This window comes from Dryobates pubescens, chromosome 13 (genome assembly GCF_014839835.1).
Source record: "Dryobates pubescens isolate bDryPub1 chromosome 13, bDryPub1.pri, whole genome shotgun sequence".
Lineage (NCBI taxonomy): Eukaryota > Metazoa > Chordata > Aves > Piciformes > Picidae > Dryobates > Dryobates pubescens.
This window is the reverse complement of record NC_071624.1, coordinates 1,752,546-1,824,634: the sequence shown is the minus strand read 5'-3', so window position 1 is coordinate 1,824,634 and position 72,089 is coordinate 1,752,546. Positions and strand designations below refer to the sequence as shown.

Sequence of the window (72,089 nt, the reverse complement as noted above, 5' to 3'; positions counted from 1 at the left end):
AGGGAGGCCTAACAAAACTGACATCCTGGTTGGAGTCTGTTATAGACCACCCAACCAGGATGAGGAGGCTGATGAAATGTTCTATAAGCAACTGGAGGCTGTCTCAAGATCATCAGATCTTGTCCTTCTGGGTGACTTTAACCTGCCAGACATCTGTTGGGAACTTAACTCAGCAGAGAGGAGGCAGTCCAGAAGGTTCCTAGAGTGTATGGAGGACAGCTTCCTGATGCAGCTGTTAAGCAAGCCTGCCAGGGGTCAGGCTCTGCTTGACCCGCTATTCTCAAATAGAAAAGGGCTGATGGGAGATGTGATGGTAGGAAGCTGTCTAGGGTGCAGTGACCATGAGAGTGTGGACTTCTCAATATGCAGGGAAATAAGGAGGAGCAGTAACAGAATCCTCACTTTGGACTTCCGGAGGGCAAACTTCAGCTTGTTTAAGCAACTTATTTGGAGAGTACCCTGGGTAGAAGCCCTTATGAACAAAGGGGTCCAGGATGGTTGGACCTACTTCAAACAGGAGCTCTTGAAGGCACAGGCTGTGCCCACATGCCAAAAGATGAGCCAGCAGGGAAGGCAACCAGCCTGGATGAACAAGCAGCTCTTGAATGAATTAAGGGGAAAAAAAGAGGGGGAATTGCCTTTGCACAGGGAGGACACAACTTGTGATATGTTTAAGGATGTTGTTAGATCATGTAGGAGGAAAATCAGGCAAAATCCCAGTTAGAACTCAAGCTGGCCACTTCTGTGAAAGATAATAAAAAGCATTTTTATAAATATATTAATGCTAAAAAGAGAGGCAAGAAGAACCTCCACTCCTTATTGGACCTGGAGAGGAACATTGTAATAAAGATGAGGAAAAGGCTGAGGTACTAAATACCTTCTTTGCCTCAATTTTCAACAATAAGGCAGAAGGACTTCAGGGTAAGTGGCCTCCTGAACTGATTGATGGGGTCAGAGAGCAGTGTAATCCCCCTGAGGAATTAGTTTGGGACTTGCTGAGCCACTTGGATACTCACAAGTCCATGGGACTGGATGGGATCCATCCCAGGGTGCCAAGAGAGCTGGCAGATGAGCTGGCCAAGCCTCTCTCCATCATTTACCACCAGTCCTGGCTCACTGGAAAGGTCCCAGATAAGTGGAAACTGGCCAGTGTGATGCCCATCCACAAAAAGGGCCAGATGGAGGAACCTGGAAACTCCAGGCCAGTCAGCCTGACCTCAGTGCCAGGGAAAATTATGGAGCAGATCATCTTGGGGACAATCACTGCACACTTGAAGGATGGTCAAGGGATCAGGTCCAGCCAACATGGATTCAGGAAAGAAAGGTCCTGCCTCACCAACCTGATCTCCTTCTATGACATTGAGACTCTTGAACATGTCCAGAGAGGGACAATGAGGCTGGTGAGAGGCCTCAAGCACAAGTCCTACAAGGAAAGGCTGAAGGAGCTGGGGGGCTGTTTAGCCTGGAGAAGAGGAGGCTCAGGGGAGACCTTATTGCTGTCTACAACTACCTGAAGCGTGGTTGTAGCCAGGAGGGTGTTGGTCTCTTCTCCCATGCAATCAGCACCAGAACAAGAGAACACAGTCTCAGGCTGTGCCAGGGGAAGTTTAGGCTCAAGGTGAGGAGAAAGTTCTTCACAGAGAGAGTTGTTAGCCGTTGTAATGGGCTTCCCAGGGAGGTGGTGGACTTGCCCTCCCTGGAGGTGCTTAAGAGGGGATTGGACATGGCACTTGGTGCCATGGTTTAGTAGTCATGAGGTGTTGGGTGACAGGTTGGACTTGATGATCTTTGAGGTCTTTTCCAACCTTGGTGATTCTATGAAATTCCTACATTAACATGACTGTGCAATGTGTATCCTCAAGCTCCCAATAAACCAAAGCCACAAAGCATATCTAACTACAACTCCTGGCAAAAGGATCTGGGATGCAGGGATATAACACTTAATTCAATTGAGAGACAGACAAAACAGGATTGTGCCGAGATGGAAAATTGGAATCACAAAGAGGTTAAAAGGATGTATTTGGTGTACTAGATGGCCTAGGTCCTTGTTCAATCCCATGTTAAACATTTAGGCAGAAATGTAAGAGTTAGTAACTTTAAGCCCATGAACAATTTGATTCAAGAATATGACTGACACTTAAGTAGGCTGAGCATGGGGAGTAGACGTTCTGAATAATTTTGCTGATAAAGAATGCATCCAAAGAATAAACCACAGTTCAAAACATTCAAACACTTTCAAATTGTTGGCAGGCAGGGACCCAGCAACACTTTGCACCGAATGGTTAATCACTGCATTCTTTGTGTCTGAATGAACAGCATCTAATTCTCAGCTAATGATTAAATATTTACTCTTCTTTAAAAGCCAGATGTAACAATGGCTTTTGGGAAGAAGCAGATACTGTCAAATTCATAGCTAAGTGGCAACTGCCATGGATGCTGGAAAACAACTCCTGGACTTGCACATTATCCCAATGAAATCAGGACTAACATTCCCTTTCTCAGCTCCAACTGTGGGAGAGATTCTTGGAATAAACCAAGTAACTGTTTGGAGGAAATTGAGTGGATTTGCACCCATACTGCACAAGAGTCATTAATAAAGCTGATAGCTATTAGAAAAACCACAACTGAAGTGAAAGCGGTAGCTGATGAAACAGAAGAGATGGCAGAGAAAGCATGTTATTGGGAGGGCTTGTCTGTGGGATTGGTGCACCTTCTGGAACTTGGGACCTTTAGAGGTCATCCAGCCCAGCCTTCTTGCAGTCTACAAGGACATCTTCAATCAGAGCAGGTTGCTCAGAGCTTTGTCCCATCTGACCTGTTTCCAGGGTTGGGGCATCTACCACCTCTCTTGGCAGCCCGAGTCAGTATTTCACCACCCAGTTTAAAATATTTATGTCTAGTCTGAATCTCCCCTCTTACTTTAAAAACATTGTTCCTGGTCCTGTTGGAATAGGCCCTGCTAAAAAAGGTTGTCCCTGTCTTTCTTATAGTCCCAAGACAAGACAGCAGAAGTTGCAGAGAGACTGTACCTGTGTAAGCAAGGATAAAAACCATTTAGGTTGGCTTACTATAAATATCTGAAAGATTAACTATTCTTCCAGAATAACTCCAAATTTACTATCATGCACACAAATAAATCAAAGCTTATGGCTGACTTCAGGCACTTAACATTTTAATAAGTGCATGGCACACTGCCACGTTCACATATATTGCAGTTTGGTTCTGTCCATGCATCTCCGTCCTCCAGAGATGGGGAGGACACATACAGTGCATTTGACCATCAGATTTTAAATACCATTACCAAAAAAAATTTGTGGCTTCTGGGTTTGGTTTTTTATTGTTGTTTTGGGTTTTTTTTTTTTTGTTCTCAGAGCAGTTCATGGCTTGAGTTAAAGTTCAACAATAAGAGACCCCAAGCTATGATATAAAAGCCTGCAGAGTGAATACATATGTTCATTAAAGTCTTCAGTTATTCAAAGTAGGGCTTCTTAAAGATGCCAGTTTAAGAAACTGAATTCTGAAACCTGTCATTGCACAGAGCACTGAAATGGAACAGGAAGAAACTGAAGCTTAAGGAGGCAGCTGAAGGTGACCTTCAGGGGAACTGGAAAGGACTGAATGGCTAAGCAGGGAACCTCATTATCAGCACATTTCCTTTATGCTTTACCAGGCACATTTTCAACAGACTACTGAACACTACCACAACAGGTAAAATTAAGGTAGAAGAGCACAGAGTTACCCAGGAAATAACCACATGCTCTCAGTAATCACAGGCCTATAGCAATACCATGAACATCACCGGCTCTTTCAAGCCTGTTGCAGGCAGCTACCCTGTTTACTTTTAAAGAGGGGAACAGGAGATACAAACACTTCAGTTTGATGTAGAGGCAACCTCCCTTTCTAAGACAAGGGGAAAAGCAACAGCGACATTATGTAACAACATTATTTTCTGTGTTTGTTCTGCTTTCCTATGGTGTCATTTGAAAGCACAAGCTGTCTGACAGCACCTGAACAGAACAGAATTCCAGACAACAAAAGGCAGAAACTGTGAGGCGCATTGGACTAGTCAGTCTATGGATGTCACAGTGGGTGACAAAGCATCTCTCAGACACCTGCCATAGTGCCAGGATTTCATCTCCCAATTCCATCACAGATTTTTCAAGGCAGCAAGCAGTTCTTACTGCATACTTTCCATTTTTCTCTGCTTACAATTTTCACTGCAACAGAGATAACTCTACAGGGCTATAAAAGCATAACAATATCTTTGAACTGAAAAATACACTCTTAATATTTCTCCCATTAAAAACACATCAGACAAATACTCTTATTATTTCACCTATTTTAAGAAACATTTAAGGAGGAAGTGGGAAGAGAATTACTAAAATCACAGAACTGAGCTCCCCAGGAGACAGGCTTTCTGTTTATTCCTTCAGTGACCAGCTAAATGGGTTCTCATTCATTGCCCCAGTACAAATTACAACAGCAATTGCAGAAAAATAAAAGAGTATTTATTCTGTGGTTTGAGTCCTGCCTCACTGTACAGTTACAGATGTCTCTTACCCCAGGGAAATGTTAATGTTGACTTCATTCCCTCCTATTACCTCTCTATAAAAGTAGAGAGGTGAGCCCAGAGTCATCTGGTATGACTGGTAGATAAAAACTTGCTGACCATGACTTGTAGGTGGATGGAATACATTCTCACCTTTCTTTTAGCACAGATCTGTGGAGGTTATGAGAATTTACAACAAGCTGCATGAAGAACCAGAACAGAGAAATCAGGATCCTTCACAACAGCCATAATGAACGCAATACAATCTGCATGCTGATCTCTAGTCATATGTGCCTTTCTGTGCTGCGAAAGGACTAAGAGGAGATGCATATTGAAAGTCTGCCTAATACTATGATGAAGACAGCTGGAAATCTCCATAGCTTTTAAGCCACCCCTAATGTGCTTTCACTGAGGAAATCAGAGGGTGGATTTGTCTCTCCCTCAAGCATCTGAGAGAATTCGTGGAGATAAGAAAACCAGATCCAGCAGCACTACAAGTATGTAGTTCTGGAAGAAGGACTGCTGTAGTGCTGACTGCTGTCTCTACACAGTGATTTTTCTTACTAGCAAGCATGATTCTGAAATATTCTTCACATGCCTGAAAACATGCAAACAAATGTCCTCTCAAATGGCACCGTCGCTGCTTTTCAGGTAGTAAGGCAGACAGGGAAAGAGGTGCAAAGCTCTAGATTTCCAGTCCAAGACTGCTCTGACTCAGCCATTCACAAGCATCACATTTCTTCTTTTCTCCTTGAAAACCTAAGCAGAGCTGCTGTTTGCAGATTAGCACAGCTATTTCATTTCCATGACTTTGCAAAAGCTTTCTCATTTTCAATGGTGGGAACTGAAGCAAAGAGCTGTACTTGTAGTTTGTTTGCATAACAAGCGCTTTCTGCATTGTTTCAGCTGTTACTCAAGATTAACCCTTGTTAAACCTGATGGACATTTAGGGCAGTTTGTCCTAGTCTAATGCAGTGAAAATGGACTGAAAGTCAAGATAGGGAAGATTAAAAAAAAAAAGATAAAGAAAAAAGGCAAATCCCTGATAGTCTCACAACTCTGTTTTCCTAAGTACTCCGAAAGAAACTAAGGCATCAAGGTACCGTTAAAGCCAATAGACTACAAACTTGGAAAACAAAGTTCCTTCGAGTCAAAGACATTTGTTGACATAATGCCAAGGGCACCATCCTACTTACGTGTTTAATGGCTGTAACATTCCTCTCCACAGGAGTAAGTCTTATGGCCCTAAGTAACCTAGAGCCATCTAAATATCCAGTCTCCTGTGCAATTGACAGTGATGCAAGTTTCCTGGGTGAGCAGGAGAGCTAATGAAGTTTGCTTTCCTATGCATTCATGTGCCACAACTATTCAGAGCCTTAACTGATATTTGGGCTGAGATCTCACTGCCTGGTGGCTTCTCTGCTGCTCAGTAATGTGCCAGCTCAAGCTGTGGTGTTCCCCTCCATGAGGGCATTTCTTTGAGACATGATCTATATTTAGGAAGAACTTGTTTGACCATAATTTTTACTGTTGCCTCAAATTTGACTAAAGTTAGGGAGAGAAACAGATGAGCAGAGGCGATTTGAGAGACACAGAACAGACACTCTCAAGGATAATGTGAATTCTTTAGCATTTTTTCCTTCAGAAGCCAGGCTTAAAACAGTGGAAAGCAGGGTAATTCCTCTAGCATAATGGACAACAATATCCAACAAGCACTATTTCATTTTGTCTTGATTTGCTCTCAGCACAATACTGTCAGCTTGACTGCATCAGTCAGTTCCACAACAAAATGAGCATCAACATCCAGGCGTTAGTAAGTGGCTCTATACAACAAAAGTCCCATATTTTCTGAGGTGCCACTTGTAATGTTAAGTACTATCAAGACACTCTTCCTATTTGTCAGACTAAAATAGTCTGTTTCCTTTTAGACAAGGATGTTCATGGCTTTATCATCACTTCCCTCTCAACTGTTATTCAGGCCCATGAAGTGTACATTCATGCAATTTCCTAGTTGTGTTGCTGAAACCAGTGTCTCTGGCTTCATATCAGTACTCAAATATAAGGATACTGCTCGAAGATAAACACTCTTTTAATCCAGCTGCTCAAGTGAACCTTAAGCTTTGGTTGCACAGCTACTTCCCTCTCTACCAGTAGATGAGAACTTGAAGGGGCACCTGGAATAAAAGTGTTCCAGGAAGGATGTCTCTGGCTATCTAAAGTATCAGCTGGCAAGTTCTGAAGTTTTGAAGTGAAACCCTTAAAAGGTTTGGTTTTTCTCCTGTCAGAGGTCACAGCATCCTTGCTCTTCCTCAGTTGCAATGAAAAAAAGGGCAGCAAAATCCTATGAAGAGATCAGAGTTCACGTGCTACAAACAAGTATTGCTGTAACACTCCCCACTTACCTTGTAAGCTGACCCTAGTAATGAAGTGTTCAGTTTTCAGAGTTCTTCCACATACAATTTAACCCTTAAGATCAATATTAGTCATCAACTGACAGAAATCAGTAATCCCAGCCAAATCTGTAAGAATCAAATTAAATAAAGCAAGATTTCAAGCCTTCCAGACATTTTATGCCTTTAATTCTTAACCCTCACTCAAAACTGAAGCCAGTCACTGATAAAGCCATGTCACCAGTACTGAAGGAAAACAAGGACAGGGACTGTGTTGACTCCAGCTGTTGCTCTCAATTTCTGGACAATAAAGAACTAAAAAAAGTAGCAAGAGTTTTCAGTCCTTTTCTGAAAGTAACATTTAGTAAGTCTTAGCTAGAAATAAAAGCACATAGCCACCCCTTCATGGAAGCTGGGCTGTGCCAACATCAGCCCCCATCCTGGCTCTTCATTTCTTGGTGACCATTCCCAGGTCACCAATATCTACAGTGAAACTGTGATTCATGGCACAAGCTTAATACCTTGGGCTTATTCTACACTAGAGGAAGAGAAAAGATTCAGCTACAACTTAGAAGATTGTACTTCCCCCTCCCCCCCCTAAAAAATCCTAATCCTTACAGTACACTTAAATAACCTCCCCAGAATCCTCTGTAGACCTGGCACCATTCCCTACAGCTGGGGAAGTGTAAAACTGAAGTTCTTAAAAATGCTTTTGCAGAAGAAAACCAAAGTTTAGACCTAAATCTAAAAGTAAGGTAGAACCTATCATGATACCATCTACTTATCCTAGCACAGAACTCTGCAGAACCCAGCCAGAATCTCATGTATCTCCATAGTGTGACACCACAACCACAACAATAAAAAGCCAGCTATTACCAAAGGTACAGTTCAGTGCAAGTTATGTGATTCTCTGATTATGGGTACAGGCTGGTGCTGACAAGTTAAAAATCATAGAATGGCTTAGGCTGGAAGGGACCTTAGAGATAGTCTACTCCAGTCTCCCTGCCATGGGCAGGGATGCCTCTCAATTAGACTCAGCCACTCAAGGCCTCATCCAACCTGGCCTTAAACACCCCCAGGCAGGAGGCATCCACATCCTTCCTACAGAGCCTATTCCAGAGTCCCATCACCCTCATACTGAGGAACTTCTTCCTAAACCACAGATCTTAATCTTCCTGAATGTTTGAGATACAGGCAATGCAAGAGGGGCTGCAGATATTAGTCCTTTTCTGAAAGGCCATTCTAAGCTCCAGCTTGAAACCTAAGCAAAAACATGACTCAGGACACATTTTCATGAAAGAATGCACATAGCAATTCTGACATCTTCCCTGCAAAAGTGGTTTCTGCACGATGCTCTGTCATTCCAACGACAAAACTCTCCTTTCAACGCAGAAGGAGTTTTCAATCTGTGAGAGTGCATTTTTCTTGGCTAAGATAATGCACAAGCTTTGTAAGTGACAATGAATGTGGATAATTCTGAAGAATGAGATAGCTATACAGTTAATTTAACATAAACTCTTGAACATGGTGCCAAACTTCTCAATCACTGGAAATTCAGAGAATAAAAAAAGTGTGCATTATGTAAATTAGGTAACATATGCCCTTCATTTTAGCATAATGCTCTTTCATCACCATCCACTGCAGTATGGTCAAACAGAAGAGTTTTAAAGCAGCACCATCTGTGTTATCAGCAGGGAAAAGAAACATTTGCAAGTTTTCACAGCCCCTTAATGGCCCCACTCTGCTCTTGACCTTGACACTTGAGTCTATGTCACCATCCTAAACTTGGCTCATGTCAGTTTTGGATTATGCTTTGAATTGCATTCAGTGAAATAAAATGTTGAGTGTCTTTCAGTTTTAACTTAAGTGCTTCAATGCTTCAAGATCTTCCATAAAAATCTCTGCTTGGCACAAGCAAACACCTTCCAGATAGCAAGGGTGCTTGCAGAAAGAGCTGATTAAGAGACCAGAGAACAAACTGTCCCCATAGCTCTCTTCTGATGAGCACAGCTTCCTTACAAACCTTTGCATAATGGAACTGAGCTGTACTCTATGCCTTCACAACACTGAACACCCACACACGTGGTAAAAAGGCCACAACAGAAAGGAGGAACTGTACTTATGTCACCACCATTACAACAGAGTTACCCATTTTATGATCAGAAGTCAGTTGGTGCCTACAGAGAACAGCTAATCCATGACACTGGATTTCTGTTCTAATTTGAGTTAGATCAGAACCGATTCTGTTCAGTGGTTGTCTCTTCTCACTGATGGCACTTTCTCAAGTTCATGGCATGTTCTCACAGACAGTGGCTGCTTCTAGAGTGATAATGCTGAGGGCTAGTCAATGCCAGTGGTTTGGGTGCACAAAGGCTCTTGGCTCACGGCCAAATCTTGTGACCTACATTAGGCTGCAGCAAGATGCAGTGCCTGGGAGAAGGAGAAGACAAGACAGGTGAGATGCTAAACTGACCAGCAAAGGTTTCTGTTCCATGGATGTCATATTCAATACAAAGCTGAATGACCACCAGTGTCAAGTCTCTTCTTCAATGGCTGGTGTCCAATGAGGACTCTGTCCCTTCTGCCTTCAATCCAAGGCTCTCCTGCTGACTTGTTTACATGACAGACAACAGGAAAGTTTACCTGTAAGTACAGCACACATTATGTTACCTGGAGACATTGTCATATTTGGCAAATACTAGAGCACAAATTTAAACAAAAGGCATCAAGAGTTTGGTGTAAACCCCACAGCTGCTTCTGCCTTACATATGGGACTGTATTCAGGCTTCTCTTGAGTGTTGTGACTACTTTTGTAATGCCTCTATAATGAGGCAGAACTCAACAGGCTTGGACAAAGGCCCTGTGTGACCGTTTGAGGCTGTGCCTTTAAGAAAGGGACACTAGCTGAATACGTTTGTAAATATTGGTGTTCTAAACAAATTTCATTGGTAGGTAGGTGGGAGTGCAGTTAGAATCTTAGTCAGTGTGGGTGTGTTCCTGCTCCTGTGTGTTTCCTCTTCGCTGTCTGCTTCTGGGCTTCTAGCCAAATAACAGATAAGCATTAATCCTGCCCTGCACTAGGCCTCTGCCTCGTTAACTCCCCTTTTCTCTTTCTAACCCTCTTTGGGGAAAAAGGGAGGTAGGGGGGTGAAGGTGGTACAGGGGGGAACCCCCTCTTCCAGGGGGTTTGTTTCTGTTCTTGTTTCCTTACTGTATATTTGTGTACATAAATTCCCTGCCTCGGTCATTGCTTTGTAAATACAGCATTCCCCTTTGCTTCACTGGCTGAGTTAGTTGTGGGGTTTTTTCCCCATTCTTACTTAGTGGGGGAGGGGAAACTGGGCCTTCTCTCTCAACCCACCACATCATGTGAATCTCATCATGATGACACCGGCTTTGAGGTCTTAATTAGGCACAAAATACAGGTGGTGATTATATGCCCTTTAAGGTTGCCCATAATACACAATGAAAGTTTAATATGAATATTAGCTTTCCAATTGAATGTGTAACTGGTTATGTTGATTTTGGGGCCTAAAGGGGTTCTTGGATAACCATGGCCTATGGATTTCTTTGTATTTTATATGCTTTGCACTGTAGCATGTAGTTATTAATAGCACTTCCATCTGAACTTCCAATACTACTCTATTTCTATCCAGCCCTCATGTGGAGTTTTTCTTTAACTACTTTAAGAATCAGGGAGATGTCTTCCTCCTCAAATGAAGACTCTCGGGTATAACAGATTAATGCCTCAATTATACAATCACAGAACCCCTTTGGCTGGAAAAGACCTTTAAAATCATGGAGCCCAACCATTAACTCTACCAAGTCTGGTGCTAAACCGTTACTTCTGACTGACCAGTTCCATGTGCTAAGACTGTCAAGGGTACTACAGAGGCACAAGCAAAAGCTCTGCCAAAAATCTGACTGATTATTACACATTTTTAGAAATGCTTTGTCATGAGGCCTCAGATTAAAGATCTCATACCTTGACTCTAAGACCAAAGGAACCTTCTACTGGCTTTCCTTCACCAGACAAATACAAATTTCAATCAATTCAGGTTTGATTTAGCTGAACTGTGGTATTACTTTCAAGATCTCACACATGACCTCCAGAGAGGCTGTAAGCTTAACACAGGGGCTGGTCAGTAGCCAGATACAAGACGTGGAGGAAAAATTCAGTGTGCAGTGATCAAGATCTCAACAAAAGAAGTGATTGTCTAAGTATATAGATCATCAGGAAACAGCATTTAACCCAACAAATATTCTGTCCATTATGAAGGAAACAATTTAGCACAGAACAGAAGGACAGCTCTATTTACCAAATCAAATCACTAATATTCCAGGTTTTCCTTCTCAGCCTCTGAACCAGGCTTTGTTTGCAAGACCTGATCAAATCATAGCTCCATATGGGACAGCTATGAGCTGCTGTATGTGAAAATAAACTTGCTTATTTTTTGATATTACAAGAAGGAGACACAAGTATTTCATGTCAATTTTCAACAAGACCAAACTGAAGAATTACTCAAGGGAATACTCATATCAATGGCAATTTCCCCACTGGCTTCAATAGACAGAATCCTCATCTTTTAGTAATGATGTACAGAAAAACCCCATGGAGCTGGTGGGGGTAGTACTGTAGGGTGCTCTGTGTTCAGTTTTTAAACTACCTGATATCCAAACACTCTGGAACTGCACCTGAATTCCAGTGTTTGTCCTCTTGATGCTTAAGGAAAGCCTTTTTACAGACAGTGGTCAAAGATAAAACTACCTGCCAGCAATCTTACAGGACCAGTAATGGTTTGCAATAGCAGGCACCTGAAGGCAGAGCTCTCAAATCATTGGCAAGTAATCTAACAACCATCTTCTTTCGTATCATAGCATAGTTCTGGTTGGAAAAGACCTTGACAATCATTGCCAACCAATACCTAACGCTACCAATTCTGGTGATAAACCATGTCCCTCAGCACCATGTGTCTGCATCCATAAAAAACCCTCCCTGGGGAGCCTGTTCCAGTGTTTGATAACCCTTCCAGTGAAGATATTTATTCTAATATCCAATCCAAGTCTTGCCTGAAGCAACTTGAGGCCATTTCCTCTTATCCTATCACTTGTTATGGAGAAGAAACTAACCCCTACCTCTTTCCAACCTCCTTTTGGGTAGATCTAGAGAGTAAGGAGGTCTTCCCTAAGACTCATTTCCTACAGGCTAAACACCACCACTTCCCTCAGCTGCTCCTCATATCTGTTCTCCAGATCCTTCAACAGCTTCACTCCCCTTCTCTGGACACACTCCAGTACTTCAGTGTCATTCATAATTGACCACAGTAATCAAGGTGTGGCCTCACCAGTGCCAAGTACAGGGGGACAACCACTCTCCTGCATCTGCTAACCACACTTTTTTGATACAAATCAGGATGTAATTTGCCTTTTTGACCACCTGGGTATATGCTGGCTCATCTTCAACTGGCTGTCAAGCAGCACTCACAGGTATTTCTCTGCTGTGCAGTTTCTACCCACTGTTCCCCAAGCCTTCCCCAAGCATGGGCAGGACCCAGCACCTGGCATTGTTGAATCTCATACAACTGGTCCCAGGCCATAAATCCACACTGTCTAGGTCCCTCTGTTGCACCCCCTTACCCTCAAGCAAATGAGCACTCCTTTCCAGCTTAATGTCATATTCTCACTATATGCAAAAGCCTTATAGAGACAATGAGTCACACAGATTTTGGTTTCTGCATTATCATATTAACAACTTTCTAAAATACATTTTGTTTGGAAAGCATAATGAAATCTGATTGGAAATATATTTCCTTCTAGAGCCAGCAACAAAGAAAGGACTTGCCATTTTCCTAAATTTGCTGATGAAGAGAAGGAACAGACACTTAGTTTCACAAAACCAAATTTAGTGAAAATCAAACAACTGAAGCAGAAAAAAAAAATTTATCAGCTTATCCTCCTAATGAGAAAAGAAGGAGACAGGAGTGCCCATTTTTGGCTGCTTAACAACATTAGCTCGAGAACATTAAATAATTAGTTGGCAGCAGTGAGCCTTTGATTAAACAACTTCACTATGAATGAGTTCTGCATTGCAAAGCAGGTTTGTAAAATTTAGCTGTGCCTTCACACCATCCATTTTTTCCTGATGTTAAGTATCTCAAAATCAGCTGGGCCTGCTGGACTTCAACACTGTTGCACACTGGCAAAATAAAAGGGGTGGTTTTCAATGACACAAATGCAAGTCAAGCATCCAGCTCCTGACTTTCAGGATGACTTCCAGTGGGAACCAAGTAAGTGCACAGCTAAAAGATACTCTCCTACAGGTGTGGTAGCTCTTGATGTACACCTCACAAGTGGTCAGACTTCTGTCTAGACCATCAAAACACATTATTACCCCAGGTTCCTTCTCAGCTGCTTCCCTAATTCCTAGCTTTTTTGGCACAGCACACCACCACATACAACACTGCTCTAATGTTTTCCTGACAGAAGACCCAATTAAACCCCCACTATCCTGAAAACATAGCTCAGATTGTTCTGAAAGATTTTTGTTAGAAAGCAGTGTCATTAAGATACAGATGCTAGCACACCTAAGAAGAATGTTGCATCCACCAGGGAATGGTAACAAGCACATAGCAGGGGAAGGCAGGGAAGTGTCATGTTTTATAGAGGCAGAATGTGTGACAAGGCACTATCCTCTCATAGACTAACTGAAATGGTTGGGGGAAGCAAAACACCAGCAAGCTGGCCTTTGCAGAGGGCTGGAGATGGAGAAGGGGGAGGTGAGTGTCTGTAGTCGTGAGGTCTGTGGTGACAGGTTGGACTCGATCTTTGAGGTCTCTTCCAACCTTAGTGATACTGTGTAATTTCTTCAAGCTGATCCTAGAAGTGGCACACCCAAACATGGCTTCATTTCAGCCCAGTTGCCTCCAGGCCAGAGGAATGGCGAGCTCCAGGAATCTCTCTCCCAGAGCACTCAGAGCTGTGTGTGGAATAGCCAAACACAGCCTCCATGTCTGGCAGCTAGAGAGCTGAAGAACTTGGGATACTTGTGCAAGAACAGGAAATTCCTGCTTCTTTCCATCTACAGTTCACATCTCTTCATGACTGTGAAGGGTACAACCACCCCCATGACAAGACAATATTCACAGCTCGTCAGAACAACCTGCTTGACAACAAAACTTACATTTTGTACTTGTTATCTGGGTCTACTTGTATTTTCATTTTAGAATCACCTGATTTGTGTGTGATGATTTTAGAAAAAGCTTACTTCCCATTTTACATTTTGGTGGATGTTCTTCACATTTTGACACAAGAAAGTTCTTTCCTCAAATTCTGTTAATAAAAAAAATCATCAATGCAAGGAATGAAGTTGATCAGATAGCTTCTTTAAGACTAGCCTTCAAACTAAGACCAGCAAGCAAGCCCATAAATTATCTAAATATTAATAAATTCAGCTGCTCTTCCGTTCCTGGAAGTCCATCCTATGAAGATGCCAAATTGTCCTATCTCAAGGGCAGGAAATATGTATGTCAAAGATTTGATTGCTTCTCACTCTCAAATACCTCAACCACATGGAAAGTCACCTACCTGCACGTCACACATCCTTAAAACAGCGTCTGACCCAGAAAAACATAACAGGGAAGTATGCCAAGAGCTGGTGACATGTATTGCCAGAGAAAAGCCAGCCCTATTCTGCAATGTATTACTTTGCGAAAACAAAGATTGTGATACATTTCCATTGTACTCACTTAGCACAGACCCTGAAATTGTTCTGGGTTATACAAAGAAATCTGTCTTTGTCTCAGAAAAGGTGTAAACATGCAAAAGGTTTTCATCTGCAGAATCTCAACTGAATTACAAAAAGGCAGAATCCTTACTGAAAGCATCCCAGAATTTGAGTACAAAAATCAAATCACTGCCAGATTCTGTGGCTATCTCCATGATATACTAACTTTATATCATGAAATAAACTTGAAGCCTGAGTACAGTAATTAGATTTCACAGTGACAATGTCCATAAACTGCTAAACATCAAGTGATTCACCACAGTTATACACAATTCCCCAGATGCCCAAAATAATCCAAACTAAATTCCAATAATAAAAAGGAAAATTGACTGTGAATTGGCTCATTTAAGCCTATAATTTGACTGCTATGTGACTGCAATATCTTTCCCACTAGGTCATGTTAGTTTAATGGTTTTACTTATGCAACACAGCAGAGAAGCAAGTTAATTTGAGCACATCACTTAGAGGCTTCAGAGACCATAACTGGATTGGCTGCATCCTTTATGCCTATTCTACCACTGTTTTGTCTAAGGCAGCTTGTCCTTCCTGATGAAACAAAAAAATAGCATGATGAATAATGGAATATGTGGCTTAAATTAAGGTTACAGAGCATCTAAAATAGATCTAGAAAGTCAAATGTGTGACAGAGCAGAGGAAGAGAGGTTCTGGACAAGCTCACACCTCTCACGTCCCTTGGGTCAAAGTCTTCATGGTGGAGGCTCACACTGAACATCACAGTACACCCATTCAAGGCATATTCTGGACAGTCCTCACCTGAAATGAGCAATGTTAGGAGCAACCACTCCATTTTCTATTTCCCTGAAAGGCAGAGTATCTGAGCTTTCCTCTTGGTCACACTAAAGGATACCCATTGCTCAGCTCCCCATCTCATTCACAGCCTATATAAGCAGATGTGGTGTAGTGAAGGGAAAACTCAGCAAAACATCAGGAGTGTCAGTGGGGGGAAAGCAGCCTCATGAAGCCCTCAAGAAGAGTTAACTGCAGTGCTTTCTCATTTGCTTTCATTATCAATTTTGGGACTTAAGATTTGGAAACAGCATCCTATGTGAGGTCACAAAATAACAGCCTGAAGGTCAGAAGAATCTGGCATGAATTACACTTAGGTGGCTGTAATTTGAAGGCTTTGAGCCCAGGATGTGTAATGCCTTTTGAATGTAGCAAATGCTCATCTAGGTGAGTCCAGGAAACTAGTCTAGGTTTGGAAACAAAATTATAGTGTCTGCAGAAAGCTCTTCTGAAATTAGTAGAAAGCTGTTCCTGCCAAAAGAAAGACAACTTCTGTCATTCACAAAAATAACTAAATATCCATTTCTCTTCAGCAGCAAAAGCTGTGCAAATCAAGACAAATTGTGCATTTTTTTTTTAATCAACCAAGAATCAGTAATTTAACTCCTACAGGAAGTGCTTTCTTCCCCACTCAATCTTCCTATTGGCATTAACCTCAATCAGTACCATGCACTCACATATTTTATGGATTATGTAGTTCCCAGCAACAAGTAATGGAAGGCAAAACTCTCTCAGAAAAAACTGGGAAGATAAAAACCAGCTTTTTTAGTAATGGTGATAAAATTTGTACTAAACATTGTCTGCCACCAAATTCTTTTATTAGTGGACACCTATTACAGATATGTAATTACTTGTATCTGCTGCCTGTCTGTGGTATATAGCTAATTTCTATAGACAACAACACGATTTACCAGGCACACTGATGTAAGTGGCACAGCTGCACACAGTCAGGAATGCAAGTGCTGACTATGCAATAGAATTAGAACAGCTTTCCCCAGTGTTACAGGACCAGTTTTAAGCACAAAAATGACAAAGAGCAGCTAAAAACCACAGGGTATTTGGCTCTCACTTCAGGATAGCCTTATACCAGATTCCTAAAAACCAAAAAGTCAAAGACAAGAGTGTGCAAGTGTAGTACCCCAACCAGTCATGCTCCTTCATCAAATGGGACTACATGAACAAGGGTAGGGCAAGTTAGAATAGCAACATAAGGCCTATAGAAGGCTGCAAGTAAAATGACAGCATTGCATTTCAATCGTGCTACAATTCCATGTATAACCAAAAGGAAACTGTGTCTACACAGTAATAGAATAGGCCAGGTTGGAAGAGACCTTCAAGATCGTGTCCAACCCATCAACCAATCCAACACCACCTAAACAACTAACCCATGGCACCAAGCACCCCATCAAGTCTCCTCCCGAACACCTCCAATGACGGTGACTCCACCATCAACAATAGAAAACCTTCTACAAAATGTAGAAGGACAGACCTTATTGTGGCCCTTCAATACTTAAAGGGGCACATAAGAAATATGAGGGACAGACCCTTTCGCAGGGCCAGCTGCAACTGGACAAGGGGTAATGGCTTTAAATGAAAAGAGGAAAAATTTAGACGGGATTTAAGGAAAAAGTGTTTTGCACTCAAGGCAGCAAAACACCGACACCAGCTGCCAGGAGTGGTGGTAGAAGCCCTGGAAACAGAAACATCCCTGGTCAGATTGGACAAGACTGAGAAATCTGCTCTAGTTGCAGTGTCCCTGCTCACTGCAGCGGGGTTGGAGCAGATGACCTTTAAAGGTCCCTACCAACCCAAACACTCTATGATTTTATGTATGTGTCATTGCTGCAACCCAACAATTTAGACAGAAAACAGTAAAAACAATCCAAGAGAGCCAGTCTGAGCTAACTACTATGGATGCATAAAAGCTGAGCCAGCTGTGCCATTTGATAACTACAAGATGTAGGAGCTGACTGATTATTCAAATTGTTTGCAGAAATATGATAAATGGAAAGAAAAACAAATCCCATCATTATTACTATTCAAAAATCAAGGCAACCCAAGTCCCTTTTCTATACGTAAGACTTCTTCATTCTACTCATAAGTAACTCAGTAAAGAAAGAGAAGCCAAGGAAACTGCTTGTCTCAAATATAAGCAGTATATGACAAGAGTGACTTTTAGAGGGCTTATCTGCACTTCCTGGTTATATCAATTGCTAGGGACTAGGACAGTAATGTTGCTAGGAGAGTAAATTAGATCAGTTTCAGGCATGTTTTGAAGCAACCTCTCAGTAGAACAAGTAATCTAATTAAAGATGAAGCTTGGCAGATTTATGAATGGTCTTAACAGCCTACAAGTTCCCATGACAAGGGCCTGAATTGAATCACAACAGAATCCCCTTTTGGTCCTGTGCCGCTAACTAAGGGAGGGGGGGAGGATTGATTTCTTGTAATGTGTCACAAAAGAGAGTAATACTGTAGGTTTGCATTAGGCTGATGGGGTGGCAAGCCTTTTATGGAGAGCCAGGTAAGGATGTTTCTTGACTACACATTATTTAGCTTTTTAGTGTTCTTTTCTAAACTTTTACTAGTTAGTCTGCTGCCACATTCCCAGGTCACTTCTAAATCACAAAAGCCCAGAAAAATCACACTGATCCTTAGTAGCAATACTGCACCTACACATGAAAGTCCCATTTCTTTAAAGTTTATAAATCCTTGGGCAAAGTGTGATCTATACAAATAGCAGTGCCCTAGGCCAGTATCACAAGGTCTTTGCCTCTCCAACCTGATCTCCTTCTATGATCAGGTGACCCGTCTGGTGAAGTGGGGAGGCCTGTAGATGTGGTCTACCTGGACGTCAGCAAGGCCTTTGACACCATCCCCCACAGTAAACTGCTGGCTAAGCTGTCAGATCATGGCTCAGACAGCAACACTCTGTGCTGGGTTAGGAACTGGCTGGAGGCTGAGCCCAGAGAGTGGTGGTGAATGGTGCCACAGCCAGCTGGCGGCCAGTCACCAGTGGTGTCCCCCAGGGATCAGTGCTGGGCCCCATCCTCTTTAACATCTTCATTGATGATATGGATGAGGGGGTTGAGTCAGTCATCAGCAAGTTTGCAGATGACACCAAGTTGGGATCGGATGTTAGTCAGTTAGAGGGCAGAAAGGCTCTGCAGAGGGACCTCGACCGACTGGACAGATGGGCAGAGTCCAATGGGATGGCATTTAACAAGTCCAAGTGCCGGGTGCTGCACTTTGGCCACGGCAACCCCATGCAGGCTAGGGTCAGAGTGGCTGGAGAGCTGCCAAACAGAGAGGGACCTGGGGGTGATGATTGACACCCGCCTAAACATGAGCCAGCAGTGTGCCCACGTGGCCAAGGGGGCCAATGGCATCCTGGCCTGTATTAGGAATAGTGTGGCCAGCAGGAGCAGGGAGGTCATTGTGCCCCTGTACTCTGCATTGGTTAGGCCACACCTTGAGTACTGTGTCCAGTTCTGGGCCCCTCAGTTTAAGGAGGACATTGAGACACTTGAAGGTGTCCAGAGAAGGGCAACAAGGCTGGGGAGAGGCCTTGAGCACAGCCCTGTGTGGAGAGGCTGAGGGAGCTGGGATTGTTTAGCCTGGAGAAGAGAAGGCTCAGGGGTGACCTCATTGCCCTCTACAACTACCTGAAAGGTGGTTGTAGACAGGAAGGGGTTGGTCTCTTCTCCCAGGCAACCAGCACCAGAACAAGGGGACACAGTCTCAAGCTGTGCCAGGGGAGGTTTAGACTGGAGGTGAGGAAAAAGTTCTTCACTGAGCGAGTCGTTCGTCATTGGAATGGGCTGCCCAGGGAGGTGGTGGAGTCACCATCCCTGGAGGTGTTCAAGAGGAGATTGAATGTGGCACTTGGTGCCATGGTCTAGTCATGTGGTCTGTGGAGACAGGTTGGACTCTATGATCCTTGGGGTCTCTTCCATCCTTAGTTATACTGTGATACTATGGTGTCAGCTCATAAGCAACTTACTGACTCAGCAGAATCTACTACATTTGCTAACAGATTCTCTTCAATATCAACCTGTAGCAAAATATCAACAATAAAACTTAGCTGAAGTGTGACTAAAACCCACACAATAAAATACAAATTCTCCTGCTCCTATATTAAGATAGGATTAAGGCTTTTATCTTTTAATTCATACATCTACTTCCAAGTGTTTATCAGTCATGTAAAAAAAAATATCCACTAACATCTTTATACCCTGATGCATTAAAGCTCTATCCAGGCTCTTCATGCAATGTGCAATACCATACCACATTTATGCCTCACCTCAGTGACCTGGGTCTTGGCTTTGACTTGTTTGAATTCCCAATCTTGCATAGTTACATCAAAACAACTTAATCTTTTTCTTGAGTCTTATGCCCTTATCCCTGGAGAACAGAGATATTTCCCTAAGACATTTCAGAGAGGCAGGGAACTACTGGAGAGTCCAGTGGAGGCTACAAAAATCCCAAGGGGACTGGAGCATCTCTGTGAGGAGGAAAGACTTGAGGCTGATCAGCTGGAAGAAGAGAAGACTGAGAGGGGATTTATCAATATCTAAGGGGAGGATGTCAAGGGGATAGAGCTAGACTTTTCAGTGGTGCCCAGAGACAGGTCAAGGGCCAACAGACAAACTGGAACATAAGTAGTTCTATCTGAACACAAGGAAAAAGGTCTTTCTTGTAGGAGTGACAGAACTTTGGAACAAGCTCCTCAGAGGCTGTGGAGTCTCTTCTGCAGAGATTCTAAACCCACCTAGATGCAACCCTAAGAAAACACCTGTAGGTGATCCTGGTTTAGAAGGGAGGTTTGATGGGTTCCCAAGGTCCCTTCCAACCCCTGCCATTCTAATTTCAGACAGACAGCTCTGCAGTTTGATTCAGGAGGAAGGAGGTAGTTCACTTGAAGTGTTAATTCCAAAACTTGCTGTTTAGTGCTGACCACCTACAATGCTTTTCTTTTCTGAAGTACTATAGGTGAAGTTTTTTAATTATATCAACCTAATTAGTAATCAGAAACATCAAATCCACAGTGAACTCTCCATCATGAAAAGCTCAATTAAAAGTTAAAATCCAACCCTAAGAACTTGCATTGATTTACATCTTCATCTCTTTATACTCAGTCATCCTAAAAAAATAATTCCCATGATGTTTCATATTCTGAGGGAGAAGAGAAAGCTCAAACAGCTCTTTCAGTTCTGTGGGATAGGAAAGATGTTATTTATGAATGTGAATTTCTGTGGTACTTCTGTTCTCCAAGAGTAACACCACATTCAAGATTTAGTTGGGTGACCCTACCTGTGATGTATACAACTTTGACTGCAAGATGATAGTAATGTTGTCTTTCACTTCCAAAGTGCTTTCGTAGACAGTCTTGGGCTCCACATCCTGTTATATACACCTTATAGTCACATTAGCAGGTATTTGACTGCCTGTAAACATGGAAATATTCAGAGTAAATTAATCTCCCAGGCATTCATGTAATTTCAACTCCATGAATTCCATCTTGCTGACGTCCTACTAACCTGGAAAAGTTGAAGCAGGGCTGCATGGAGGAGTGAAAATACTGCTTAGAGAACAATGAATGGAATGGCTTGAGCTGCTCTACAATTCCCATAAGACCATATCACTGCTTTTGTACAGAAATGCTGATGACTAGAATAACAGTGGGAAAACCATGTTTCTGTATAAAAAGCTGCTTTTGATAGAGGGAGGATAAAATTTCATCATTAAAAGACATACTTGTGCCTGAACAAATTCACCATTTTGCCCAGAGAGAGACATTCAGTCATTTCCACCACAAACAGGAGCGCTGGCTGGCAGAGCAAACTGTACCCTGGATCAAATTTTCACATACTTGCAAAACTATCAGTTTTCATTTTATGTGAAAGTTGGTAGTTTTCTGGAGTTCTGTTTTCAATAGTCTCAAACTCCAAGAGTCCAAGGACCAAATCCCAAGACCCAGAACAAGCCCCCGCTGTCAGAGTCAAAAGTTCAGAATGACCTTTTACAAAAAAAAAAAAGGCACCTTTTCACTAGTCCCTCCAGGTCCCCTGGAGTTATACTGCTTTGTCACCATGAGCCACTTTAAAACTTCACATTAACAGGCTACATAACACCTCTGCTGAAGTCAGATATTAAAGGTGGAAACGCCTTTCTTCCCACTATGTCTCCTACATCTTAGAAAACTGAATCAAAAGGAAGCTAAATCAAGAATTATTTTTAATATTTACCTGATTTAGTTTGCAGAAAATCACAGTATCACCAAGGTTGGAAGAGACCTCAAAGATCGAGTCCCGTAGCACTCCAATATTCTGTATCATATGGGGCCTGCTTATAAGGCAGACCTTGTGGCTTACATAGGGATCCTGATCCATGACTAAACACTGCTCAATGTCAGGATAAGAATATTTACCATAATCTAAATTGCTCCAACACAATTCAGTAAAAGACTAGCTGACTTCCCGAATTTAAGCCATGGTCACCTCATCAGCACACGTCATAGAAACTAAACAAAAAGAGTAATAACGTAGAGCTGAACCACCAATGTTCACTCCAGCTGTCATGGGTTGCCAAAGTGACTCAGTGGGTTGGATCTATTTAATTTGATTTGTGCTCATCTGAAAGTGTTAACTATTAGACTGACAGCTATGTTCTTGACCTACAGCAGTAACTTTGTTTTTTGACCAGCGGCACTTCAGGGCCAGCAAGTAATTATTTCTTTATAGATACTAATAGAGATGCAGACCTCAGGAGACATTGGTACAGAAAGCACTACCTGCCCAGTCAAGACAACAGCCAGAGACTCATTGTGGTAGGTTGAGAGAGGGCCTAGCTCTCTCTCCTCCACAGAGTAAGAAACCACAGCTAACCCAGTTGGAGGAGCAAAGCTATATATTTACAAGCATATATGGAAAGCAGGTTATATATAACACAATATATACAGGTATTTACAATATATACACAGAAATATACAGCAAAGAAATAACACAACAAAAATCCCTCCCTGAGGGAGGGATCCCCTCCCTATAACCCCCTCTCTCCCCCCCTACCTCCCTTTTTTTCCCAAAAAGGGGTTAGAGAGAAAGAAAGGCAAGTTATTAGGGGAAAGAGTTGTTAGTAAGCTTCAAAAGCCCATGCAGGATTAGTTTTTGCTTATCTGAAGGCCAACTCCAGCAGTTCGCAAAGAAGCAGGCAGGGAGAACAGGCTGAAACCCACACTCCCAAACCAAACTGAACTGAGAAAAAAAAATTCCAACTGCTCTACAATTTAAAGTTGCATTTTATCCATCCACCAATGAAATTCGTTTAGAATATCAGAATGTTTTGGTTCTAGTACCAAAAACATTTAGCCAGAGTGTCCCAGCACTGTTTGTCTTAAAGGCACAGCCTCAAACGATCACACTCACATGCACTTTCTTCCAAAGGACCCCAGCAAAACACTCTGCTTCTGCTGCATGAAGGAGCACAATAAATCAATCTCTCCTTTGCTAGAGGAAACTCATACACAAACTCATCTCTCTGGGGAGACAGTCTCAGCTCTCAGGGCTACAGGGGAGCTGCTATGTGGGGAAAACACCCAACCTTTGGAGAAGTCAAAAAAGTGTGTATAAAAAGGAAATTAAACTTCATGGCAAAAGAAAAGTCTTGGGGAGCAAAGCCATGATTTAAATTTTTTTTTTTTCCTCCATTTTTGCTAGTGATGTGAGAAAGGAGGCCAGAACCACTCAACACAATACCTGTCTCTCCCTCTTGTTTCCCCAGCTTTCCTGAATTCCTCAGAGATGTGACAATCTAGCTCAACTCAGGACAGTGCTGGAAAGACCAGCAGAAGAGGTTCCTCTGAACCACAAACAGGCTGCCACATGCTTCTGAAAGGCTATGGATTTCTAGAGAAGGGAAGAATTAGCATCTACAAGGAAAAGACAGTGAAGTTCTCACTCAGGCTCCCAGGAAAGACACTATCATGAAGACTTACTGCTGTATCATCATGCTGCAGAATCACTAAGTCACTAACAAAATGCTGCAGGTTTGGTGCATGCGGAAGCCTGAACGCAGTCATCCACCACAGCTCAAGAACAACTGTAACATCAATCTGTGTATTCAGCAGTGCCTTCACCCAAACACTCCAACAGACAGCTAATACTGACATCCAGCATGTGGAAAAAGCTTTGGCCTACATGCTAGCTTCTCCTACACACAGCAGTATTCAAAGTTCAGTACAAGTTTCTCTAACTTCCAAATAATCACACAATCCCTAAATATACTTAGGCATAATAAAGCCATTCTGGGAATACTACTGTTGGACTATTCCCTGCTCTGGAGTGAGGTGATAGGTCATTTTTTCTTATGCAAAGCTTCACTGACTAACACCTCATTTCGCGCCCCTCCCCCCCCCCCCTTTGTCTGGCCTTAATGCCATGCAAGAGAGAATTAGCCAGATTCAGTATGAAAAGCATTCTACCTTCCTACATATATACATAGCTCACCTCATTTTCAGGGTGTCTCTGCTGACATTCTGCTCTTATGCTGCCTTGAGCAGTAACTAGGAGGCTTCTTGCTCAGTCACAAGAATGCTGTTTAGTCTGTCAGCTCAGGATGTTTGTAGATGTTACTGTTGGGAGCATTTTTCTTCATTTTTTCTACAAGAAAACTCAAGTCAGCATTGATCTCAGCTAATTTTGCTTTCTCCATTCATTATCCCTTTTAACATCAGAACTCAGCAACTCCAAGAAAAACAGTACAATCACATACAAGGGAATAAACACCTAGCATATAGATGTAAAGTTAAATCAGGAAGAGAGCCAGGCAGTTTCTCTGTTAACATGTTAACATTTTAAACCCATCCTTTTTCCCAATGTAATTTATCTGGCTTGAGCAAAGTAGTGCAACTTGCAGTGCACTAACAGGTTTAAGCATTGCTGCAGCTTCATGCCATCTGCCTTCAGTGCTGCATTTGGACACAAGGCTGAGAGGAAAGAAGGATTTAGGAGAGTTCCTCTATTTAGTCCCCACAAGAAGACATCGAGAAAGACTGGATATAATTGAGTAAGATGTGTATGGTATGGCATGCTGAACATAAATTTCAGTTTAGAGCCTCATTCATCCCAAGGAAGCAGTTCAAAACTATAGCAGTTTCTTGTCTCTTTGCCTGCATGCTTCTCTAGGAAGGGATTTCCAGTGCTCAATCACAATGTTATTTCATCTTTAGGAAGCTTGGCAGATGCTGCCACCACACATCAACTCTCCATGTTAATGAGAGATGTCTTTTCACAGCTAAGAAGAAATAAAACAGTTTCTTAAAGATTTGTGTTTGAGGTATCCGGGAAGGGGGGTAGCGGTGCTACGTCTTTTCGCCTTTTCTAGTGAAGGCCAAAGCCCTTATGCTTTTACTTATCTTTCAGTGCCCTTTCAAGTCTGTCATCTCTAAAAATCCCCTACCTCCCAAATTCTGCACACCTTTTCAGAAGGGAGGGTGGTGTAACATAAGTGACAACCCAAGCAAGAAGCTCAGATCCTGGGAATTACCAAACTGTTGTCCAGCAGAAATCTCACTGTCTGAGAAGTACTCCAGCCTCCCTGCCCTGCCATAAGGAAACAATTTTTTAACCCTGGGAAAGACGACGGGAAGGAAATATAGTTCTGGTTGAATGGAGCTAGGGGGAACTGCAAGCTCTAACTGGTTCACCCCTGTGTGGTTAAAGCATTTCAGTGTGTGTGGTTTTAACAGCTCTAAGCTGCTGTTGCTCCAGAGGTAATATTGCATTTACATCTAAGCTATAAAACTTTTGGCAACAGTCCCCTCAGTTTGTAACAGTCAGGGACTAGAGCAGATATTCTTCTCTAATGGGGAGAGGTCTGTATTCTTTAATACTGGTTCTGTGATTTTTTTTTTTTTCAGCATTGCAAAGAAAACACTTTTAAATCTTTGCCTATTGCTTGAATGAATTAGGGAATAATATTGGACCACCCGACAGGCAGAGCTGGATGGTTGTCATTTTTCAGTACTTTCCCTCAACTAGTCCCTTAGGAAAATGTGTGAATGATAATAGATCATTCTTCTTTCAAGTAATTAAAACCATATTCCCAAGTCATTTAAATGTATTCAGCACAAGTCCAGCTGGAGCTCCCCAAAGTAACCTGCAAGTCATTCACTGACTGTTAAGGCCAGGAAACATTTCTAGTGGCAAAGCAATCTGCACTGTAAACTTTTACTGATGGCTACATTTCAGAAGAGACAGAAGAGACAAATACCTCAATGACAGCAAGAAAGCACCTATCATGAAAATCTACCAGCTTTGAAACCAATCCCTCTTCCTCTGGCTACTAAACGCAGGCAAAAGTTAGTCTCACACTGGTAATAATTTTCTGTAGGAAACAGTATTTGTGGATAGTGAAAGGAGTAACAGGAGATTGCCTTTAACTATTTCTAGAGAATAAAAAAAGAAACAATGATTTCTTCCCCAAAAGACCTTGCTCCTGCATATGACTGAAGACAGGGAATGTCTAGGGAAATCCTTTGACTTCACACAGAATTACATGCAGAAATCCATCTCTGGGAACAGATTCATCCTTAATGAGTTTTCTTAATAAAAGAATAGGTTTTCTGGGGGTTTCTTCCTTCCTGTCTCTCCAGTATTTACTTGTTTTCCATCCAGGGATAAAGTAGGGATACTGGGAAGAATTCCTCCCAAGAGGTGTGCTCTCCAGTATCTGTTATGCACAAGGCTCTCATTAGTACTCTTCTCTGCCAGAGCCTACTCTGGGTGCACACTGAACAGTCAGGTGAGAACTGGTCATCTCTCTTTAGAGGGCAATTGAGTGCACAGAAATGTTTTTGTTGGACATTCTTCTGGAGATGTTGAGGAGCCAGAGACAGCACACAGCAGATGTGTCTCTGAAAGTACTCACGCTTACCTTCTCAATGGAAGAAAGTGGCACAAGTAAATTAGGGTAACAGCTCTGCAAGCTGTGCTCTCAGAGCTGTATTCCCTTCAATGGGAACTCCTAGCAAAGAGAACCTTCTCTTCCATTAATTACAAAAATTGTTATACATCTAACCTCAGATCCTGACAACAAAAGCGAACCCAGTCACATGGCCTTTTCATCCTTTCTGGTCTATCTTTAAAGGTTTCTTCTTTGTCATAGCAAGGATACTACTTACTCTTGCTCTCAGATGTGTCAAAGTAACTTTCATACTTTTCATAGAATCATGGAACCATTAAAGTCAGAAAAAAACTCCAGGATCACCAAATCTAACAATTAACCTAGAAGAGCAAAGCACACCATTAAACAATGTCCCTCAGCATCACACCTACACATCTTTTGATCACTTCCAGGGATGGTGATTCCACCACATCCCTGGGCAGCCTATTCAAGCACTGTGAAGTGCTGCCTGGCTTCCTGGTCCGTGTTTGAGACTGTCTTGCACTGATTGAAAAAGCTAGAAATAACATGAACCAGTGGACAGTTCTTCATTCTGTAAGAGCAGGTCTTGTAACAATATACTTTTACCAACAGTACTACTACTTCTGATTTTATGTAATGTTTGTAAGTTATGTAATTTCAGATTCTATTAGGTTAAACTACAGTTTTCTGACAGGTTACACACACTTTCTCTGATCATTCTTCACAGCCTTCTCTTCCCTGTAGTGGTGACGATCTTGAGCTATGCATCTACCCCAAATTACATCAGCTCAAGATTAGTACATATAGAGCTGTGCATGCTTCACTCCAGCATCCTGGGACTGCAAGTTTTTAACAGGTAACAGTGATCACTGTTGAACAGACTACACCTGAAGTCCCTTCTTTCCAACTGTGAAAGTGACACTCCTGGCCTAGAAGAAAACTTCTTATTTTTACCCGATTGAATGTATTTTGCACTGTTTAATTTTCCTTTGTTGGTCATACTCAAAACAGTTACTGCAAACTGTTTCAAATTGATCATGCACAACTCACACTAATGTTGCCCGAGCCCTTCTGCCAAGCCTACTAATAAACTAGAAACACCAAGACCTTCATAGCTTCTTGAATTCCTCCACCTCTTGCAAAATCCTTCAGAGATCAAGTATTTGCAGTATTCATAGAATTGTCAGGGTTGGAAGGGACCTCAAGGATCATCTGGCTCCAACCCTTTTGCCACAGGCAGGGATACCTTGCACTAGATCAGGTTGCTCAAGAGCCACATCCAGCCTGGCCTTAAAAGCTTCCAGGGAGGGGGCAGCCACAGCCTCCCTGAATAACCTGTTCTACCGTCTCACTACCCTCATGGTAAAGAATTTCTTCCTAACAGCCAATCTGAATCTACCCATTTCTAGTTTTGTTCCATTCCCCCTACTCCTGTCACTACCTGGCACCCTAAAAAGTCTTTCCCCAGTTTTGTTGTAGGCCCCCTTAAAATACTGGAAGGCCATAATAAGGTCTTCTTGGAGCTTTCTCTTCTCCAGACTGAACAGCTCCAACTCTCTCAATTCTCAACCTGCTCCCTATGCTTCTCTTGATGCAGCCCCAACAATCCAGCAGTTCCCATTGAAAAACTATGTAAAATCTTCCAAGTCAGAATGACCTAGAGATTTCTTTTGAGTCATCACACAGTTCTGTATAAACAGGAACACATGGATTAGATCTCTCACATTTATTTAATCTAAAACAGATGATAAACAACCATCAAGCTCATTTTAAAGCCATCAATTGGTGCTTACTGCCCAGTCAGCTTTATGTCTACAACATGTTGCAGAAGACTGATATACTTGCTTGGCTTGTATGAGCCTGTAGTTTCCTCATTTAATAGTTTTCCCTCTTAAGTACTGGTTTATATTACCTAGTATCTAATTATATAGTGACAGCCCTACATTAAAACAACCCTTCATATCTTTTCTGCCACCCTTGCACACTGCATGTGTTTTCAGAATTCCAGGTAGATGATCAAGTCTCAGAAGACTCCAGACAAGATTTACATCTTCAGTCCAATCCCAATTATCTGGATTAGAAAAGCTAACTTCTAAACAGCCATAGCTATGGGAGGAAGCACTCCCTTAGGCAGAAAACTACCCCAATTAGCAGTCTTTAAAAGTGTTTAGTTCACTTCACACAACTCTAACAAGTACCTCTGCATTACCAAAACCAGTCTTCAGTACACCCCTTGAAATATTCCACCTACAAAACCAGAAGTTCCTCCTCTCCAATATACCTTCCACAGTTCAAACCATCATTTTGTTTATATCAATTAGCTCAAGAGAACTAAGTTCCTGCCCTGGCATTTACTGTCTTTGACACAAGCTACTGGAGAAGATAATGATGTTCTGAGTCAGCACAAAGCACACCGGCTGGCAGCAGCAAATAGAAGATAAGAGAAGTATGTCTTTGGAAGTAGCTTTTATTTTAGCCTTAAGTGCATTAGCAAATTCAAGGGCTGTCTTATGTGAAAGAGTATTGTTAAACCTCACACTTTCAGCTTGCATCCATGTCAGACTATACTATTGCACTATTACCAAGACTGAAACTCAATTGAGACTTGAAGTACACCTTCATTTTATATACACATGCTTTTTGCCCATGGTGAGCTTAAGCCCCACCCAGCAGAAAGGGGTGTACAGCAGCAAGAATGTCACACTTCACCTGAGCTTGACCCTGCCAGTGTACCTCTTTCAGAGTTAAAGATCAATTACAGAGAGCTAGTTGTAGCAGAGACTTTCAGATGTCAGGGATAAGCACACTAGTTGCCTGCACTGATTCCAAAGGATTGATCATCTCTAAGCCTGGCTGACCTGTGAAAGGTAGAAAGTCTCAGAACCAGGACAAGGAAGGTCAGTTCACATAAACACCTAATGAAATTAAAATAATAAATAAATACAAATAAATAAATAAATCTATGTGCTGGTTTAATGCAAGTACCGAAATAGTTCTGAATAACTGAAAGCAGAGACATCAGGTCTGGCTCCACATTAAAGGCTGAAAAGGATTCAGTTGCAGAACACACACTGCGGGGGGTGGGGGAAAAATCACAGCACAATCATTAAACAAAACTTTAATGTATTTGCAGAATGATTTCTGAAGAAATTCTAAGGACAGACTTCAGATCAAACACATACTATTAAGAGAAAGGATATGTAACAATGCTTCATATTCAAGAACTTAGTTACACACACAATCAAGTCTGATTATTTTAAGAAATTGCTGCCCTTCATTTTTGTCAGTGCTTTGTGCTAGCTGGCACTTCAAATGTGCATAAGTTTTCTGATCACTAATTATTGAATCCCAGTTAGAGAATGCCACTCAGCTCTGCTAACAGTATTCAAATTTAACAGCAAGAACACATCCAACTAGTTTAAGTCATCCATAAACTCCTCCAAAAAAAACCAAAACAACCAAACATTAAAAGGTACAACACAGATAATTTTGAGCTGTTATAAAATGATTCACTGGGCTAAGGAATTACTCGTTTTTAATCACAACTGTCCAGACACTGGTATATAGCAATAAGAGAAAAACAAAAAGGTATAAATAGTGTACAGTTTAGCACAGAAGGCAACATTTGAACAGAAACACATTTTAATTTGCTTTGAATTTTAAATCAACCAGGAAACAGTTAGCTATATAAATACAGAGCAAATGCACATAGTTTACAGCCAACTACATGTATGCAAGAGTAACAGCAAACCTCACATGAGCACTGAAGTAGTGCCAGACTGCTGTTTGTGAGTGTTTTGCTCTAAGTCCAAGGGCATAATGATGTTCACATGCGTGGGGTAGGCAGACTCTCTTAAGTGCAAGAGCTGAAAACTTACATAACTGAGTCTTAACGGACATAAGGTTCAGAGAAGTACATTTACTCAGGCACACTTCAAATTTGGAGAAACAAGCTGAATGTTGAACAGCTTCAACATTCATAAAGGCTCTCCAAATTTTGTATCTGGAAGCATTCTTGTACAATGCTATAGTCTGAGGAATGTTGCAAAGGACACCAAGGAAAAAAAGCAGAGAAGCAGAAACTGCCAGTGGCAAACACCTCAGTCAGTAATGAAATACATGGAGTGCATGATGTAAACAGGGAACAAGATAGATGCAATGTCAATATACAAATAGTCAGATTGATGTTTCAGTTAAATGAAAGTGACTGAAAAAAAAAATATCTCTAAATCCCCAGTCTAAACCTGCTTAAAACAACACAGTCTGGGAGATCAGAAAATGGGACAACCAGGAGATCAGACAATTTTAAAGGCTGGGCTCAGGCCCCTGCCACACACCGTAACTCACCTGTCCTCACACAGCCCTACCGGCACCAAACCAATAATAGAGGAGCAGATAAATGCGACTGCATTCCCTGAATTCTAGTTTTTATAGCTTTTGGAACTCGGGCCATCTTGCCATCTTCCCCTAGCGTGGCACAGGCACTCAGTAACAAGGCAGGCTGTGGCACACGGCTCTAGCTAGGCCCTGCCGGAGGCAGCCCTTCCCCGCGATGAATGCGTGCTCCTGTGCCATCTGCTGGCTGGTTCAGGAAACTGCACTCAGTTTCCCCAGCAGAACAGGTTGCCATGTCAAAATCAGCACCTTGCAGTGACATGCAGGTTTTATCCGGGCAAGGAAAACGAGGAAACGGATTAACAGGAGTTCTTCAGACCTGAAAGACCTTTGTCTCTAGCACAGAGAGTGACAAGCATACTACATTCAAATAAAAATAAAAAAATCAAGATGGATGTATCAAGATACATAAAGATAAATGAAGAGAAAAAAAAAAATCAACATGAACCAGTTACAAGAAAGTTGAAATGCACTCCTTTTAGTTCTGCAGTTAAGATTACCGAATGCAGCATTTTCTTATTCCCTCTGCAGTAATAAATATGAAGTAAAACTAGAAATAATTCAAAGATCTTTGGGAAATACTTCAGAGGTAACTTACCATGTACTGGTAACTTAAAACTATAAACTTTGGGTTTATTTAGAGTGAACCAAAAAGATCACCACCCCAAAGTTTAAAACATTAAACACCCATTACAAAAGTAGAATAATTGATTGTCTACCTTTAACTATTGTCTCCCATACTGCATTGTCCTTCTCAACATCTACTGAACTCCAGAGGGTGTGTTCTCACCAGACAAGGTGCACACATGGTGCCAGTGAATTAATGGGAAATGAACATGCAATTAAGGGAGAATGTATCCAACAGTAACTCTGAAGAAGCCTAATCCAATCCAAGCATTGAATCCAACTTCAAATTCTGAAGTCAAATATTTCCTGGCCAATTGAAATTCTGGCTATGACTGAACAATCTGGATCCTTTCTACAGAACAAAAACTACAGTAAACAGCTATTCCTGCACTTAATTATCTGAACAATGGCATCACAGCAAAAATTCGGGTCAGAGTCACAAACGCTCCAGACTTCTCCTAGAGAGATTAGTAGGGAAAAAAACAACAACTATTGAGGACACAAATTTCAGCACTCCCCTCACTTCAACAGCCATGCTCACCTTTGGACACATCACAGACCATGCTATCCATCTTTAAAAAGACAACACTTTCCAAGGAAAAGAAAGTTAATACAGCTAAGCCATTGCAAGGTTGCCGTATATGCCATATGGGTGGCTTTTCAGATGAGCAATTAGCAATTAGAGAACTACATGAAATATTCAAATGCTTTGACACTGTAGTGAAGATGACAAGGGTAAAAAAGCGAATGAGAAAAAACCTCAGGTTAATGGTTCTGTAAGTTTCAAGCTTTTACATACAGCCTACAGAACTACTGCAACAGATGCTATGGACCTACAGCATAAAGTGTTTTATCTGGCACAGCTTCCACAGAAATAAACACACATGGTTTGCTTAAAAACAAACTGTTTTGAGGAAGAAAAGTTAAGGCCCAGAGGCCAAAGTGCATAAGGAATAATTCATAAAGCCATTGCACACAATGCACACTTGAAGTGGACTGCAGTGCCACACTGGAAGAGCTGATAGCACAGTTCTGTCCACACCAGTGTAAGCAGCATTTATATTTAGAAAGCTATTGTCCCCAGTTTATAATGACCATCTTTCTCATAAGGATCATGGATACAGACTGATAATTACTTAAGGTGCAGATAAAAGACATGTTTGGAAACTGGTACAGGCTTGGTGACATTAGTTTCCAATTTTGACACTCCAGGTGTCTGGTTTTTGAAAATCCTGTGAATTATGACAGAATATACAAACTCATCCTTACTGATGAATGCAGCACATTGCTCTGCAATTGGCTTATAGAACTGACAATAGCAATACCTGAATTTTTGGACAATCCTGGGGACAAGGACTGCTGCAATTCAGTACACAGGCTGAAGCTGGATACAGCAGTTATCAAAGGGAATGCTTAGAAGACAAAGCTCATCTGCAATTCTCTCCATAATGAGGCTGTTTGCATTGAAAAGATCTACCACAAATTCAACTGCTTTCTGCTTGCCTCAGCCATGGGGATGGATTTTCCCCGTGTACTCCCATATAGGTACTGGTAACTCAAGATTAGATTTGCCAGAAACTTTATGGGAATACAGCTTGTTACTAGGTAGTATATAACTACCTAGGTGAATCCCATCATCACAAAGAGTAGGCTGAACTAGTTAAGTTTCTCATCACACTAAGCACCCTTAAAAAGGCTAGAAATGGCATTCAGTAAGTTCTTCCTTAGCTGTGTGAGTGACCTGGTAGGTTGGCAAGAAATTCATGATACAGGAGAGCTTTTCTTAAGTCTCTCCTAGTTAAGGAAAGTTTTAGAAAAAGGATGATGCTGCAGAACTACACCAATACTAACAGACAGAAAACCTCCAGAGTTCAATCAGATCTTCTCACTAGCCTACAACACCGCTCAAACTTCAAAACAAAATTAACCAAACAAAAAACCCAACACACCCCACAAAAAAATCCTGAACAAAAATAAGTGAACCCCAACCCCCAAACAAAACCAACCCAAACAAACTAAGCATCACTTTTTGTAGTGAAGAAATAACTCTGTTCTGGGTCCCTGTGGCATATTGTCTTGAGGTAGCAACATGGAAAACACTTTATACGCTGATTACTACCTCAGGCTCTTTATGAATCTTCAGAGCAACTGAATGGAAGTTTCAGGTATGGAAGGGTATGAAAGCACTGTCTTCCCCATTTCTGCAACAGGTTACTGTGCAGTAAAAAGAGAACAAACAGGATGCAGTTGAGAGCAATCAATAAGCAGTGACTAAGGCTGCCTAAGAACACATTTATGCCCCCTCCTTTACCCATCAGGTCTCTGAAGATGAATGAATGGCCCTGTGTAGATTAACAGATGAAAGGAAAGCAACGATTTTGAGTTAAGAGACGTATAAAGACATTCCCCAAGGGGCACTTCCCCATCTGTCCCACTGCCATGAGACCATACAATAAGGCAGCCAAATTATTCACAGTTGCCCACCCTTCTCTTTTGTCCATAGCTGCATGTTCCTGATAGAACTTTCGTTTTGCCCACCACATCAACACGGACATTTAGTGCTCCACTCCAGTCTTTCCATCTTCCACCTTCTTCTAGAAAGCCTTGTCACACTGCTATCCATCCAGCAAGTAGACTACCACTTCATAGGTTGACATCATGATAGCTGTGTTTGGAATTTGTCTGATCAGATGTGTAGTTAAACCACGGTAGAGGGATCCATACCCTTCTTCTCGCACAAGCAAAGATAGTGTCTGGAAAAAAGATCTGTACTTTGTTCCCTCTTCTCTTAGTCTTGTTCGTACAACCTCTGTACAAAGAAAAAACAGGTGGTTATGTTCACCACTTCATTATCTCTTCCAGAAGCTAATTAGTGTATTTTCAAGTAAAATCAACCTTCCCCCCATTCCCAAGCTCTCAATTGCAGGAGAGCTCTTTAAAAACAACAGGGAGACAAGCAGGAAAAGTAAGTGTGACTGAAAACCAAGCTAGACAGCCTGCTGTCCTATAAGGCAAAGAACTTGCTGGCAAGTGATCTAAAATTGCTGAACATACAGAGGGATTTGAAGTGAAAAGAGCCCTTTCCCTTATGTATTTGAAGCCATATCCTGACAAGTCTTTTGGAAGACTAAATATTGCTGGAGAAGAGGCCATGCTTTAAAATTACTTCAATTTCTGAATACTACAGTCATGCAGGCTCACTGAATCTGACATGAAAAGCTTTAGACAATGAGTTCGAGCAAGCGAGCCAAAGTATGATATCAGTGCCACTGAGCAAACTCCCTTTGATCAATATGATTCCAGCTTTCAGCCATACAAACCCCACCTACCATGGGGATATGCTATAGATGTTGCACATGTTTTGGAAGTGGCAGCTGCCATCATCATTCCAACAAAGTCCGAAGCTTCTTTTGCTGATTCATCCTCATTGTCCATGGCAGAAGCAGTCTTATACTCAAGTAGTTTTCTCTTAATACTCTCATAAATAACAAAATGAATAACAGTCTCAGATATGCCTGCATAGGAAGCAGACATTCCTCTGTAAAAGCCTTTAACACCATCTGATCGATAAACCTTTTGGACACATTCAAAAGCACTCATTCGCTTTTCTCCACGATTCCTAGAAAGGAAAGAACAAGAAGAAATGAAGCTGCTGCAGCATGAGACTGGAAAAGAATCAAACAGTTTTACTTGAGAGACAAGAGAATTTAGGCAATGTTTTATACTGATACTTAAAGGGTCTAATTCAAATAGACTTCAGAACACATACAATCACAGAATGGTAGGGGTTGGAAGGGACCTCTGGAGATTAGTCCACTCCTGTTAAAGCAGAACTTGAAGTCTCAAAGGCCTTCAGCATTTCATGTAGGTAAAGCATTACACTGAATCCAAGCCAGGCTTCATATGGTGACTGAAATCATCACAGGCAAGTCTTACAGAATAAAAGACTAAATAGCTTGAAAGCCCTCTCAAACTGTCAGTATTTGGTCGGCAAGACTGTATGTTCCCTTTTGCTGACTGAATTGAGTTGTGCATACCCAAGTCTTCAGCATACTGTACACAGCTATGCAAAACCATTGCAGTACTGTATACAATGTGCTTCATTTCACCAGCAAGTGCATGCACTTGAAGCATGTGGGTACTGCCAGCAGAGGTCTCCTGAGCAAGCAAGTCACAGAATAAAAAGGTAAAGAACTTCACAAGGTTATGGTAACTCATATGGGTCCCATCAAAGACAGGCAGCAGCAATAGCTACTACATACACTGTATGAGACATCACTCTGGCAGAATTTAAATCTTGGTGGGTTGAACATGCAATGTCAAACAGTAGTGAAACAAGGGATCAAGCACAATGAAGAAAAAAAGGAGGCACACAGCTGCAAGTCAGATTAAGTCAGTTGGCAGATGCTGTAGAGAACTGGGCACTGATTGGCTGACAGACAAGAGAAGAGTGAAAGAACAACTGGTGAGAAGAGCAGCTGGACCTACAGCTGCAGTTCCAGGAGCACCTCAGTCCCCATTATGTCCCCAGTTCACTTGAACAAGTGCACTGACATGCTGCTCTAGGAGTTTGTTCTTTTGATGTACATTAACTCAAAGGCCCAAACAATTTTGCTCTGGAAACAAACACACACCTTCCCCAACTCTCCCTGAGACCAGAGAATTTTTAAGAACTTCAACAGAAAAAAGATCAAGCCAGGACAATTCCACAGGCTAAGTGTTTCTATGTCTCTAATAACTGAGTTAAAGGAGCCAAGAATGCAATATGTGCTAGACTAGCCCACATCACTGCAGTATCCTACATAAAGTTAAGAGTACTCTTTGGGTCTCCCACATGAACAATGTGCTTGATGTAATGTACAGAAATAACGTGCACAGGACACCCATAATTCCCACTAAGTCCCTATAACACTATGGTTTAAGCAATTTGATTAATCAGAAACAAACAACCCAAAACAAACAGGCACAAAATGCTGTCAAGGTTGCACATAGTGCCAAATACCCCTTGGTCTTAATCATGGAATTACCACCCCAGTCATACGATGATAAAAACAACTTTATGGTAAAATTAGCCCTGGGATACATTACTATCATCACAGAAAACAGCACTGTGGGGATTGGAAAGGTCCACTAGAGACCTAGCCTGAGACCCCTCCTAAAGCATGGTCACCTAGAGCAGGTTGCTCAGGATCACAATGGCCAGGGAAATTTGGAATCTGTCCAGAGAAGATTCCACCACCTCTCTGGGCAGCCTGGTCCAGGGCTCCAGCACCCTCACAGGAAAGGAGTCTTTCCTTCTGTTTGGATAAAACTTCCTGGGGGTTTCAGTTTGTGCCTGTTGCCCCTTGTCTTATCACTGGGTTGCACTGAAAAGAGTCTGGCCCAATCCTCTTGACATCTTCCCTTTAGATATTGATGAGGATTGAGGAGATCCCACCTCAGCCTGCTCTCCTCCAGGCTCAACAGCCCCAAGTCTCTCAGCTCTTCCTCTTCAGAGAGATGTTCCAGTCCCTTATTCTTTGTAACGCTTCATTGGACTGCACTAGTTGCCCAGCTCTTGAACTGAAGAGCCCAGAACTGGTACACAGAACCTTTTAACTGGCAGTGTGCCAGTTTTCAGTAACACATACTTAGCAGTATGCCAGCTAAATGCTAATATGCACTTGCAGCAAGTCCAACAGCTCTCCAAAAGAGGAATATGACTCACTAATGTATTTAGAATGCCCAGAGAGTTTCATAGCATGTGCTAAGCTTTCAGTAAGCACATCCATCAAATGCACAAGACAGTGAGATACTTGCAACCCCAGTTGTAAGTATATGGGAATATGAAAGTCTTTCTCCCCCTTTCAAGAAAGTTGTACTCCATTACAAGTTCTGGCATTGATTACAGAAACTGTTTCATTCCAAACAAGTTCCATCAACTCTCCCCTCCTGGGACAACTCCAGTGTTTTGATGTGTTAAAAGTAGCCTTCCTCTTTCTGTAAGCTGGAACCCATTATATGTCAAAAACAAACCCCAGGATGTTTCAAGTTATATTTCTAAGCTTTTGCCATAACACTTCAATTTTTAATTGAGGAATATGTAGCTTAATAGCTAAAAAAGGGAATATATTCCTAAAGGAAAATATAAGCATACAATAGGTAAAAAAATTATTTTTAAGAAGGATGTGAGATTGTTAACCCTGTAAGGCATTCCAAATTTGCTGTCCAGTCTGCTCTAGTGCCTCAAGCATGCTTCAAAATAGAGATTAAAACAGAGACAAATGATAGTGTAACTTGTCGATAGACCAGCATCAACTTTCTAATTTGAAATGTTGGATATTTAAAGGATCATTCTGTTCTGGGATGCAGAATAAATACAAGTTTAAGGAAAATCTTTGCTGCAGTAAGAACTCCCACTGTCACTATACCTTGCATCAAGCTGTAATCGTGTCTTTACCAGCCAAATGGGATTAGTTGTTGTGATGGCAGTAAAACCTAAAACATTTAAAACAGAAAAGTTAGATGTGACAGCATCACAAGAGCAAGCACACCTAAGTTTGAAATGCACAGAGTAAGGTACAATGAATGCAAAAACTCAGACTACACTGTTTTTTAGGAAGTACCTGTTGTAGCCCTTTTCTGCTACTTTACAAATCTGTACAGACAAAAAACCCCACATTTAGCTTGTTTTTAAATTTTACATTAATACTGAGTAAGTTTGATTCCTACCAATAGACTCCTCATGAAATCAGCCCAATAGTGTACATTTCTCTACCTTCCTAATGACACCAGCCCTGCTTTGACACCATAGAACAGCAAAGCTAGCTAATACTAGCCAATTTGGCAGACATCAGTACAAATGCACTGCAGGTACAGCAATTTGAGATGTTAATAAAACACTGTCTCAATTTAATGTGCTATCTGAAACAATCTGATTTTAAAAGCATGCAGATGGAATATAGACTACTTTTGGTGCAGTTAAAAGGCAGGTATTACTGCTGGTTAAGAGACCTTTTGATACTGAACTACACGAGAACAATTAAATTTGACTGCTAATGTTTTATTTAGTATTCAAAGCAGAAATTATTGGGTGGCTGAGGAATACTTTTACAAGCATGTGAGTGTTTAGATTGTTAAAATAAATAGTATGACTTATAACTTTCCAGACAGCAACTATTCAGGCTTGCATAAGGGCTAAGGCTTTGATTTTCAGTCCACTTAAAGAAAAAGGAAAGGAACAAAAAAGAGAAAAGAAAATGAATTAAAAACTAAAATAAAGCAAAGTAAGAATAGCTCTTACTTCTGCACAACTGTGGAGAGAAAAAGAGCAGAGTGAAAGTCAGCTCTGAAAAAAGGTAAAAAACACACCAACACATCTAGAGTTGTACTACCACACATGCACCATTAATGAGGTGTCATGTCTGCAGGAGAGAAAAGGGAAGAGCTGCAACATGGCCAGGCAAGAGATGATTAAATTTAGACACTTGCTTTGTAAGTGACACATCACTTGTATATCACTAGAGAGACATGCTGCCCTCCTGCAAGGGAATGGACTGGGGTTGTGGGAAAGCAACAGAGAGTTACCTTGTTCAGTGCACATCTGGTGCACAATTCTTACACAGCAAATAGGCTATTGATAAGCTGCTTTATGGAGATCATTAACAGCTCACATAGATATGCTTAGCAGAACTGTTGGCATACTTGCTCCTTCTGTTCAATCACAATCTAGGTTGACATTGCACACAGATGACTGCAATACTCAGAAATGCCAGGGGATCTTAACTGTTATCAGGTTGGTTCTGTTCCTACTCCCTATCTTAAATGAATCACAATTTTTCAGTTAGTTGTAAAATGCAAGCTAACAGGTTTAGCAGCTAAGATTTAGTTATATTTTTGTGCCAAAACAGCAAAGCCACCTTAGAGATGTCAGTTTAATCTTTTGATTAAGCAGATCTTTAAATTGACTCAAGTCATTTCACTGAAAAACTTCTGCTGGCAGATGAAGGTTTGGCCTTTTTTAAATATTATTCTTTTTCTATATCTGTGTCTAGGAACATATATAGCTGTTCATATGATAGAGTGAAATTCTAGCAAGCCAAAAGTGGTTCAGATCTTTATTTCATGTAGGTAAATAAAGATGTAAAGAAAAAATGTACCACATCTACAAGCAAGGTTCCATAGCTCAACTAGCCAGAGCCTTTCTGATCAATGCCATGAACTCTACTGGGTCCAATAGCATTTGAAACTGGGTTGATCTAAACTGAATAGAAACATCGTTCTGGTATTTTTTATTTCTGTTTTCTTTGACTTCAAATCACTCTTTCCATATCCATAAGCACAGCAAAGGGCACTAGGAATGCACAAAGCCTTAGTAGGCTTTGCAATGAAGTGTGGGGAAAAAATGTTACCTTCCCCTACCAACACATTTTCCAGGAAAGACTTCTCTAATACCCAAAGTTAATTCCCAAGTCGTCCCCACTTCTTAACTCCAAGTGCAAAAGACCAAATCATCTTTTGCGTTCCTATTTGAGTTTCATGCTATAACATACAGTTGTGAAGTTACAGTGTCAAAGCATGACCTATTCAGCCCTTTTTCCTTCCTGTTCAACCCCCCCAAAAAATGGTCTCTGTAGATCTTGAATCTGGGACAAGAGACATCAGTGAGTTCAGAGGCAGTAGCACAGGGACATGAGTGGCTGTACTCATTCACAGCAGCAGCCGCCTCTAGGGAGGCTGGGAAGATTATATGGGAAATAGCTAGTGAAGGGTGCTTGGCAGAGGACAATCTATTCTGACCAACCTTGTACTCCCTGGGTTGCTCTAAACAGTAAGCATAGCACCCCAACTAGTAGGATAGGCACTTAGCAACGTAGCCAGTTTACTTCCCGAGGGATTCCATAAACCTAAATTACATGGCAGTTGGAGCCAAAGTTCCAAATCAAAGGGTCTTCAATAATTCAGGTTTCAAGATGAAACTACTGCAGCACAGATCTTACAGGTAATGGAGAAAATACAGTTAGTGGAAGAAGAAAAAAATAAATCAGGAGTTGAGTGATGCAGACAAAGAAAAGCACTCCAAAACTGAAAATCAGTCAATTTGGGATATTTGATAAGCTTTTCCTTTTAAATACAGAAAATGTGTGGCAAAACTGCTTGCCAATAAGATGAGGGGGCTTGCAACAACTTATACAAAACTCCAGCAGTTGTTTCCTTTGATTTTCAGAAGTCTTAGTGAACTTAAGAATGCTTTATGAAGTTTAATGTGTGGCATCCTCAAGAAAGATTCCAGGTTCATTAGAAGTGTGGATCAATTTGGCAGTACTGCAAACTACTGCACTTTTCTATGGTTTCTTGTCTATGAATTGTATCCCAGTTTCAGTCAGAATTACCTCAAAACTCTTCTCAGCTCTACCAGTTATAGACAGGTAAGATCCCAGGTATTCCTATTACATATGTTTCAAAAGTTAAGGTTTCTTTTTTAATCTATAAGCCAATGTAATTGATACAGACACATGTGAATATGGAATGCTGAATTAAAAATCCAAAGTAGTGAAGTAAAACCAAACCAGAAGAGAAAACAGAAAGAGACAGAAAAGAGATTATACACATATTAAGAGACAAAGAAAAGAGGTCTTTCAAATAATGTGACAACACAGTACCAGCTGCAGCATTTTAAAGGCAGCTCCAGGACACGAAAACAAAACAAAAACCAGAAAACAACCAACCAAAACCAAAAGGCCTTGTTTAACCCATTGGGGGCTTTCTATTAGCTAGAGCTGAAGTAGCAGCTATCAGTGAAAGGTTTTTCCCACCTTTCCCTGAACTGCCCAGGAAAAAGAAAAAAAAACCAAGACAACTCTTAACTGTGTTAAAAAGTGACGTCCTCGCACAATGCACATCATCCAAGTTCTACACAAAGTGAATTTTCCCCTTATTTTGGTTATTCAATAGATATTTACAAACCCAACGTGTGGTTCTTACACTAGAGGCTGCAAGAGATGCTCGGTTCAGTACTCACGAGGTTTAAGTTAGTCCATATTTCTGCAGGAAGTGACCTGCGGATGGGGAGCATGAGATGACACGATCTCACTCTTTTCACAGGAGAAATGTACAGTAAATGCCTAAAATAGACACAGGCTTTTCTGTATCATAGCAACAAGCAGTGACCTCATCAGACACATTGTGTACAAATCGAATCCCAGTGGAAGGATTTGTGAATTAGTTATTGTGAGATCTAACTGTTTTCAGGTAAAAGTTTAGGAAAAAAAAAAGAAAGAAAAATAATCAGAACAGGCCACAAGATATTAAAATAGTTGTGTAAAATGCACTGAGTACTGAAATTTCTGCTCGTTTGCAGCAGTTTGATTTTATACCTCAAAATACTTACCTACATATATATAAAATTTGCAATTGAAGCCTTCCTCCTTCCCCACTCCCTCCCAAATATTGGAAAAAGCTAGTCTTAGGACTGAAAAAACAAGATACATGCTTTATGAAATCAAACTTCCTAGTACCAATGAATTAAATACGCATTTTATTTAGTATCTAAAGTAACTGTGTAGATACTAAGAAGTTACAAAAACATAGTATGCCTTTAAGTAATAGCAGTCCCATTTTAAACTTACAGAAATATGGTATCTCAAAGTAATAAAGTGGTCCCATTTTTAAAAATAATAAAAAATATTTGGCTTGGTTTGCCAGTAGAGTTCTGGAAAGAACAGCAATAACTTACAAGGCAAGGCAGTTTGGAAGCAGATTTGCTAATGAGGCTATGAATCATTAATGGTAAATCAGAAAGCCACACAGCAATCAAATATCTCATTCAGTCCTCTACGCTTTTTGTTCAGTGGCAAGAGAGTTTAAGTGCAATATGAAGGCAGAGTTCATACTGAATCTAAGAATCTAGGCTAAACAGATGTACAGTGAATGACTGTCTTGACATGAGAAAACTTTTCTGTCATGTGCTTCAAACAGTCACTTACCAAGCCTGCAAAAACCTCATATGATATGCCAAGTAGTAAGCAAAAGATCACCAAGTATTTCATGTCAATACACAGATATCTTAGATATGAAGGTGGCATGAATTGTATGCTGGAAGCTAGCACACAGCAAGAGAGAAACAATTTTGATTATGTAAGGCAATTATCCTCCTTGGGTTAAAACAATGAGAGTCCAAACAAAAATGTGTTTTATCTTTGGAAAAAAGAATCAGGCCTAAAACCAAAGAAAAGCTTAAAGTGCCATACCTCAGTTTCTCCCTTCTAAAAATGCCGTGCGCATTCAGAAAGTCCTTATTTTACAGTGACATTAGACTAGCCTGAGATATTTAGGGACAATGACAATACAAGTAAACAGCATTTAAAGTCAACTGAAGTTCACTACTTCAAGTACTTGTATACAAGACAAGTTAGAGCCATCTCATGCTCATTAGGTGTTAGAAGCTTTTATGTAACAGAAAGTTCATATCCAAAAAAAACCAAACAACCCTTGACTGAGCTACTCAATTCCTTACTGAAACCAATGGCAGCTGCAAAAGAAAAAAATCAATACTGATTATTCCATGCTGATTATTAGAATATCTATCCACCTTGCAAACTTCACAATCCTAAGTCCCAAAACTTACTATGGTGATGTTCTGTGTCAGCCCTAAATCAGCCAGTTAAGAGCTCACGTTCAACCTTATCCCTGTTATTTTGTCATTTCCTTCAGCTGATTTGCAACACAGCAATACAAACCTTTCAGGTAAAACTGTTAATAGCTGGTTTAAGTGCATTCTCTGAAATATATTAGAGTTACAAAAACAAGGTTAGCATATTCCAAAGAAAGTACTCCTAATGTTAACTACAGTCCTGACTACATCAGAACACCACCAGTACTGAATATAAAGAAATTGTGTCAAAAAAAACTTTTTAGAAGCCTTCCAGAGAATGTCTGTGACAGTGCCAAGTGGTGACCTGCAGAGTGAACCTGCACTGGGGATTCAGCTTCATTTGCTGTATGGTTTAGAAATAAAGCTGCAGAACTAGGTAAGTTAGAGTAACAACAGGCACAGGAGTTGTTCAATATTAAAAATAGTATAGGAGCATAAAAAAAGCATTTAAAGCTCAAGAGTGTTTACCCTAGTCTCCTGCAGTCCTAGGTGTAACACAATACTAACCTTATGAAAGAGCAGTAATTCGCAGATACAGAACTCCTTAACAAAACAGAGTCTGTGTCTGCCAGTACTTCATAGAAGTCACTACAGGATGTCTCCAAAAATGTTGTGGTTTGTTTTTTTTTGCACTACAGAATGAGGGAAATGCCTTCCAAAGATGAGGAATACTCTGAATCCTCATTACCTGCATGGGTGACAGGTTCTAAACTTAAAGACTTTTCTCCCTGACATATAGCTGAAAACAAATTTCTGAGTAATTGATTCTTTAGGACAAGCGTCTCAAAAATCCCCTTCCATCCTATTCCCTATGCTGCTCACCTAACACATTCCCAGGTGGTAATGCATCATTTGAGCAACTTATTTTGCCCCTTTAAGACAAGAATTGCTCTCCTTACACATCTACAAAGATTAAAAACTGACATCACATTTTTATGTGCTAGAGGTGACCATTAGTGTGTTATTCAAGTATAAAACTAGTATCACTTATCTTTCCTAGGCTATGTAACAATTTCTTTACATCAGACTATTAAAAATATTATATAGAAAACTAATCCTATTCATTCTGACATCACCTTTGGCAGCCCATTCTAGATAGCTAGTACTCTCAGACTGGTTGCACAATGTGACAAGAATTAAACTTCAACAGGATACCAGAAAATTGTCAGAATTTGTTGGCCAAGTGTCTATGGCCTACAGAGAAAAACACTCCAGAAAGTTTCTTCTGTAGGAAAGACACAAGCAACAACAGGTGAAGTACTGCCAGCCCAAGGGTTGATAAGACCAGAGCAAAGTAACTTGGCTCAGTTGCCTTTAACTCCTCTTGTTAATGTTCTCAAGGCACAGAACATATAAATAAAGCAACAAATATTGGGAGCTGTTATATACACCAAAGCTACACTGAAAATACAAACCAGGAGTTTAGAGAGGCATGTATGAAAACTACAGAAAGCTGCTCAGTATCACTTCAGAGGTAGAGCAAACTTCAGACTGGTATTTGAACACAGGAGGAGGGAGTACTATATATAATTAATACAAACATCTGCAGGTGTATTTCAGAAAGGCAAAACCAAAGCTGTAACAAAGTGATAGTAAAAACACCAGACTAAGCAGCATTAAACCAGATTTAAGTGCAAACAGATTTATAGTCTGCATAACGAGAAGCTACTGGAGTTTCATTTTTCCATTTCACAACTTCACAACTCAAAAAACCAGGCATACAACTCTTCCTAGAAAAGACTGTTCATACACAGTTAAAGATCTTCAACACTCAGTGGAAAGTTTCATGCACATATTATGCAGATAGTGTCTTTAATGAGATGCCAAAGAAGGTTAATACTAGAAGAAAATATCACTGATTTTTTTTTCTTTTCCCTATTTACTGCCACCTCATTTGTAGCCATGACTCCAGAATGAAGACAAAAAAAGTTACAGATCCTTACCTGCCACACCAGCTGAAATCATGTGTACCTGGGTCGAATCTGGATTGAAAATATTGTTCAATTTTTCCTTGCAGTTTGAATAAGCAGCAAAATATATTGCTCTGAAATAAGAACAAAGTCCAAGTTCTGTTATGTTTCATGTCAATACTTCCATAAGCAGTGCCATTAACTTCACTAACTCAAGAAGAGTCTGGGTCAAGTCTTACTTCCTCAGTAGAAAGCTACTCAAAGTAGTGGGACCATTCTAAGAATAGAAAAGAACAAGGAAAAAAACAAACACGCAAAACAGAAGAAAACAAATCACACTTCACAACTTTTTCTTCCCCAGCAGCTCCAATTAATTAGTGAGGGGAAGGATAAGAACAGCAGTAATTTGTGACAGTAGGAAGCAAAACACTGCTGAAATCAAACTGAAGTTAGTGTTTTGTATTTCTCTAGTAACAGATCAAATTTGTTCTCATAAACCTAAACTAATTTCAATAGCATTACAATGTCAAGAGAACTAGCACATATGTAGCTTTACAAAAGCCAAGCATTTATACATATAATATTGCTCTAGTACTTGATGTATATATTCCTAACTATATAAATACTAATAACCACAAGGTATATTTTAAATGCTAGAAGAGCTGTGAGGCTGGAATCTGTTTTGTTTTAGTTCTGATTGAAAACATACAAATTACTTTTTGCAGTGTATGCAGAGAAAATCTGCAAGCTTGTACTACGTTCAAGTCTGAGCTGGTAACAAAACAGAGACAAAAGTTAACATACCAATGCATTACATAACCAAAAAACCTGCTTGTTTTCATTCATGAAAACTATAACCCCTTACTTGAAGCACACCCAAAACCTCACATTTAAGATTGTTACTTTCAAACACAGACACCTCTCCACAAGAGTAAAAAACAAACATGCCAGTTTTCATGAGCAGAACATTTAACCTCATTAGCTTTGCAAACATGTTTTTCCTTGTTACAGAAAAGATAAAGTGCTTGCTTCATGGGTGCAATTTCCAAAATGGAATCTCAACTCGGTTAAGTATATTGGATGTGTTATGAAACATGCTTCTCTACGGCTTATTTAAACAACAGGCTGCTGTTAAATCCACTTAGCTAATGCTTAATTGAAATGAAGTACTGGGTGAAGACAGTTAGCCAGAGGGGAATGAGGATGAGCTCATATGGAAGACCTCACACATTATAAAGTTGACATTTTTAGTATGAGGAGGGGGAGAATAAGCTAAGTATTTCACCTGGGGGAAAGGGAATTAAGACACTTAACATAAAATTTAGGGAAGAGATTTTTTGCAGTTGAGATTATTCTTCATTGAAGGGAGTCACTAAAAGTGGTATCCATTGCTGCAGAAAAATCACTGTTAAAGCAATATCAGTGTTGAGCATTCAGATCAGAGGGACTATCTAATAAAGGAAGAGGCCCTTCAGATTAGGATGTGCTCATATAGGTGTATCAACAACTAAGAAAGCTACTGGATTTACTTCAACATTGTTGTTTGGAGAAACCAGTGACCAGAAAACCTCAGGTATTCCTATCTCCTCGAAAAAAGGCTGCTAAAATAAAAGTACTCCAACTCCCGAGTTACATTTTCCCATTGTTCTGTGGATCCTGTGTCTAAGTCACCTCATCAGCCAGATCAAATCAATGCTGAATAAAGAGTCTGGTCTAATAAATTTTTCCAGAAGCATCCAGAGACTCTACACCAGAAAAGGTATGCAGAGGAGACATCTCTTCAGGTCCCCCCTAATCCCAATAAAAATAACACCCAAATAACAAAACACACAGCAACCACACCCTTGAAAAACACAAAACAGGGCACTAAGACAGAGAAGGAGTAAAACCTTTGTGGAAGACATTTCTTCTGCATAAAGACTCTCCTCTTGAAAAGAAGGGAATTAAAATGTGTAAGAATGACTATAGGGTCATCCAGGAATAAGTACTTACATTAGTTTTACAGAGCTTTGTTTACATACACTTCCTTAGGTGTTCTACTCTTGGAATGAGTTTCAGCTAATACCTGTACCAACGGATCAATTCAAACTCTGGCATATCTGGCACTATCACTGCCAGCACCAGCCGAGCAGCTGGACTATTTGTGCTGATGCAGAGCAACTGGCAATAGCATTAGCACCACCAATTACAGCAGTTACATCCCTGTCTGCTGCACTCTGACACTGACCCCATACATTGTGGAGTCCAGCCCACTGATGGATCTGCTTTCTCTGGGGCAGCTGTTAAGTGTCATCCTACCAAGTGTCACCCTTTTTGAGGTTTCAGAACAGGCTTCTGACTGCATCAGGACAGTAGACTTTGCTCTGCCAGAAGCCATGAAGAAACAACCCAGTGTTTTGAGGCTACAGACATACAATTGCTTTCTACAGATGGATTAACTGAAAGCTGAAGTCAAATCTACCTTTGTATTTTCAAAGACACAAACTTGTTTATATATGCAAGTCTTTCAGCATTTTCTTTCTTCACTAAACAAAGGATAGCACACAACAATAAATGCTATTATAGTGGTATACAGGACAGTAAATGCTGTGGCAGGGTGGGAATGAGGGAGTGGAGTTGCAGAGTACACGAGTGGCCCATTTCCTGAGCAAGTTAACCTAGGAACCAAAGGTTATTTGCTATTAAGTATGTACAAATGAAGATGAAAACTGCACCAAATGAAACTTAAATCCTTTAAACAATGTACAGAAGAGGATATTTCACCAAAATTGTTTCATTTACTGTAAAAGTCTGTATTTACCTGGAAGGAGCAACGCCTACTAAATTAGGACCCAGGCCTCTGAAGAGAGATCGAGGACCTTCCTTCTGCAAGATCATCCTAGAAAAATCGAGTGACAATACTGTAAGATTCAGATCACAATTAAAAATATGCCCTTCCCACCAGTTTAAAATGCTCTGCCCCTCAGTTTAGGAAGGACATCAAGACACTTGAATGTGTCCAGAGAAGGGCAACAAGGCTGGGGAGAGGCCTTGAGCACTAGCCCTATGAGGAGAGGCTGGGGGAGCTGGGATTGTTTAGCCTGGAGAAGAGGAAGCTCAGGGGTGACCTCATTGCTCTCTACAACTACCTGAAAGTTGGTTGTAGCCAGGAAGGGGTTGGTCTCTTCTCTCTAGCAACCAGCACCAGAATGAGGGGACACAGTCTCAGGCTGCACCAGGGGAAGTTTAGGCTCAAGGTGAGGAGAAAGTTCTTCACTGAGAGAGTAGTTTGTCATTGGAATGGGCTGCCCAGGGAGGTGGTGGAGTCACCATCCCTGGAGGTGTTCAAGAGGGGATTGGACATGGCCCATGGTGCCATGATCTAGTCCTGAGGTCTGTGGTGACAGGTTGGACTCGATCTTTGAGGTCTCTTCCAACCTTGGTGATACTGTGATAACTAAATTAAAATTTTATTCTGTGCAAAAGTTTCATAACAACTGACAAGGCATTTCTGACCACAAAAAAAGAGTCAGTTCCAAGAACCAGCACAAAATAAAATACTATTATGGCTTGACCAGCCATAGAAATCCAGGCTCTAAATGCAGAAGTATAGCCTGACGTCAATACTTAGCATGGAAATGTTCCCATTCCTGTAGATTGTTCAGAAGAGATTTTGATGCTACTCTTCTTGATGCTCTTGTTCTGACACAAATGTAAGTACAACATTCCATCTTCCCCATCCCCATAAATGATTTAAATCCAGTAAGGGCTCAGACAGGAACCCATTCTGACCTTTATTCTTTAAGATATGGTGATTATCCTGACTACAGCAAATTAAAACAGAAGCCTCCAATGTGAGAAGCAGCTTCTCCTTAAGGCTGCCAGAGATTCCCCTGTCAGTTCTTAATTGCTGCTTGTGTGCTCCTACCCAAGGACTGCTGCTGGGCTGTGCAGCAAATGCTTTTTCCCTTTCCAAGTCATTGTAGAAAAGATGCAACAATCTCAAACTGAAGTTAGCTATAACTGAAAAAAGTGTAACCCATGAATAGTGTCACAGCCACAGTACAGCTGTAGCATCTCATGGTACAGTCTCCACTATAAACAGTTCTGGAAAGGCTGCTTGGGTGGCACTGAGGGATCACTTTCCATCTTCGTGGGATTTACAGAGAAACAGCAGTGAACCGAGACTTCAAACAAGTCATTACTAATACTTAAGTGTTTGGAATATCTATGCCTGTGGGACTCAGAGCTCAAGTCCAGTACACAGCAAGGTACACTGACACAGTAAGAGGATACTCCATTAATATTTAGTCTCAGTGAAATCAATCTGTCCAACAATGTAGATGCTAATCAGATGCGGTGCCTTAAAAAGTATGGCAGGAGAAACAAGGACTATCTACATCCCGTCACTGCAAACTGCTGTAGCAATGCTTTAGAACCAGATTTAAGTTAAAAATTAACTACTTCACTGGATACTTCAAACCTGAACTCTGTGCTTCTTGATTTAGAAACACTGGCCAATATCCACTCCTCTGCATTTCTTCTTCAAAGACACATGCAGGTTAACAACAAGTCAATTGCTCAATAAAGCAAGCTACCCTTGTATAAATGGCTGGTTTGTTTTGCATTTACCATCAGAACAAACAGGTGAAAGCCATCTATAGCAGTAGAACAGATTCTAAACCTCTTGTGAATTCCAGCAGCTGGTTCACCATAGTTCTATTAAATCAAACAGAAACTTTGCTACCTTCACTCTTTAAGACTGCTGTCATAAGAGATGTCCAGCAACATCTACACTTCATGCCTGCAAGTAAAGATGATTTCACTATACGGATAGCTTCTTTCACAGTAGTAAGCAGAGCATTGAGCACATACACCAAAGCACTTTGGAAATGCAAATTGATTCAACATGTCTGTCATTTGTAAACTGTTTCTAACACTTATGGAAGGAGTTTCAAAGCAAAAATCTTATTATTCTAGAAGTCAGCTTGGGTAGAGCATCACATTACAGCAAAGCAGAATGCAATTAATATTATCAGTCTACTTAAAACACTACTACAAAACCAATACCACCACAACATGTGTTACACATGCATATATACGAAGGCATACAAAGCAGCAGGAACCTCAGTGTCTTAGGAGAAACTTGGGAGTAAAGTGGAGCAGGTCTGTGTCTTCTGGATCTACAGTGCTCCTAGACTTGACAGAGCAACAAAGGGTTAATGAGGTTGCAGCAGGCAGGATTGTAGTGGTGGTAGTTACTGAAACTGCGGCATTCACAAACACCAGCTGGAGGAGTTCCAGAGTCTACACCAAAACCTCAAGAAACTTTTCACATTAAAGAGCATGTCCCAGTTTACTGAAAGCAGTAAATAGCAAATCCATGGTTGAAAGGGCAGCACAAATGCTCCATACAGTCTCAGCTGACCTGCTTTCTGTCACATGGGGCAACCCGCACTGGGAAGCTAGTCAGATTTCCATTATCAAGACCTCAGGTTAAAGTCAGCAAGGTTAAGAGAGCCATCTGCAATATGATACACACCACAGATGCTTAAGAATAATGGAATATGCTTTTCTTGCCAGAGCATGCAGTGACTGTACCACTTCTCTGACTCCTGATACAGATGCCTTTGAAGTCACCTCAGTTGACACTTCGGACACAGAAGTGATTCCACAGCAGTCAGTTAACTGAAATTCTGACATCATTTGCCTGCTTCACTGTTTTTATGATGTATGTTGTGAGCCTTAGAACAGTACACCAAATTTGATATGAGGGGAGACAAGCAAACCCTGGCACCCATGAGTCATAACCTATCAAGTAACAGTGAAGGCATTAGAGTGACAGGGATTCAATTTGACTGCCCCACTGAAGCACATGTTCCTTAACCAAGAATAATTGTCCTGTGCCTGCATATTTGTATTGTCACAGTTCACTGCCATGTTATTTGAGATTTTTTTTTATCTCCTGTACTTCAAGAACTTGAAACTCCAAAAAGATACTTGGTATCTCAGATGCTTGATACTGACATGGAAAAAACATGAACATCTACACACAGAACAAGACAAGCAGAAGATACATATTCTTGTATCACAGATAGCCAACAAAACAAACAAGATGCATCAATAAAGCCTAGCATGTACTACTTCTACCTCAGTCTCAATTTGCTTCTTTGGAATGACATGTTACTTCAGCTTTTAGGGTTGGATTTAAGGCTTCTAGCAGAGTGGCATATAAAACCAGTATCTGCTCATCCTGCTTTTCAGAGGTTTCTAAACAGAAGAGAAATTGATAGGCATACTTTCAGTGAAGAAGCCAAATGGTTCAACTTTTACCCACAGAAGTCAATATGCTAAGTAATTTAAAAGGTGCTCTCCTAACCCCTAAAGGTTCCTCCTTCCTACATAACTGTTCCCATCAGACATTTACACATAAAAAAAGCTCTGAATCAGAACTTTCATGATAAGAACTATATTCTGTTCAAGGAGCTATTTGGATACAACCTCCATTTAAGCAAATCCTGTCCTCTAAACATTTAAGTCTAAATCCTACACTGCAATTGTCAGAAAGCTTTTTACACATTGCTTCTCATTAATAATTGGGGATCAAAGATGGCTGGTCTGAGTTCTCACATGCAAGAAGCAGTAGCAGGTCCTTTCTAGAAGCAAGCTACCCTCATTGCCAAACACTGCAGGTACCTCCCCAGAACTGGCAAGCTTGGGTACCTCAGAGAAGTGAACCCTGCCTGTGGCCTGGTCTAGCAGCTTAACCGTACAACTTTCCTGCCGGCTACTGGACATCAGACCTAAGAGTCTGCAATTTTCATGTGGATTTGCACAACATAGCTCTGTTCCCTCCCCCAAAATGCCCCACACCCTAGAGCAACTCACTTCAAACAATGAAGAGGTCCAGGAGAAACTCTGGTTACTCGATTGACACTAGCACCATTCACAGTGTTGAGATGGACTTCAGAGATGTAAAGAGTCACAGAAGAGGACTGCAAACGGGTTTTCACAACTTCCAGCGGACATGTCAGAATTGCACCAACTGTACCTCCACATCTACAACGAGAAATAGGATCATTATATTCTTAGCTGCAAAGAAACAAAAGGTACATTCACGTATAATTAACATTACACTCAAACTGCAGAAGGTGAAGAACCACCACAACATGCATGACAATGCTGCAGTTATTTGCCCTCTATGGCAAGCAAACTGTTAAATCAGTTTGACCCCACAATTTGGAATGAAAATTTAAACAGACAAAAATAAAGCTTCCCAAAGGAATGAAGGAGCACAGTCTTCAGGACATGCCGTTCAAATGAGTTCTGGAAAGTAGCTCAGTCAACATATTTAACTTCTTATGGTAAAATTTAACTTGTTTGGTGCACTCTTGACCACAAACAAGGTGCCACAAATTAAGGGTATAAAATATTTATGCACTATGCATGCAATGCTACATGGAAAACCTGTGGTATGGCAACATAATAAAATTAAAATACTATGAAGGCATCTTGAGAAATCCATTTGTATTTTGGGCATTGCACCATGAAAGCAGCAACTCTGAGTGTTTCCTGAGCTCTGCCCATTACACCAAGACAGACTAGATACTGCAGGGTAGAACCTGGAAGACAAAAGAGCTTGAAGTAACTAAGCAGGTGAAAACTGGCAGGTTTTGCTTCAGTCTGCTACTCATTGCCATGAGCAAGCCAAGCCATGTGTGACTTGTGCCAACAGAGGAGTACTCTTGTTCTGCTAGAGCAGAACACTCAAAAACATATTACCTTGTAGCAGCTCTACTCACAGCGTTGTTCTGATGCTTGTCCATAACCAATTTAGGAATATCTACATTCCTACCTGTTTAACTACAATCACATACAGCCTCTATGGGAGAAAACTGATTCCAAAGACAACCCCCAATTCCATGAGGAAACCATTAGCAAAAAGTGCTTTCTTTGAAGCTTTTCTGAGACCAGTCTTAACCTCACCAGTTAGCTTTCCTAAAACTACAACCACACACTCTTTAAAAAGCAACAAAACCCCCACATAACCAGAGCAGCTCAGGTTTAAATTAAGGTGTTAATTACTGGCAATAACTCATTCTGAAATCCACTTATAAAAAAGTAATTCTTACTAAATTTGCAGGGTCCAGCATTCGCTAAAACCATAACAACTTCTCATAAGCAGTTAACTAGAGCTGTTCTTTGATTCTGATAGGGGAGTTTCCAGCTATTTTGTTATGATGCAAGAGGCTCAAGCCACCCCAAACCTTTTAAAAGCTAAAAGACTTGGTCAACAGTATTTTTTAAATAAAGGTTTCCACAATAAAAAGCAGAGTTCAGCACAAATTAGAAGCAGTAGCCAAGACTCAAGACCTCCTATAAACCTTCAGAGGAAGGTAGCTTTCAATGTGTTGATTCCTCTCTTGCAGAGAATGACAAATAATGACAGTTCTTCACACAGCACTGCATCTTAAACTGATCAGTATTAACTGACCTGATGATACCAAACAGCTGCAAAGCTGGATGTTTGGCCATGTTCACTTGATGTTCCACTTCGACCTAGTGACCTAGAGATAGCATTACTAAGCCTGAAGGCATCTTGTCCTACTCCTAATTCTAACATTAGACTGAAGTCTATGCTCTCCCAAGTTTTAATTAAGGAAAGACCAAGTTCCTTCATCAGGTTGGAAAAAGGTATTCTCACAGAAGGTGGGAAGATAGCCTCCCAGTGCATGCAGTAACAGACTGGCATGGCTTTTAAAGTAACATATCAAAAACACCTCTGTACAAGCAATTGACTTGCTTGCTCCTCTAACAGTAATCTAAAAATAGACTTTTAAAAAGAGTTGCAGGGAGAGACAGACTAGATGTGCTAATATTTATTTCTGGAAGCAGCAGGAGACTGTGTCATGTTCAGGTTCACGACAGGAGAACCACAGGCAGACTAGCCCTCAAAACCATCTGACAAAGTTTTGGAAGCTGAACATCTTCATGGAAGACAGTAAGTTACTGTGTTCCTTGCAGTTCAGTAGCAGACTGCTGATAATGGGCCTGTCCAATGTAGGAAGCTGAATTTTGAGTTGCTGCCCCTGTCTTTGATCTAGTCAAGGCCACCCACTTCAGACTTCTCTGCATTCAGTTTTCCACAGATTACATGAGGACTTGTTTTGAAGCAACAAGAGAAAGCATGTGGTATGGTTTATATTAATGAGATAATTATCATGGAAGGTTGGGGAGAAAGAAGGAAAAAACTTGGCCTGCATTCTTCACAAGGACTTAGAATTTGGAGCCTTTAACACTACTGGCTCCACAGCTACCTTGCACTGAAAAAATTTTCCAAAGTTGAAGATTAACAGTGACCTGGAGCTGGTATCCTGCATGCTCCCCTGCAGCATATCCACATCACCACAAGAGACGCTTGACTGCCACAGCACTGCTGTGAGACAGCCACTGGGGACAGGTTACAGATACCCCATTTAGCAGTGGATTACTAAGGAAGTGGGCAGACATAACAGCTACTCAAAGCTTGTTCTTTAAGTCTGCCCACAGCAAGTAATGTTCAGTGATAACCGTCTGATCTAATAGCAGCCAGCACTATTTCTAACAGCACCACAAGGAAGCTGCAGACCAACTGTCTCCCTCTGAGAACTGGGCATGCTTTACCTGCACCACATTCTCCCATTCATGCTAATTCAAATAATCAGTCTTGGTAGTTTTTTCTGTTTTGTTGGGCAGTTTGTTTGGGGATGTTTGATTTTTCTTTTAACAGGAATATTTGGGATATCTTCCACTAGCAGTTGATAGTGTGGGTTAAAATTCTCCTGTCCCCCATCTTCAAGACCTTAAATCGCTACTTACAAATTAATATAGCAGCACTTCTATAGTGCCATGTGGTTCCATACCACTTAAGGCTTCACAAAATCCCCAACTTGTACTTCTATAAAAATGTAATACTTCACTCTTCCAGACCCCAAAAAGCCTCATGAAATAGAGAAAGCATAGAGAACTGAAGAATCAAAGGAAAAAGGCCCCTAACACTGAGGAACCAGACCTTGCTCACTAGTCACAAGCTCTGAGTCTGAACTGAACCATTAAGTCAAAGCATAATCTAGGAGCTACACTGATTTATCTGGTTCACTTGACCTTCAAGATAAACACTGAAAGGCTTGACAGAAATCTGTTTGAGAAACTGTCAGTAAACACAGCTTGTAGGTAAACGAAGAGACAACCAACTATGCACCCTGTACAAATAAGCAACTCCGACCCTAGAATCAGTGAAAGTATATTTTACTTGGAAATAGATTTACAGCCTTGCTTATTTAACACACTAGTAGAAAAACTGAGACAGCAACTTCTTTGTGCTTCAAGTCGTGGCAGGCCCTTAACAGCCAGTCACCAGCTCCAGCTTAGCAGAAGTGTTCTATAAATTGCCAGCAGACTGTGGCCACCACTCCTGCTACCATCCCCACTGGCTCAACTTAAGGGGAGTTCTTTTAGTTTGTGGTTTAACAAATTAGGGAATAGCAGTTTGGAAAAAAACCATTGAATAGTTAGAAAAGATTTAGATTTCTCCTCAAAAAACACAGGTGGGATTTTGGAAGCTACTTCCACTGGCTCATCTCACCTATCCTAAACTTGACATTTACCTCTAGTCAATGATTAATCCAGCCTTTCAGCTTCACCAAGTGAGTGCAAGAAGAATTTGCAGAGCTGACTTACAGAAACACCAGATCATGAAAGGGTGTGAAAAGGCACTTGTAGGCCCCATATAAATTTAATGGGAAGAGCAAACATCAGTAGGTAAATCTACAAATACAAGTATAGAGGTAAAATAGGAAGATTAAAACCCCACTACCATCACAGTCAAGATAATTAGATCTGTATTTCAATGCATGAAATAGAGACCTTCAGTGAAACAGACATCTGCTTATCATGTGGACTGCATGACTGCGACAAAACTTTAGACAGTAAAACTAAGAACAGTTGTCTCTATTTGACATTTGTTAGAAGAATTCAGGAATATGGCAATGTTGCCCTAAATTACAGCTTATTCCAGAAAGCAACCATACAAAAAAAAAGGCACAAAAACCCCAAAGCAACAAAACCACATTTAGTTTGATCCCTAACGTGCATTTAGAAGTCCATAACATCACCTGATTAACAAACCTGGCACTATATGGTCTTTCAAGTCTGCTAACAATTTAACACAAAATGCACTGAAACCTGTTTTCCCCAGATAAACCTGTATGATTTGTGAGACATAGCAAGGAAAACTTAATCCTGTGAAGCATTCAAATCCTAAGTTTTATTTCCAGAGATGGCCACACAATAAAATCTTTTATTACAGCAGGTTGAGGGGATTTGCCCAGAGACCACTGCCTTTGCCCAAAGCAGTGAAGTATATCCTGCTGTTACTTTACATCCCTACAAATAAAAACAGATTACTTCAGTATAGATGAGGGTCTCAACTTCAGCCATTGCAGGTGCTCCAAAGCAGATTAATATTCTAAATGTCAGTGTCATCTGACCCAGAATTGAAACACTGCAAGACTGTATTCCTTCAGATAATTATGAGGTTTATGCAAAAAGATGAGGCTGTGTAACACTAGTCTCAGATTCACCTTTCACAGTATTTGTAAACAGCCTCAGACACTCAAAGATAACCCTGACCCTCTTATCTTGGGTCTACATTCATGTTCTACCATCTGTTTCTCTTTCCTGTATGAAAACAAAAATTCCATGCAAATACTGGCTGCCAAGAGAACTGAGCTCAAGACTCCGTCCAAAGTAATAAACCCCAAGCCACTGGTAAGCAGAGCTCCTTATCTTTTCACCCCTTACTGCAAATTTAGGTCCCAAACCTATCAGCAATTTCATAGTGCTGTCTTACAACACATGAGCAACTCACATCAACAGATACAACTGCAAATTTGTATATTAAGTTTACAGTACCCCTCTTTAGATAGGATATTGTAAGAGTTTTAGAAAGGACAACTTTCAGAAACACCAAGAATTTCCCAGTAATCCTGAGACTGTAGGGCTTTCCTTTTACTATACTGCTGAACTTGTATATTACACACCTTCCTTTCTCTTTAGCACTAATACAATGACTAGGAGCAGTAGCAGCCAGAAACTTTTAACCACTTAATTCACCAAGTGTTTCTTTGCTCAAAGTGTAAGCTAAGCTAATATCCTTAAGCTAAAAATACTTATCAGATATTTCTAGTTAATGGCATAAAAATATAATTCACCTGTGCTGACAGAAACCTGCAAGTAAACACAAGAAAAACAGCAGTGTAAACAAGCATCACTAGCTTCCATTATCCAAAACAAACATCAACCTGCACAGCGTAGCTTCTGTTATGAACCTGGGTAAATTAATATTTACAACTACATTAGTACTGACAGCAACTGGCATGCACTTGGAAACCTCATGGAGCAAACCCCAAGCTAATCAGTGTGTTAAAGAAATGCTGCCTTATTCTCCACAGAAGGGTATCTGAACAAAACCTAAGGTTTGGACAGGAAGGTACTAGCCGTCTCCTGTGTCTTACAACAGGAAGAACTTGTTCTGAAAGGCTGACACTGTTAGGAGATGAACGTGATCTAGGGTAGAGACAAATCTAAGACCTTGGCGATTTAGTTATAGCTCAAGCAGCTGTTTTCTGAAAGGAAGTAACAAGTTCCAATCATCACACTACCTGCTACATTAACTAGGGTCTTCCTAAATCAGAAAAACACAAGCATTTTTTCACCTTTAATTCCTGTATTTTGACACTCTGACCTTTCTGAAGAATTCAAATATTTATCTCAAATACATTTCCTGAGTCTATTTCAGTCACTGCAGGGATTTGCTAAGAACTTACCAGAAAGAGTAATTTAAACTACAGACCAGTTTGAGATGGTTCTATAATTACAACAAATAAACCAAGGCCCCCTCCTTGTACTTCCTCATGCAGTGAATTAGAAAAAGCCGGCTTCTGTCAAAAAAACACCAAGAGTACAGAAATACTTGATAAGCAAACCTGAAACTGTCCAGTCCCAGACTCAAAAGCAGCTGTTGCACCTTCTACCCACCCTCCTTTTGCTGTGGAAACAAAGCACAAGCAAGTTTCCACACCCCGATGGAAGTTTCTGAGGTTGAGAATTAGTGCCATAGGCTTTCCAAAAATGAAGAATAAATCATGAAAATACCTGAATTTTCATTCAATTGCAAGCAGGTACATCCAAAACATACTGGTCTTCCCTATAACGCAAAGTATTGTGTCAGCAATGCAGCAGAGTACCTCAGGGAAAAGGTTTCACCTGAAGCACAGTTTTGTGTCACAAGCCAACACTACAGGCAACCAGGTGGTTCCTGCATCCACAAGCACAAGACACTACTGACAGCAAATGGAGCTGTGTTAACTAGTTGGCTTGCAGAAACAGAAGCTGAGAAATACATCCTATTTTGTCATGATGCCCCTACACAAATGATTTCAAATGTCTCAACATGAAACAATTCCACAGAGGATACTGATCCAATCAGGTATGCTCCTTGTATGCACTCTTCAGCATAGAGAGCACAATCGCAGTTTTGAATATAGCCTAGAAAACTGCCCTTAAGTGGTTTTTTTGGGGACAACGAAGCTACTGCATGGAACCAATTGCTTACAAATTACATCAGTTAAGGAATGTGTTCTCAAAAGTTAGTAACCTTTTATACTGAAAGAGAAATTCTTTATTTCTCTACCTTACTTCATGTAAGTACGACATTTTCTCATGCTACGTGTTTTTCACTTTTAAACGCATTTGCTGTTTATTTTACCTATAGAACTTCTGAGAATATCCTATTTTAAGAAGTCAAGAAGGTCCAGGAATTACATGGGGGAGGTGGTAGCATGTAAACAAAGCAGTACTTTGTTAATGTACTGGCTAATACATGAGTCAATTCAGCAAAACCATTTAGACAAGCTTTCTTCTTTTCCCCTTTATTTTTCACTTCCATCATAGCGTTAGAAAGCACATTAAAACCATTTCTGAGTGAGTACTGGATTCTCTCTTTTTAAACTTACAAGTTAGTATTTCTATCACAAAGTGTCACAGATACAATTAATACACAGTTATAAAACAGAGCTGGGATTTTTTTTAAATTGAAACTGCTTGAGTAAAAGTTAGTTTACAACAGAACAAGTAGCAATTTCTGAGTAATTTCCTCATCCAGTGGCCAGCACTGCTGAAAGGCTCTATTAGACCTGTTTGGAAGGGATAAGGACTCAGAGATAAGAGAAAGAGGAATAAGGGGGGAAATTATTAGAAATACAGAACTAAATTTTTAATGGCCCAGAAGTACTGGAGTGTGAAAGCAGGCAAAGCAAGCTAGGCAGCTACAGAAAAATCCCAGGACAGCCCCACCTACATTGCTAAAAGAGCAGTGTCATCAGTTAGTTTCACTACAGAAAGCAGGAACTGAAGGCTGAACTCAGGCATTTTAAAAAAAAAAAAAAAGGCAGCAGATAAGAGATATCACGTTGTTCCCACACCAGTGAAACACACAAGAAAACAAAGTTTTCTCCCTTTCTCTTCAAGTTTCACTTGAAGACTAAAGATCATTCAGGTGATTTGTAGTCCACTGGGCTCACAAAGGAATCACGAGATGGTCCTGAATAACTTTTCCACTGCTAAATGTAACCAAACACACACAGTTCACTTTGAACCAAGGTTACACGAAGCATGTGGCTGGCACACGAGGAAATAATAATCAACCCTTTCCTCACAGAATAACCCTTGACCCAGATGACCAGACTTCTCTGCAACAAGTTGAGCTAGGCAATCTTCATCCACTCTTGTTTCAGTTTTATAAACCTAGCACTATCATTACACACAACTCTGCCTATGAAGTTAAAGTGATAAAATAAGGTAGTCCTCCTTTCTGGTGCTTTTCTAATGTTTGCAAAGATGTGAATTCTGAGAAGTACACACTGTCACATCTTGTGCCTCCTGCTGTATATAACTCCTCTTCCTCTTAAGGAGAGCAACAGAAATCAAGGGGGTGAAAAAGCACCAATAAAAATACTAAATCACATGTGCAATAGCACAAATATGCAAAGCATACTCAAGTGTATCAAAATCACACACACCTGGTCCAAGTAAGTGCTACACTCTTCTTCCACATCAAATACCTCTGTCTAGAATAAATGAGCACATAGAAAGTCAAGCTTCAAGCCTTCTCCTGGGATGCAAAGTATGTTCTTAGTCTGTTGCTTCTCCCACTTCACACAGCCATCCTCACTACTCAAATACTTTTCTACTGTTACTCCAAACAGGAAGCCCAGCTTTCTCTTTTAAAGTAGGTGCTCTTTTACGCCTGGAGGAACCACAGGCTGTGTAATCCAGACATGCTGCACATTACTCAGCTTAAGATCAAGACAGACTAACAACTGTGAAGGTACAATAATTACCTCAAATTTATCACAGCTACCCGGGCCACATCTTTACATTTAGCAATAGCCTTGCACTTATGGGTGAAAAGTTGTACGATCATGTGAAGCCCCACACCATAGTACTGAAATGCCTTCAAGCAATACGGCGGCCCTTTGAGACTGCAGCTCTCAGCCTGAGCAAAGAGGCATATCTGGGCAGCCTCTCTGATGAAGCAGAGGGGTTCGTGCACAGAGGGCTCAGCATGTTTCTTCACGAAAATATCAGACAGGGACAACCTCCTAGAAGGGCCTGCAGAAATAATACACTCTTTATAAAGGCAACCCTTACCCCCTCTTCCCCCAAAGGCCCGCGTACCGCCCGCACGCTGCCTGTGACAAAACGCAGCATCCGGGGCCGGCAGGCACTGCGGTGCGCCCTGCCTGCTAGCGAGGCTCAGGGCCGCCTGCCCGGGCACGGCTGGGCCCACACGAGCGCAACCGGTCCCCCTACAGGCCCGGAAGGGCCTCCGGGCACCGGACGGGAAGCGGCATACCAGGAGCGTCTTAGCATAAGCTGCTACCCCTCGGAGACCCCTGCTCTTCTACCCCACTGCCCCTCAGAGGCACAGCAGCGCCTCGCGGTGCTCCAGGGGCGCGCGTTCAGTTCTCCCACCCTGGAAGCATCCCTACGCTACCACCGGACAGCCTCTCCCGACTGCAGCAGAGCTCCCCTACTGGACCAGGCCGCGACGGGCGGGTCCGATGGTGAGGCAAGATCCACGCAGCACTAGGAACACAAGATGGGAAAACTCCTCAAGAGCCATTTCCAGGGTTACAGCGACAAGGGCGGGGAACAGCTGCAGGACTGCACCCACCGTACGGCTTCCAGCGCCAAGGAAAAAGAAGGGCAGCAGAGATAGCAAAGTCAGGGCGGGGGAACTGAGAAGTGGGCGGGCGGCCATCCTGACAGCCTCTGCAGTAAGGCTGAGGCCAGTACCATGTCCACCGCTCCCCTCGCCAGGCAGCAGCTTCACCTACCCGCCAGCAAAGAGATGCACCAAGGTGTCTCTCTGGCTCATCCTCGTCGCCTGCAACCGGGCGGGAGGAAGCAGTGCCGGGCGCTTCCGCCCCGCGCTCAGCCGGGCCGCTCCTTGCCGGGCTCTGCATAAATACGCACCGCGGACGCGCGGCTTCCTGCAGCGAGGGGCGGGGTAGGGGCGGGACTCCGCCTCCTGCCCGAAGCCTCTGCGGCAAGGTCCTGGTGTGGAATCCCTCGTGAGTGTGTAATGAGCCCCCGCCTCGCGTAAACAGAGCCCGCTATTGGCTACGGGGTGTGGCGTCTGCAGCGGCTCCGCCTTATAAGCGAGACGGCGCCGCCTTCTTGCTGTGGGGTTCTGAGGGGCTGGTGGTTGAAACTAAGAGCGCCTAGATCTGAGTTTTCCTGGGTGTTTTTGGTGCTTTTATGGTTGATTTATTTGTTTTTCTCTCCTGTTTCCTAGAGTGTTTTCTGTCTAGTTCTGTTAGGCTGACAGTGACTTGCTGTTCCCCTTGGCTGTGTGTCAGGCCTCAAGAAAGATCACCAGTAGCAGCATTAGAAAATATCTTTGTCAATACCTAAAGGGTTGTGTGGTGGGTTGACTGTTACCTTACTCTCCTATGTGTGTTATCTATCCAACAGGATTTTTTAGGTCTCATTGCTTTTTTTTCCCCCCTTTTATTTTTTCCTCCTTTTTACACCTAATAGTAATTTATTTATGCTCTACAACTTTCTTTTCAAGATTTCTGGAAAACTTAATAGGTGCAGCTTGAAACAACCACAGGTGGATGTCAGAAAGGTGAAGCCAGGCTATTCTCAGTAGTATCTAACACAAGGGCAAGGGGCAATGGGCACAAACTGGAATGCAGAAGATTCCACATTAACTGTTTTGCCCTAATAAAGCTATTTCTAGAGTGTTTGATCACTTTTGACCTCCCCAGTTCACAAGAGGCAGGGAACTCTTGGAAGGAGTCCAGCAGAGGACTATGAAAATGATGACAGATCTGGAGTATCCCCTTAAAAAGAAAGGCTGAGACATCTAGGCCTCTTTAGCCTGGGGAAGAGAAGATGGAGAGGATTTTCTCAATGCTTATCAGTATCTAAAGGACAAAGGTCAAGAGGATGGGTATAGACTTTTCAGTGGTGCCCAGGAATAAGACAAGGCATAACTGGCACAAACTGGAAATCAGGAGATTCAGTTTGAACATGAGAGGAAATTTCTGTTCTGTGAGGATGCTGGAGCCCTGGAACAGGTTGTCCAGAGAGGTTCTGGAGTCATCCTCTTTGGAGAGATTCCAAACCAGCCTGGACATTGTGATCCTGGGCAACCTGCACATGTTCCCATAAATTCTAAAGCTTCTGCTTTATTCTGTCTCTGTATAGGTGAAGTCCCAGTCTGGGAGCTAACAACCTCTGGCATTTAAAGCTACACTGTAATGCTGTGTACAATGTACAGTGTGACAAATGAAAAAAATGTCACATCATGATCTTTATGCTTGGTGGTTGAATAGTAAGAATATGTAGAGCTATTATAACAGTTTATGTAAATTATTAGATGTTTTGTAATAAACAACCCCCCCCCCCCCCCCCCCCCCCCCCCCATCTTTTAATGTGGAACTTAGATATGGCATGGAAACACTTAGAAGGCCTGACCTGAAATATTTTAATTTTTTATTAGAAGTCTGGAGCACTCTGATTCAAAATGATTTTGCAGCATTTCTTGAGAGCTGTCTTTAACACTACTTTTTCTTCTGTTCTCTGGCTAGGCTACTTATGGAATGTTTGATGGATATGCATTCTTACATTGTATTTCTCCTTTCGTACATCAGGGAGAGGTAAGTGTGGAGAGGAAATACCATGTGGGACCACATTTGAGAACCCAGAACATAAATAAAAGCATTCAAAATGTGTGAGGTCCTATTTTCAAAAGATCTTATTCATCTGTGTCTTTGTAAGCTTCTGGGGTTTTTCCCATAACTTCATTGCAAAACCTGAGTAACTCTTCTGCTGAACCCTCTGTTGTTTCTACCTCTTGATTCTTTACAAATAGTAATGCCAACATAAACGTTCCCTTGGATTTTGGATTCACTTTTCCTGTCTGATTGGTGTAACTAAGGTGTGAAATGGGAGTCAACAAAGTTGCAGTGAGGAGAATAATGTGTGACACAAATTAAACTCTCGTTTCCATGTTTTCTAGCTCTGAATTCCTTAGGATACTATTCTCCATAGCACGCACTGCACTTTCCCTCTTGCAATTTTTCAACAGAAAACAGCCTTTCTTAAACTTCATCAATGCCTTCTAGTGGTAAAAAGAGCAACAGAAAAACTTTCCTACTTTCCTGATACCTTTTTTTACAGCTGCTCTTTTATGGCAGCATTAAGGTGGGATAACATTTTTGCCATGCCGTAGAATTTCTGCTGCTAATGATCAATTACATTTCTAAAAACTGCATTTGTCTTTCTATTCACAACTGCTGTGTTGGAGTCTTGTTCTTATATGCTTAAAATGGTACTCTATTTTTCTAATATTTATATGATCACAAAGAGACATTTAAAACAGAGGAAAGGAGATTGCAACTTGTCTGCGTCCATCCTGCCACTGCACTCCCAGAAACTGGATCTCTGTGGTAGGACCTTTCACCTTGTCTCTCTTGATGGCAAAACCTGCATTCAGAAGAATGTCCATGATTTTGTTACCTTTCTCGAAGACTTCCTCAGCAGTTTTACCCCAGACGATGATATCATCGATGAACTGGATGTGTTCTGGAGCACCACCTTCCTCCAGAGCATCATGGATTACTGCATGACAGATGCTGGAGCTGTGGATCCAGCCCATTGGCAGTCTGTTGAAAGTGTACTGGATTCCTCTCCAGGTGAAAGCAAACTGAGGCCTGCATTCCTCTGCTATGGGAATAGAGAAGAAGGCATTAGCAATGTCTATGGTAGCATACCATTTGGCCTCTTTGGATTCCAGCTCATACTGGAGTTCCATCATGTCTGGTACTGCTGCACTCATAGGCGGAGTTACTTCATTCAGGGCTCGGTAGTCCACTGTCAGACGCCAGTCTCCATTCGGCTTTCGCACAGGCCACACTGGACTGTTGAAAGGTGAATGAGTTTTGCTGATGACTTTCTGACTCTCCAGCTGACGAATCAGATTCTGAATGGGCAACAAAGAGTCACGGTTGGTTCTGTATTGTCTGTGATGCACAGTCCGAGAAGCAACCGGCAACTTAATGTCCTGAATCTTTTGTCCCCATAATCCTGCTGTCACTCTCCTAAGGACCTCTTTAAGCTGAAAAGCGCCACTGCCAGCTGCTGTCTTAGCTGCATCTCCATCCTGTGATGATCTCAATAACTCAGCTATATCTCTAAGACAAATCTTCTCCTCATCTTCAGCAGGCACTTTCCTAGCAGAGGTTCCCTCACCAGGATCAGTCTGTCTAGTAGAGGTTCCCTCACCAGGATCGGTCTCCTGCTCTTCTCCTCCATTAGCTCCACTGGCTCCTGGATCAGCTTTGGCCTTTCCACCTCTGGTCTTTAAGACTGCTACTTGTTTAACTGGAGCTGTGTTTGAATTTACAGCCATCCTGATAGAAGCTGACAGGTCCTGATCTAAATCAGCCGCCGTGGGGGCCCCTTCCGGTCCTGTCATGGCGGACGGAAATGACCTTGCCTCACTACCGGTCGCCATCTTGGGAATGGGAGCCGCCCCTGGCTGCTTGCCAAAGTCATAGAGTGGAGCATTTAAGGCTGCTTTGCCAATAGGTTTTGCTATTTTTCTAACTGACGCAGCCCCTTCCTCATCACTCGAGGACTCTGGGGCAGATTTAGAGGAACGCCTACGCTTCCTAGATTTTTGCTTAATCACAAAGCATGGTCGAGAAACCTTTTTCTCTATATATAGAGCCCACAGCAGACACACAATAATTATCAGCAACAGCAGGATTACACCTGTCAAATAAATCACCTTAAGATCCCAGCCAGCACTTAAAGTTACTCTTTGACCTCCTGAAGTGTTAAACTCCCTTATCTCGATCGGCAAAGTAGAAGACGTTCTATTGCCGTAATTAGTGAGCCGAAAAAAACCCAAACAGTGTTTATACAACAGCTGGATCCTATGCATAAACCACAAATAGATTTTACGCATTAAATATTTACCTATCTGGTCTAACATCAACCCGATGCAGTACCGGTAGACCAACATGCCACAGACCGAGAAGAATAAACGTTCTAAAACCCAGAGCACCTTCATTTCGTTTCTCCGGCTGAGACAAGCAATAAATCAACTTAATTACTTAATTGCCCGGCCCCACGTTGGTGAGCCAATAAAAAAGAGTGTGGTGGTTTGAAAGGAAAGGCTCTGCTTTCCCTCCCCCACTGAGAAAGAAACCACGGCTAAACCCAGTCGGAGAAATGAGATTATATTTTACAAGGAAACAGATTCTATGTAACACAACAAATACAGGTATTTTACAGTATATACAGGAATATACAGCCAATGAACTCAACCAGAAACCAGACCCCCCACAGAGGGGGCTTCCCCCTGTGCCCCCTTCAACCCCCTACCTCCCTTCTCCCCCAAAGGAGGTAGAAGAAGAGACGAGGACAGTTAACAGGGCAGGAAAGGAAGAAAGGCCTTGCACAGGAGTTAGTATCTTATCTTAGTTGGCCAGAATCCCAGAAGCAGATCCAGCCGAAAGGGACAGCGAAGGAAGGAAGACTGAGAGAAAGTTCCCAGCTCCCCCGGGTCCAATCTGACCTCCCACAATCCTTGGCCAATGAAATTCGTTTAGAATACCAAAATATTTTACAAACATTTAGCCGGTGTGCCCCTTCCTTAAAGGCACAGCGTCAAACGGCCACACAACTCCAAGTTTGACACACATATTTAGTGTAGTCATGGCTTTGTTTATTTTTCAACAGTCTTTAAACAAGCATTTGCTGTATTTTGCCAGTGCCAAGGCTAACGCTCATAAAACAATACAAAACAATTCCTCTGTGAAATAATATTTGTCCTCAGCAACTTAGTTTAAACTATTTAACATTCTTAGACGCTCTGTTGATCTAAGTGATATATTATTCCCCTTCCTGGCCAAGCTTACAGAAATGTGTTTTCTGCTTTCAAGAAATGTAAAAACAAGGTTTCTTCAGCTGGGAATTTTGATTCTGAACCATGTTAATCCATGTCTTCGTCCTTTTCTGAAAGTCTCCTGCTGTGGGATAAAATTATTTGTTGATATCATGGTAAAATGGATGCCTGTATTACATGTTCATGGGGGAGAGAGGGAAATTTATATCCCCAGCAGACACTAAAAGTAGATAAGATCCTTCAGTCTGACAGATTGCTCAAGTTGGTGTGAATGTGAAAACCCAAAAAACAAACCCCCTTTCATGGTGGTGAAAGGAGAACTGAGGTTGAAGAACAGAAAACAGTGACACAGAGGTCACCTCAGGCTCTGGCTCAGGGACTGTCTCATGAATAAAGTGTGCTATGTGTGGTCTGCATTGCTGGTGATAGTTGGAGGCAGAGGCCAGCTAAAATTTCAGGTGCTTTGAAGAAAAATAAGTTATCAACTTGCCATCCCTGAGATGCTGAGTAGGAAGATGGAAGAAACCGGCTTCTCTTGACCAGGTCAATCTATGGAAGTTGCTCAAAACATGGTAAGAGCCACAGTTATGCTGTCTTCGAATGACCATACTATCCCCAGTGCTCTGTTTTTCTCCAGTCATCATGAAAAGCTAAAGAAAGTGTCTTAAGGCATTCCATTTAAATGAAGTTATTTAGGAATTGTATAGAAGTAACTTAAAAACACTCAGAATGTAAGCCTAAGAAGTTAAGCTTTTAATCACTTCCTTTAGTCTTCATTGTACTTTGACATCATATAGAAGAATGAATGAATGTGTGGTAAAGGTATCTGATACTGCAGGTTCAGCTGCAGCTCAGATGAAGCCTTGTTACAAGTACACCAAGTGAGGTAAAGCCCAAGGACATGGCAGCAGCAAAGTGTGAGTGGGCTGTTACTGTAAGAGGGAAAACAGGGAGCAACTCTCACAAGGAGGTCGCAAATGAAGCTTTAAAATACAGCTTCTGTGCTTTGGAAAACAAGTGAAAAGAGTGGTGGCTAAGGTTTCCTGTTTTAACATTCTTGTGTGTGTTCTGTGAAGTGCATTTTTCAAAGTCATTTGATGCAGCATTTGAGAATGGATAAAGTTTAGCTTTTTAAACAGCATTAAAGTACATCTGTCTGACAAATAAGATTTGACCTTGGGTTTATTAATGACACTGAGAAATTGAGCTGCTTCATTACTGCTAATGAAGAACTGGCAGAAGGGTTAAATTTAGATATAAAGTAAGCCTCTAGGAAGAAACTCAATGGGTCTCATTAGTATGTGGAATATGAGATCAAGAGTTTGGATTTTTGTGGGGGGTTTTGTGTTTGTTTGTTTGTTTGTTTAATTTTAATGCCATTTTCCTGATGTTTTGTCTTGTTTGTTTCCATAAAGTGTTCAAAATGGAGGGAGATGATGGTTGTGCTTTCACATCCTATGTTCTTTTTGTCTCTGCTTATGTGTTCATGTTTTCAGTGAAGGGAAAGGAACTTCAGGCACATAAAACAAAATCTTAAGATTGTCCTAACTTGTTTCTTGACTTGTGCAACTTAAGCTTGAGTGGTAGATGCCACTAGGTTGTTTTTGTTGCCAGTATTAGTCCTGCTCTTTTTAAATAGTAGAAGTGAATTTGTGTCATGATGTGAAGTACAATTGTTGGATGACCTCTACTCCATCCTAGCAAAAGCTGACCTAACTCTGAGAAAGGAATTTAATTCTGTGGGTTTTATTAATACTCTTCTAGTAATCTGCATGTAAATATATTTTAAACTCCATTTCACAAATATTAGGGCAGAATGAGACAAGTCAGGTGTTTAACCAAAACAATGGGACACATCACTGATGGATTTAGAAATAACCTTTTGACCAAAAATGCCAGCAGAGAGGCTGTGGTAAACAACTTTATACTTTGTGGAGGCTGCCTTTTTCTTGAGAAAAAAACAACTTTTGTTCCTTGAGGACAGATGTATTTCTATGTCCATTGCTTCATAACTTGTTTATCTGAAGTTTGTAGCTGACAGAATCTTTTGGGAAATATCCAGAGGGTAAAGCAGAAGAGGACAAGAAAAAGGGATAATAAGTAGGGAAATAAGAAGAGAGGAACAGCTGATCTCCTTTAAAATGGGAGTGGGGATGTCAAAAGCAAGAAAATGAGGACCGGAAGAGTGACATACGTAAGACTGAGGAAGAAGCAAAGGCAGGATGATGATCTGTAAATAAAAAGTGAAGAGAGGATAGATCACATCAATACCTGGAGGAGCTTTTTAGAGAAGGTATAAACCCTCTGTGTTGAAAAATGTATTTTAGAATTGGGAACGTCCACATACTTAGCAGAGAGACAAGAAAGTATTTAATTCTGTTGGTTTTGGCCCTTGTGAGAGCTGCAGAGAACACTGCCAGACTTAAGCTGTTGATTTTCAAGACAGGTGTATTCAAACTGAATCAGGTATACAGAAAAGCTGTTCATGTTATCTGGAAATTGGATGGCTTATCAGAGAACACTTAAAAGATTTTGTATGTTTGGATTGGGTAAATAAAGGCTAAGACAAGATATGATGGCTGCCCATAAATCTGTCAAAAAACTACAGGGACCAGAAAAGTAAGATGTTACATAAGCTAAAGGTCAATATTAGCAGAGTTACCAGAGGTTGTGAACCTTTCCAGTTTGAGAAAAGAAGTGATGTGTTTTTTCTGCAGCACCCAGAGTCTAGAATGGAATCAGAATCAGTCAGGGTTGGAAGGGACCACAAGGATCATCTAGTTCCAACCCCCCTCACACTAGATCAGGCTGGCCAGCGCCTCATCCATCCTGGTCTTAAACACCTCCGGGGATGGGGCCTCAACCACCTCCCTGGACAACCCATTCCAGGGCTTCACCACTCTCATGGTGAAGAACTTCCTCCTCACTTCCAGCCTGAATCTCCCCACCTCCAGCTTCATTCCATCCCCCCTAGTCCTATCACTACCTGATACCCTGAGAAGTCCCTCCCCAGCCTTCTTGTAGCCCCCCTTCAGACACTGGAACACCACAATAAGGTCACCTCGGAGCCTTCTTTTCTCCAGACTGAACAGCCCCAACTCCTTCAGTCTGTCCTCATAGGAGAGGTGCTCCAGCCCTAATATGTATGTACTTTATGCTCAGATATCTGAGTCTCAGACTCTGAGAGGATGAGTATAGGTTACTGTGTAAAAGTATCCCTCATCTCAAAGATGTTACTCCATCAACCAATTCTGTTGTAGTCAATCTCTAAAGTTTGGGTTTCTGTCCTTGGCTTACTTTGTACGAGATGTGTAAACAGTGTCCTACAGACCAGAAATGAGTTTTCTGTTGTGAACATTTTCATGGATTTGAGGAATTTACTCACTCCTTCATAGAGTGAAGCAGAACCTCTGCAATTTCTCATTAAAAGGCAGAAGGAAGAGCAACTTGTTTAGGCAAGGGGTTTTACACAGCTGGAGTAAGCAAAACAAAGGCACTTAGTAGTAGTGTGGTCAGTAACTGCACCTCACTGTAGTGATTATTTGAAGAGTCTGGGTATAAGTGGAGAGAAGGAATAACAGTGGAGTGAGTTGGTCTGTGTGGCGTACTGGCCCTTAGTGGTTTAATTTAAGCAGCCTGATTTGGACAGTTGAGCAAATTCAGCCCTCTTAGATGTGCATGAGGGCTACGCAAGTCTTTTCAGGCCACTAGCAGTTGTCAAGGGAGTCAGCCACCTTGCTGCTCTTGCTTAATAAATATGGCTTAATAATTAATTTCCATCTGGAGGAAATGTTACTCTTCCTGTCCTAACTTGGATGAGGAATTTGCTGAATCAGATGTACCTTCAGGAGCTAAGCTTCATTATTGCTAATGAACCAATTAAGGAAGTATTGCAAGGGGGCTTTGCTTTTTCCGAGAGATAATGCATTTGAAGTTTTGGTACATGGCTGCACCGTGTAGCTTTTGTTTCCTGGGCTGTACCCTGGATATTATGCATATGACACTAGTTGATTCTAGAGGTGTTGGTCAACAGCTGGTTGAAGATGAGCCAGTGTATGCCCAGGTGGCCAAGAAGGCCAGTGATGCCCTGGCCTGTATCAGGAATAAAGTGGCCAGCAGAACTAGGCAAATGATTGACCCTAGTACTCTGTACTGGTGAGACTGCACCTCAAACAGTAGATTCGGTTTTGGGCCCCTCACTACAAGAAAAACATTGAAGTGCTGTTGAAGGGCCAGAGAAGGGCAATATAAAGCTGTTAAAGGAGTTAAAGAATGAGTCTTATGAAGACTGGCTGGGTAACTGGGGTTGTTCAGCCTGAAGAGAAGGAGATTTGGGGGAGACCTTTTCTCTTTAACTGTGTGAAAGGAGGTTGTGGTGAGGTGGGGAGTCTGTCTCTTCTCTGACATAACAAACAATAGGACAAGAGGAAATAGTCTCAAGTTGTGCCAGAGGAGATTTAGGTTGGATATTAGGAAAAACTGCTTTGCCAGAAGCCCTGGAACAGGCTGCCTAAAGAAGTAGTGGAGTCACCATTTCTGAAGGTATTTAAAGCTGTGTAGATGTGGTGCCGAGTGGCATGGTTTAGCAGCTGATTTGGTACGGTTTGGTTAATGGTAGGACTTGATGATCTTAAAGGTCTTTTCTAGCCTAAACCATTCTGTGTTTCTATGACACACAGCTCGGTTGGAGAGTCAATGATGAAATGTAGCAACCACAAATAAATAAAACATATTAGCTGCTGATACTAATGGAGGATATTGAGCATTGTTAATAGGGTTTCTTTTTATCCTTGTGCAGCAACTCTTGCATCAGTTTTTATTTTCAATTTATGAAGTCTTCATTATCTTCTATAAGCTATGGAAATGGCTTGTCATAGTCCAGAGTCTTCTGACCCTCTCTTAATTTGTTTGGTTGTTTTTAAATGGTGGTAGGTTATCAGATTGCAGTTTCTTTTCTGCCATTGAAAAACCTGTGGCAGCAGTACCTTTGCCTAGAAAAGGCACTTAGAAGAAATGTAGAGAACCTACCTACAGTGAAAGTGATGCCCGTATGAAAGATGTTTAATAGCAATTAAAAGAGTAAAAAGTAGATTTGATGTTTAAAAGTTCCCATTTAAAAGGAAAATTACATGTTGAGCTGTTTTATTCAAGACTGAATTTGGAGTTAGGGTGTTAGTAACTGTGGTAGGAAGAACAATATTTAATTTGTACTTATGACATAAAATGATGAAGAAATTTCATTCTTTGTCTTGATTTAATGATAAAACATGTATCTAATGGGATATCATTCTCCCCATAAATAAAAGAGAAATTCTATATAACCCAGTGAGACTGGTGACCTCCATTTCAAACCCCCTACTTTTAATCATACTACAAAATTTTCCATCTCTCTTTTTGAAAGAATCTTTTCAGTTTTCATCTCAAAGACAGGAATGTCTGGCTAAGAATATACTCTTTATTCTTTCCCACAATGTTCCTCCAGTTACAGTTTAATCTTATATTAGGTTTAGTTTGCCATGTGAGCAAAGCAGCAATATCTTGTTCACAAAGCCCAATCTGTATGTG

The 72,089-nt window shown here is 41.3% G+C and overlaps 1 protein-coding gene across 1 annotated transcript; it reads right to left on the bottom strand.

The window, feature by feature from the left end:
* Nucleotides 1–33,359: 33,359 nt before the first annotated feature.
* SLC25A36 (solute carrier family 25 member 36) lies at nt 33,360–61,590 on the bottom strand. Its single transcript, XM_009904800.2, has 7 exons — nt 61,435–61,590; nt 51,884–52,054; nt 47,817–47,894; nt 45,050–45,150; nt 37,885–37,951; nt 34,804–35,093; nt 33,360–34,283 (listed from the first exon to the last, which is right to left on the bottom strand). Exons 1-7 carry the CDS (start codon nt 61,473–61,475, stop codon nt 34,090–34,092), a joined length of 942 nt encoding a protein of 313 aa, XP_009903102.1. The 5' UTR covers nt 61,476–61,590; the 3' UTR covers nt 33,360–34,089.
* Nucleotides 61,591–72,089: the final 10,499 nt, after the last annotated feature.

What these genes read in the sequence shown, in the direction of transcription:
- SLC25A36 (XM_009904800.2), bottom strand. Translation starts at nt 61,475, where the DNA reads ATGAGCCAGAGAGACACCTTGGTGCATCTCTTTGCTGGCGG. An exon ending in GTGCATCTCTTTGCTGGCGG is followed by an intron (nt 52,055 to 61,434) that starts GTAGGTGAAGCT and finishes TTCTCGTTGTAG; the next exon opens with ATGTGGAGGTACAGTTGGTG. An exon ending in GTAGGCGTTGCTCCTTCCAG is followed by an intron (nt 45,151 to 47,816) that starts GTAAATACAGAC and finishes TTCTTATTTCAG; the next exon opens with AGCAATATATTTTGCTGCTT.